Source organism: Arachis hypogaea, chromosome 4 (genome assembly GCF_003086295.3).
Source record: "Arachis hypogaea cultivar Tifrunner chromosome 4, arahy.Tifrunner.gnm2.J5K5, whole genome shotgun sequence".
NCBI lineage: Eukaryota > Viridiplantae > Streptophyta > Magnoliopsida > Fabales > Fabaceae > Arachis > Arachis hypogaea.
The window spans coordinates 67,391,793-67,463,881 of NC_092039.1; the positions used below are offsets into that span (position 1 = coordinate 67,391,793).

The 72,089-nt window shown below is 37.4% G+C and overlaps 3 non-coding genes across 3 annotated transcripts; all 3 read right to left on the reverse strand.

Moving 5' to 3' along the window:
• Positions 1-23,860: 23,860 nt before the first annotated feature.
• Positions 23,861-23,964, reverse strand: LOC112798354 (small nucleolar RNA R71). Its single transcript, XR_003199969.1, has one exon. It is a non-coding gene; the product is annotated as a small nucleolar RNA R71 (small nucleolar RNA).
• Positions 23,965-34,113: 10,149 nt separating this feature from the next.
• LOC112798596 (small nucleolar RNA R71) lies at positions 34,114-34,221 on the reverse strand. Its single transcript, XR_003200202.1, has one exon. It is a non-coding gene; the product is annotated as a small nucleolar RNA R71 (small nucleolar RNA).
• A 17,828-nt stretch (positions 34,222-52,049) lies between these two features.
• Positions 52,050-52,157, reverse strand: LOC112799415 (small nucleolar RNA R71). The gene has a single exon (XR_003200997.1). It is a non-coding gene; the product is annotated as a small nucleolar RNA R71 (small nucleolar RNA).
• Positions 52,158-72,089: the final 19,932 nt, after the last annotated feature.

Genomic DNA, 72,089 nt, shown 5'->3' on the forward strand with positions numbered 1-72,089 from the left:
ACTTCCCAAGTTAGGCGTGGGTCCTACGAAGCAAGTGGTCCCTATCATCAATTAAAGACTTGCTAATTGCCATAATTAATTATGATTTAAATTTAAATATTATAGGAAAAGATATTAGTTTAGATATTAGATTTTAAATTAATTAGGATTAGATATAAAAGATATTAGGATTCTATACTAATTAACATTCCGTACTTCCAGTTTACCTGAATCCTTATTTTTCTCTGAGTCATGAGCAACTAAACCTCCATTGTTAAGGTTAAGAGCTCTGTCTATTGTATGGATTGATACTATTATTATTCTATTTTAATTCATGTTTTGATTTATATTTCAAGAATTGTTTTCTTTCTTTATTTTATAAATTTGGGTGGAACAGAAGTATGACCCATGTTCTAATTGAGTTCTTGTATAACTTGCAAAAGCTCTTTACTTGAACAATAACTTGAAAACAATTTCTCCTAAATTCTAATTATCTGGATTTAACGGGATATGTAACATATAATCCTCTTATATTTGGATTATTATGATTTTTGTGGCCTATAAACTGGAATTTGATCATCACCCTCTATTGGAATTAACTGACCAAGGAATTGGCAGTTGATGAATTTTAGAGGAGACTAGAAAGGTCTAAGGAATTAGGGTCTAGTCACATATAGTTTGCCATGAATTAAATCTTGCATGATTAAAATAGTTAGTAAGAAAATTCAATCCAGAAAATAGATAACTCTCAAGTTTTAACTATTTTCTCCCATATTTATTCCCAACTTATTCACCTGCTGTCTTCGAACTCTTAATTTACTGTTTAATGTTCTTTGAACATCCAACACTCTTTTCTGCTTGCCTAACTAAGCCAATCACTCAATCATTGTTGCTTGATCCATCAATCCTCGTGGGATCGACCCTCACTCAGCTGAGGTTCTTGGTACGACTCGGTGCACTTGCCGGTTAGTTTGTGGGTTATAAATCCTGCATCAGTAGGGTGCCCTAAAAAAGTTTTCTCAGAAAAGAAATCATCACTCTAACCAAGCAGTTCTAACATAAAATGGGTAGAATATGTACAAACTCTAACTATCATGCAATCTATCAAGCAATGCAACAACTAGCTAACAAAGAAGATTAAGAATTGGTGTTGGAAAAGAAAATTGTTATCCACGAAGGTCAGTCCTCGACCCCCTCACACTTGAAGATTGCACCATCCTCGGTGCATGCAAAGAAGAACAAGGTGGATGGGCTCCTTCAAAAGGTTGTGCGGAGGGACTTGCTTGTTGCCCCATTAAGAAGCTTTTCCTTTTCTTTCTTGGTGGCCAGCCTAAAAGGAGAGAGAAAGAAAGAAGAATAATCCCACAAGCAAAGATCTCAAAGCAAATAGAATATATCTGTGGCTAATGCCAAATAAGAGTGAGGTTCTTAACTACATGGTAGCTACAACATGTAAGTGAGAAAACAATATAAGCAAATGGCATATCAATTAACACTTGATGCAAGAGTAAAGACAAAGCATAAGTAAATGACACGAAGAGAACTTGGAGCATCAAGTTCAAACAAGAATTGACACAAACAAGATTAGTGATAAGCATTGGAGATTTCGGTCCCATCCCAACTCAATGATAATGAAGCACAAAAACAAAGAATAATGAGTTAGAAGGGACTAAAGCACTAATCTTGCGTGTGGGAAAAAATTTGCAAATAATAAGTAAGAAAAAGTGGGTTCTGAAAGACAATGCAAGTTAATACCAATGCACAAAGAATGCAAGAGTCATAAAAGATTAAGCATTGACTTAAAACTTTCATCACCCAACAATACCAAACAAGTCAGGAAGCACCAAAATGATCCAAAAAATTCTCAACATTTGAGTAGAAAAAGTCAACACCAATGTAAAAATAACAAACTTAGAAAAGAAAATAAGAACAAGCAAAAATGTTAAAATGCAATGAATAAAAGTATGCAAATGTAACAAGCAAAAGAAAATGAAAAATAAGAAAAAGGAGAATTGGAATTTTGAAGAGAGGGAGAAGAAGAAAGTAAGAAAGGAAGAAGAGAGAAGAAGAAAGGAGAGAAGAAAGAAGAAGAAAGGAGAAGAAACAGGGGAGAAACAGGGCTGCTGAAGTCGCAAAGGCGACACGCGCGCATAGGTCACGCGTGCGGGTGACTGATAAACCCCATTTGTAGGGTTTATCTTGTATTGATTTTTCGGGATTTTATCACCTTTTACCCACATTTATTCAATGAAATATCATGGTTTTATAACTTCTCCCTTAATTGTTCTTAAGAGTGAAAACATGCTTTTTAGGTCTTAAAATAGCTAAATTTAATTCACCTTGATTCCATTAGATGCCTTGATATGTTTGTAAGTGATTTCATATTTAGGAGGCAAGGATTGGATCAAGGGAATGAAGGAAAAGCATGTAAAAATGGAGAGGTCTTCGCGCTCAATCAACCATAACTTGCTATAGAGGTCCAAATGATACGGTTCTAGTTGCGTTGGAAAGCTAACATCTGGGGCTTCAAAATGATATAAGATTTGCCATAGTTGCATTGCGCATAGGGGCACGCACGTGCACTGTATGTGTACGCACTGATGGTTGCACATGATTCACTTAATGCAACTCGTGGCCTGCGAATTTAGAAGCCTTGTGGGCCCAATCCAACTCATTTCTGATGCTATTTAAGCCAAGGATTGAAGGAGAATCAATACACTTAGACACATTAGTTTAGTTTAGCTTAGTTTTGGAGGGAAAGTTAGTTTGTAGAGAGAGAAGCTCTCACTTCTCTCTAAAATTAGGATTAGGTTAGATCTAGATTAGGCTCTCTTAGATATAGGTTTAATTCATGCTTTGATTTACTTTTCCTTTTGTAATTCTTCTTCTCGTACATCTCTTCTCTCTAGTTTAGCATTTAATTCTTGTAATTCTCTACTTTTATGTTGATGCACTTTTGTTTCTTCTATTTTCCTTTTATGCAATTTGAGGTAATTCATGTAGATCTTGTTCATTTGATTTATTGTTGTTTAATTCCTTGCAATTTTACTATGCTTTTCTTTTGTGCCTTCCAAGTGTTTGTAAAAATGATTGGTAGGATTTTAGAGTAGAATTTATGCTCTTGGCTTGGAAAGGTAACTTAGGAACTCTTGAGTTACTAATATCCAAGTGATTGATGATTGGGAACCATTGACTCTAGTTCTCATTAATTCAATTAGTGGAGAGCTAGGATTTATGGACTAGGATTGATATAGCTCATTTAACTTTCCTTTACTACTAGTTAGAGGATGACTTAATGCGATTAATCCTTGCCAATTCTCATGTTGTGGTTAGTGATTAGGATAGAGATCCTTGACCACCAACCCTTGCCACGACCTTTGTTAGTTGTTAGTTTATTTTCCTTGTCATTCACATTTCTTATCTCTCATCCCAAAACCCTAAAACATAACTCATAACCAATAACAAGACACTTTATTGCAATTCCTAGGGAGAACGACCCGAGGATTAAATACTTCGGTTTATAGGGGTTTGTACTAGTGACAAACAAATTTTTGTATGAAAGGATTATTGATTGGTTTAGAAACTATACTTTACAATGAGAATTCATTAGTGAAATTCTAGACCACACAAAAATTCAATCTTCAAAATGGCGCCATTGTCGGGGATTGCAATGGTGTTATGTTATTGGTTATTGTATATATGTGAATAGCGTGAATAGCTTGATTTTTTTTGGATTGCTTGTTGGTTTTTGTTAGTTTTAAGATTTGATTTTCTTTGTTTCTTATTAGCTTTTGATTTTGTTTTCTCTTTTCATCATGAATTCTCACTTTGGCTATGAGTGTGATTACAACTATGTTGTAGGAAGTGGTGATTACAATGAAGAGATGTATCAAGGATGGGTCAACCAAAGGTGGGAGGAGCCATATGCATATGATCAATCCTCATGGCAACAACCTCCATCAATGCACTATGGAGAAGAGTCATTCTATGATGCATACCAACCCAATGGCTATGGTGAATCTCCTTGTGACTTTCAAGAACCACCACTATATGCCTATGAGTCATATCCTCAACATAGCCCCTAACCATACTCACAAGCCTCTTCTCACCAAACACCTCCATATGACCTTAATCCATATCCACCAAACACCAAATAGATTGTATAAGTCTTGTGTATTGTTTTATTGTCTTGGATGGATGTGAATGTTTGTTTGGCTGGATTATTGTTGGGTTTTGTGAAACGAACTATTTTTTAAGTGTTTCTCTAAAGTAGTTTCTTTAAAGTGTTGAAATCAATTTTAATCCGTTGGAATTGGATTTGAGGTTGAATTGGTTTTCTTGAAATGTGAAAATGGTATGCAATTTTGGATTGATGACCGGATATTTTATACGTTTTTTGTCATCATTTTCATACAATTTTCATTACGTTTTGCTTAAGTTTTATTATGTTTTCATAGGTTTTAGTAAAAAATTTACCTTTTGGATTCTACTTTGAGTTTGTGTTTTATGGTGATTTTAGGTATTTTCTGGCTGAAATTGAGGAGCTTGAGCAAAAGTCTAATTCAGAAGAAAAGAAAGCACTGCAGATGCTGTTAGGATCTGACCTTCATGCACTCGAACGAGCTTTTCTGGAGCTACAGAGGTCCAAATGGCGCACTCTCAATGGCTATGGAAAGCTAACATCTAGGAACTTCCAGAAATATATAATAGTCTATACTTTGCTTTGGAAATGAATGCCCAAAACTGGCGTTCAACGGCAGCCACTAGCCCTATTCCTGGCGTCCAGCGCCCATAGGGGAGCAGCTGGCGTCCAACGCCCAGAATGGAGTCCCTAGCTAGCATTCAACACCCTTAAGGAATACTAGCTCGTGAGAAACACTCAAGCTCAGTCCAAACACTCACCAAGTGGGCCCTAGAAGTGGATTTTCACACTACAAGACTTGTTTATCTTATTTCTGTAATTCCTAGTTAGCAGATTAGTATATATATACAAGAGTTCACCCTTGTTAGGGGACTCTTGCCCACTTTTACTTTTTCCATTGTATTTTTGAATAGCATGAGTCACTAACCTCCTAAGGTTAAGGTTAGGAGCTCTGCTGAGTTTCATGGATCAATAATATTACTATTTTCATTCAATATGTATGATTCTATTCTCTTATGCAACCTCGTTCTTCATCTCAAAAATTGAGGGTGACATGTGACAATCACCCTTGTTTTATATGAGTTCCGTGCGATTCCTGGCCCGGATAGCATTGAACTAAAGCTAGTGAATATATTGCAGATTCCAATAGAGCATCTGAGCAACTTTGGATATATGGCATATAATCCCATTGACTATGGGTGCGTGAAGTTTCTGTGGCGTTAAGGCTAGAGCCAAAGAAGTAACACTTTCTTATCCGGAGGATCTGCCTTGTCTGTGGCACCTTGAGTAGGATCGTGAAGGGGAGTAGACTGCTTAGAGCTTTATCTTCTGCTACAGTGAGAAACCTGGAGGTGGCTTGATGAGAGGACATAAGTCATCTCAATGTGGTAGAGTGCTGTAGTGGAGGAGGTTAACTTGATGAGAAGACATGAGTTAATCACTTATGGCTTCCATTGAAGGAATCAGAAGGTTATTGAAGAAGACAGTAAGAAAAGTTAATCCGGAAAGACAAAGCATCTCCGAAGCCTCAACCGTTCTATCACCATTGAATTCTTATCTACTTAGTAACATTCTATTTATCTGTTTTATATGCTTTTCATGACAAACTATAATTTCTATATGTCTAACTAAGATCTGCAAGGTGTCCACTGCTTGCTCAAACCAATAATCTTCGTGGAATCGACTCTGACTCACCTCAGGTATTACTTTGACGACCCGGTATACTTGTCGGTCTATCTGTGCGAATTCTGCGTAGCCAGTTTCATGCACCGTGGATCCAACTTGACTTCTAACTGATTTGGTTTTGAACCCGTTGGAGAAGGTTGCGGATTGGTTTGCTTGGGACCCGTAAAGGGTGGCAAAGTCCAAGTTTTAGCAGAGGTGCTGCCGAAATTCCTATAAAATCCAAGTCTTTATTTGAAATGTTATTTGAAAATTTATGAATTTAAGGCCTTTACTACTTTACTTGGAGAATTGTGAATTTAATACTTTTATTATCTTTACTTGAATAATTTATCAAAGCGATGAAATTATACTTTGAAAAGAATTATTGAAGAGAGAATTATGACTTCGCCTTGTTTCCTAAGAAAAATATTATGTTTTTGGGTGCAAGTCATTCGAAAGAGATTTATGCTTTAAGGCTGTTTTAAACGTGAAAAGGGTTTATGTTTTTTTTTTAATTTAATTTAAAGATTTTTATTTGGAAAAGTTTTTGTGACTTTGAAAGAACTTGGATTTCGATTGACAAATCTAATTTTTTGACATTTTAGGAAATGTTTAAAGTATTCTTTGAATTCTGGTTTAGCAAAACTAAAATAATTTCCGAGCCATTGGAAACACTTCAGATTTTTATTATGGGATTGAAATTGGTTTTGGTTCAGGTAAAAGAAATGGTTGGGTATGTTATCAGCCAAATGGTTGGCTATGGATTATGTTTTGAGCCGGATGGCTGTGATAAATATTGAATTATGGTTGGGTATGTACCAAGGTTTTGAAAATTGAACCGATCATCGAACCGCTCTAATCACTGGTTCACTAGTTTACTGGTCCAACCGGTTCAACCGTGGTCCAACCAAAAAAATCATTTTATAATAAAATAATAAATAAATTATAAATAAAAATACATTAGAAGAACAAAAAAGGTTTCTCATACATTCTAATTGGATGAAAGTATTTCTCATTCTATAGCAATTACACTCATGAACAAAAACCACATCAGAAGAACAAAAAATGGAGTTATCTTACCCTAATAAGTTTGTACTTAGGCTCATACCTCTTAGCATTCTCAAAAGTACCATAAATCAAACCAAAATCAGTGGATTTGCCCCCTCTATAATTGGTTTGGAACTTGAGCACGATCGCAGTGTTGGGGTTCTTAACATCATAGATTCTAGCAAGCTTCTCTTAAGCTCGTCCTTCATATTCCAAACAAAACAAATTAAAAACCCTAAACACCATAATTGTCCAACCAATAATTACCAGACAAAAAGTAATTAAATCTAAAGATTTCAGCTCACAAGCAGTAATAATGTTCTCATAATTGTCCAGCCAATAATACTCAGAATTGAATTTAACTAATAATACCTGCTTCTTTTTTATTTCTTTGATTTTTTATTTTTATTCCTGAGAAGCAAGAAATTAAGGTTAGTTTCAAAATCTAACATTAAAACTAAAGGAAATAACATTAACTTGCAATCTATTTACCAAGACATGGACAGCAACTCACACAGACATGAAAGCTTTGCTTTTATATCTGCTTCCTATTGAATTACCGAGATTAACAATCGAAGAAAATATTATTAAATAGCAAGTTTATTGTTAACCTATTGAATTAGCCCAAAAAAATCACAAACACAGTATAGAAATAGTACACAAACAAAGCAGAGCATCCAGTGCTAATCAAGAATCAAATAATCATTCAACAAAAACACAAAACATTCAATAATCATTCAATAATTTCTAAACAGAGCATAAAAAACCGAATTTAGGGGATAAAAATAAAAAATATTGCAGTTCACACTTCACACTTCACACTTCACAAAGCTTCAAAGTAACCTTCGAACAGGCTTGAACAGAACTGAACTAACAATAATTATAAAAAAATTTAATTAATCATCCTTCAATAATTAATCAATGCTTCAACAATTATTATTACAAAAATCATAATTCATACCTCAGGTTAGAAGCTGGAAGTTTGGAAAAATGCAGAGCTGTCGGGGACAAGGACAGTGGCTAGCAAGAGGTGGTTGAAGGGGTGGCAGGGTTGAATAGAGCTGGCACTGGTGGTCCCCAACTACGCGACGAAAAGTGGCGCTGGCGGTGGCTGTGATTTTTGAGGGCTAACTTGGCAATGGAGCGTGGCTGTACGAACAGTGGTGGTGTCTCCATGGACGTTGCGACGGCGGGCCTGTACGGAAGTTGTGCCGAAAGCTCGAGGTGGAGATCGGAGACGTGAGAACTGAAAGTGAGAGGTGAGAGTGGACTATGGAGGCTCGAGAGGAGAGGTGTGAGTGGGTCTGTGGGTGAGACTAGGGTTCATTCCCCTTTGGCCCTTTCTTCAGCATGCAAAACGCAGCGTTTTGCTAGCCAATTTCAAAAATCGACATGGTCACGGTTCGGTTCGACCGACTGATTCCCGACTGGTTCGGTGGTTCAACTCCGATTTCTAAATTTGTCAATTTTTCTATCTGTTCAAATCGTGTTTGCTAATGGTTTACGGTTTGACTGGTTCGATCAATCAATTCGAACCGATTTTCAAAACATTGGTATATACATGTACATGATTATTGATTGACAATGTGAGTTGAGGCACTTTCAAATATCTGAGACACGAGTTTCCCTGGGTGAAAGTAGTAGCTAGCCACCACGTGCTCTAGGTTGAGACCCGATACTTTGTTGACCCTATGTCGTAAGTGTGGCCAGGCACTATAAAAGTTCCAGATGAGCTCCCCACCTTGGATAAACACCAGTGTGGGTGCTATATATTATATGATTATGATTGGGAATTTCTCGAGTTGGGGATGCACAACAGAGGGACAGTCCAATGGTTAGCTACCAGGACTTGTCGGGTTGACTTTATAACCAACAGATGAGACTCATCAGCCACTAGGACAAGCATCAATCATATGCATCTATGTGACATTGTTTGGGTGTGCATATTGTACTTGGTTTATCTAGGTGAATAATTATGTTTAATTGCTAACTACTCTACTTGAAGTAACTGATTAATTGTGCTTGAATCTTACTTGTGTTTGTAATTAAAAACTGGGTGGATTGTGATGGATTGGCTGTGGATTGAGTTATTTGGGCCTAAGGCCGTGGTCGATTATGAGACGGGCCGAAGGCCATGTTTAGTGTGTTTTTGGTTTAGAAAAGTATGAAAAACTGAACTGATTCAGCATAGACTTAATAAACCTATGCTTGGAACAGCTTGGTCATTCATATTGTCTAGGAAAACCTTTTAAAAAGGCTTTTGTACTTTTGAAGAATTAACAGTTTTCTCTTTTAGAAAGGATTTTGGACTTTTGATATTAAACCTTTGGCTTTGAAAAGATGCATAAGGCAGTATTAATCACTATAACGCTTTTGTTTTCATGTATCCTATTATAGTAATTCTCTTACCCTATAGTGAGAACCATCGAGGACGATGTTCTCACTCCCTTACAGGTCTTTTCCTTTTCAGGTTATGGACGACGAAGTTTGGAAGAGCTTAGTTATTTCATTTCTATTTAAATGTTGTGCTGTGTTATATTAGTTTCTTTTTCCTTCGCCTTTATTCTTATAAGTTTTTATAAGAGGGATAGGAATTTGATTATGTAATGCTTGTAAAATTATTAATAAGTATGTGTGTGTGTGTATCCTTTGTAAGTATTGATATTAGTATGGATGTTTGTTTTCATTTAAAAATTCTTTTGAGCGGTAATACATTTTTTTAAGATTTAAACAGGCTCATATTTTAGTATTAAATATTATAAGAGTAGTCGTAATACCCGAGCTATCAAAGTGGCGCAACCAGAAGCGTGACATTTTGATAGTTAGGGTGTTACAAATGATTTTAAAAGAAATTATCAACTAAAAGACGTTAAAATCATCTTTAATAAGAATTGTCCTTAAAATAAAATTTTGCACTATTGTAATAGGAGATTTCATGTTTTAAGAAAAAACTTGACATTTATTATGCACTAGGTGTATTTTGCAAAATATCAAATGCACATACTCAAAAAGCTAAGGTGTTTAAGTTCAAAAGAGTTTTGATAAATACAAATGTGCATTAAAAAATCATACACATGATTGATTAACTTTAGTGTAGGTGGAAGATTATTGAGATAATAGTATGCCCAAGATCCAATCGCTCTCGTGCAAGTGGGAGATTGTTCGGAATAAGTAGTATGAACACAATGCAATCTATCATGTTTCAAATAATTTGTTATTGTTATTATTATATTAAAGGGTTAATATAATAAGGTCATTGATTAAATTTAGATATTTATCATTATGATAGTGGTCATAATAATCTGAAATATATATATATATATATATATATATATATATATATATATATATATATATAGTGTTTATTGGATGAAGATTAATTGATTTTATTTATTAAATTATATATAAATGGTATATATAGAGATATGATCATTGAACTGACTCACTCTGAAAATTCTTAATGGTTATAATTACTGTATATTTGTCAATAGGATATTTTCATGATGAATATAATGTTAGAATTTTTCTTTGACCTGTGATCATCATAGTAATTAACAAAGTATTTATTATACTTTGATTTCGGACACCAAATACCCTACGGGGCTAGTTGAACGGTATTGGGTATGATTTAAATATTTGTAGAATTAATGATTAGTCAATATGAAATCTATTAACTATGGTAATAAATTCAAACTCTACGATTATAATGAATAAATTAAACAAAACCTTAGCCAAATAGTTTGAATGAATAAAGAGATGAGTTTTTTAGATCATTCATATTTCATTAAAATAATAGTAACAAGTTAGCATTAGACAATCAAATCGTACTCTAAGAGTTAGCCAAAAGCTGAAAAGATGGAAGAAATTATATTTTTGTTCTTCTTGGATTTTTAGTAAAAATATTATCACTTCATACTATCGGATCGTCAAAGATTATTGCTAGACGCCAACCTTGATTTATAAATTTTGTTTGATTAGTTCACTACTCACTTAGTTTTGAACATATGAGGTCACACACTAAGTAGTGTTCTAATCCTTGGTAGAAAATTATTTAATTATTATTTTTATTTGATCAAAATAAATAACTATATTAATTCAAATAGAATATTATTATATTCATTACTAGCACCATGAATATAATAATATAATAATTAAAAATATTAAATGATTAATTTTTTATTCTATGATGAGTTTTAAATATGGATAAGATCCTAAATGAGTCTGTTTCAAATTGAGTTGTAATTTGATTAATAAGATTTCAATTTGAAATAAGATAAGATAAGATTTGAATTGAGATTCAAATCTAAAATCAATTACAAATCTCATACTATATATATGTATGATAAGAATAAAGGGGACTAAGACCAACACACAAGAGTTTTATTCCTTTACCTCTCTACACACATAAATATATCCGAGTCTAATTCTTGGAGAAGACTTTTATGGTGTACAAAGTATTGCAATAAGTTTCACAATTTAGATCAGATATATATCGGTGATAGCCAAAAACTTGATGGACTAAATAGGCAAGTGCACCAAATCGCTTCAAGTAATACCACAGTGAGTGGATATCGTTCCCACGAGGATTAAAGGATTAAGCAAGTAACTTCTAAACAAACCTCTAATTAGATCAACGAACCTTTATAGTGGATGAGATCTTGAAATAATAACAATAATGTATAGTATGAATGGATGCTTATGAATAATTAGAAAAAAATGAATGGAGATGTTAAGATTTCGAAGATATTAAATTTTCAGAAAAGGAAATGTTCATACTTATTTACTTTAATTCATGCAAGATAATTTCATGACAAATCATATATAATCAAACCTCAATCCCTTGGCAATTTAATTTCTCTTTATCTTATTTAATCGCTAATTCCTTGATCAATTAATTAAGAAAAAGAAGTTACGCACAATTCTGATTTAAATTCACTCAACCTTTCACAAGCTATCATTAGTCAGTTTGAAAAATTATGAGAATGAGTTTCAATGTAATCGTGAGAAATTTCCCAAGATAATAAGGGAATCCAAGATAAAGTTAGAATATTTTCAATACTTCTAATCATTAATAAGAACAAAATTCAATTTTTAAAAAATTATCAATGCATTAATCAGAATAAAAGAAACAATTAATCACCAATCCATAAAACTTAACAGGGATCCTAACCTTAACATAAAATAATTAGTGACTCATGGCAAATAAAAAAATAAACTAAAACTAATGAATATGAGATGCTGGATGATCCTCAATGAACCATTAGTCATTTATTTATAATCTAAATCCTAACCTAACTTAAACTAAACTAAACTAATCTTATCTTCTTGAAGAATAAGATAACTAAAATAACAATTCAAATTCAAATTAAACCAACTCGTCTCCTTCTATAAGAAGCTAACAATAACTAAGCACTTTCAAATTATTCAAATCCTAAGTATTTAGAGTGTGTAGGCTGAATCACGGTATCTTGAGAGAGACATTGGGCATGGTCGCTGGACATGAGCTAATAACACTTGGCTTCAGAGTGCTTGTGTTGGACTTTGGATGGTGGTGCTAGGCACCCAGTCTTCTAGCTTCTTGGGGGCTTGGCACTGGCCTCTGCATTAAGCATCAATGCATTTTAAATTCTGGGTGTCAAGAGCTAGTCTTATTTTTCCTCGAATGTGTTCGGTGCCAAGGTTAATCATTGGGCGTTGAACCCCTCAGAGTGAGAATTTATGGGCTTTGGGCGCCAAATGTGTAACATCATACCACACAAAGCCTTACGCTTAAGTGGTAAAGTAGAGGTGGCGAGGTATTACGACCTCTAAAATAAAAGACACACACACACACACACACACACACACACACACACACACACACACACACACACACACACACACACACACACACACACACACACACACACACACACACACACACACACACACACACACACACACACACACACACACACACATATATATATATATATATATATATAAAGCTATGGTCACAATTTCAAGGTGGGGTGACCATAAAGGTTATGGTCACGGTGAAAAAGCATGACCATAGATAAGGCTATGGTCACGGTTTCAGGGTGGGGTGATCATAGAGGCTGTGGTCACAATTTTAAAGTGGGATGACCATAGACTAATCTATAGCCATGGTTTTACAAAAGGGTGAGCATAAAAAAGCTATGGTCATGCTTAAACTATGACCATAGATTAGGCTATGGTCACAATTTTAATAAAAGAGTGACCATAGAGCAACCTATGGTTACAATTTTTACGCGTGACCATAGATTAACCTATGGTCACGGTAAAAGAATGTGATCTAAAGTGCCAGAATTTGAACACTACAACCATGACCATAGATAAAAAAAATCGTGACCATAGGTCTGTAGCCACGACAGAATAGGCCACGGTGAAAAAACTGTTACCATATACCTATGGTCACCCTTTTCACTAACTATGGTCACAGCTTTTTACTGTGACCATAGACTTTTTTTATGTAGTGTGAATTATGTTATAGGTGCAATACTTGTATTGTGTATGGTAGTATTTACTATTTATTGATACATAAATTATGAATTAGATGAACAATGAATTAGATCTTTAATTGTATAAATATTTTGATGTAGAAGGTTTTATTGAGAAGGAAACTTTTGATGTTGTAGTGTTTATATACATATAAATTATTATTTATAATAGAAATAAATCTTGTAATAATTAATAAAAAAAATCTTTGATGTTGGAAAGATTATGAAAGTTTAAAACAGTCACTAAATATAGGAAAAAACTGTCACGGAAATTAGTAACTTAGTGAAAGTTTCAAATCGAGAAACCATTACTAATATTGTAACAGTTTAAACAGTCACTATATTTAAAAACTATCATTCATATGAACTAGTAATTTAGTGACAATTTTAAATTGTCGTTAAAAATGTTATGACGGTTTAAAACAGTCACGAAATATAAAAAAAAATCTGTCACATGATTAGTAATTTAATGACAATTTTAAAATATCGTGAAATACAACATTAAAAGCAAACTGACAAGTGTTGTAAATTAGTGATGGTTTTATACTTCAAAAACCGTCACAAACAGTTTAGTGACACTCCTTACCAATGGTGGTCCAAAATAGTCACTATATCAACTGGCGACTCTTAAATCTATGATGGTTTTTTAACCGTTGCGAAAATATTTAGTGACGGTTAAGATCGTCGCCAAACAATAAAAAAACGTCGCATAAAAGTTATTTTAATGTAGCATACATAAATATATAATGACTAATTTTGGTGATTGATTTTAGGGTATAAATAACATTTTTAGAATTTAATTACAAATTTTAAAATGGTATAGGAATCGAGTTAAAAAAATTTTAAACTATAGATGAATTTAGTGAAAATATAGTTAGGAGAGTAATTTAATCAAAGAATAGTGTTTGCATATTTATTTTTCATATAGAATTATCTTTTAATTATAGATATATTGTTATTTTAAACTTTTAAATGGTTAGAATTATTAATATTTTAATTTTTCATAGTAGTAAAAGTGATAACTTTATTCAATTATCAATATTATAATAAAACGTCAAAAAGTTACCAAAAAAATAATAAAAAGACGAAAATACTTGCACACAAAAGAGTATACACAAGACAAAAGTATATCCGAAAAATGAAAATATAGTTTAGTAGTGCATTTCAAATATTGTTTTTACAAGTCAAAATTACTTTTTTTAGTTGTATATGCAACATTGGATCAAGAGATAAAAACAAACTAAAAATGATTTTTTAAGTTGTTATATAGCAGTTCTAGAGATTACAAATTGCATGATTGTAATTTTAGGTTAGATCAACAAAATATTAAATAATAAAAAAACAATTTTAACTTATAAGAATAATCTTTGAAATATATCATATTATTTTATAATAATTTAAATATTTTTATTTTATTTTTTATATTTTTTGATGTGTACTTTTGTCATTTATTCATTAATCTATCAAACAATAGATAGTCGTGATTTCATCTTTGAGCTGGAGACCTATCCGCGTTTCACGCCGGTTCTAGTCCCAGGTGGAGCCTCTCCTCCACGGTGGCTTCTCCTCCAGCGTGGCTTCTCAACTTAATGTCTCCATGTGCTCCTCTGTCACTCCGCCGTCACCCATCCCTTTCATCTCCTCGCTCACGCAACCTAACTTCCCTTTCATTGAATCGCTCACCCAACCTGTGTTCTTCATGTTTTTGTTTGAACAGGTAATGATTAGTTGGAACCCTAGGAGCTTTATTTGCTTTCTTCTCCTTACTTTCTTGTCCTCTGCTCTACCAAACTCTGTGTACGAGTCTGTCTTGGGAGTTTGCTTTGTCGCCGTTTATCCAGGTTAGCTTTTTTCCAGTGGAGGCTCAAATCCAAGATCTCCGATCAATCAATCAGGTGCATCCAAAGCTATTTTGCTCTTCATCGTTTTTCTTTTCCTTTATTGTGTACATCCTTGTGATCAATCTTGGTTATTGTTCCAGGGTTAACCCAGATTTAATTGTCTAGGGTTTGTGAAATTCTTAATTGGTCAAATTGCGATCATTTTTTGTATCTGTTCCATGGTTAAGCGAGATTCTATTGTCTAGGGTTTGTGAAATTTCTAATTGTGCAAATTGTGATCATGTTTGGTATCTATTTGATGGTTAAGGGAGATTTTATTATCTAGAATTTGTGAAATTCCTAATTTTTGTAGATTGTGATCATTTTTGGTATCTGTTCCACGGTTATCCCAGATCTTATTGTGTATGGTTTGTGACATTTGTAATTTGAAAATTGTCTATGTGATTTGGTTTGTTTGTGGGTTCATGTTCTTCGTTAGATTCTTTCCAAGTTGCTGTTAATTTTGAGTATGGTCTATGAATCTGTTTCATCTTCTTGATTTTGTTATTTAGAAATTGATGTGATTATCATTTCTCCTTTTGCTATCTCTTTAATTGTTTGTTGCATGTGGTTTGTCTATTTCATCAATTTTTGGTATTTTATAATCATTATAAAGATTGTCTTCTTACTTACCTTTTCTTATATTAATGGATGATGGGTTTGTTTTTGTGAATGATTGTCTAGGTATGGGGTTTTTACCTAATCTACTTTCTCCATGATGATGTGATTGACAGGAAATACATAGTACAGACCTAGCTTCTCCTATTCAACTTTTGGATTCCCAATTTCATTCTCTCCTATTCAACTTTTGCATTCCAATTTCCATTTTGATTCACTAATCTCTTTGGATTGTTTGGGCTGAATCTAGTAATTTCTAATTTTATTCTACATTCAGAATCAAAATTTATAGACCCAGCTTCTCCTATTCAACTTTTGGATTCCCAATTTGATGTTACTAGGGAAATCTCTCTTAGGTAGTCTATCTGATGCACAGTGATGTGATTGATAGGAATTGATTGATAGCTTCTTTGTGATTTATTTGCATTTTGATGAAACCTTTTGTTAGTCAACTCACTTGCATTTGAATTCTTGATTGGTTATGCAAAGAGTGCTCTATATTTTGCCTGTTGCATAGAAGTAGAGCTGATTGTCATGAATTTTTGTGCTTCTTTGATAAAGAATATGCTTTTGCCACTCCCATTCAAGTTTTGCACTCCCAATTCCATTCTCTACTATTCAAGTCTTGCATTCCCATTTCAATTCTGATTCAATAATCCCATTGATGGATCTTTCCTTTTTTTTAAGCTATGTCCATCAAATCCATTAAGTTTACCTAAAATGAATTGCTGGTTGCATGTGGGTTGTGATAATCATTATCAAGGAATTGATTTTGTAGCTAATGTATTCTATCGGTGGTTATGTGATTGACAGAAATTGATGTATAGCCTGCTGGTCATTTATTTATTTTTTAAGTTCAACTGAATTGTATTACATTTTTTTGTTCTTTGTGTAAAAATTATTTTATATATCAGTTGTTGGATGGACATACAGCTCTTTGGCCTGAACTTAAGAGGTTCATTGAGAAAAGAATGGCCTTGTGCGAGTAAAATGGCTTCATGGTATTGTTTATCTAACTAGCACATCTCTTTACCAAAAGAAAAATCTATCCACCAGCTGCTCTTCCTATGAAAATGTCTTCTGCACACATAATAAGGTTGTGCTATATATTCTTCATTGGAAATTTGGCAATCATTATCAAGGTATGAGGTTTCAATCTCACCTATTTCCTGAATGTTGATGTGATTAACAGATTTTTATTGATGTTTCTGCATACTTCTTTTTTCATTCATTTGTTGTTTCCAATGTATCTCTACCTAAGACATTTACCAACTTTCATTGCCATGAGTACAATGATTGTTTGGGATAGTTGATGACTGCCTTCCCTATGGTGTAATGACATGTAGGTGCACTGTAGTAGGTATGGTGTTATATCTCATTTTTTTGTCCCTATTTCTTGATTTCTTGAAAGTTTCACTTGTTTTTGCTGTTTTTGTGTTGGTTCAGGTTTTACCCCTCTCATTAGTTGTCTCTGTGGCATTGAATGGAGATGCATATGAACTCATGTTTTGTTTTCCCTCCATTTCCATATTCAATTTGAATTCAAAAAGGTGAGCCTAAAGCCCTTGATTTTTTCTATAAAAGGATGGTTGGTGATCCACATTCAATGCACAAACATTCTGCTGTGTTCTATTTCCTTCTAAGCTCTCTCTACATCAGAATTTTTCTATTTACATTTGATCTATTTCATCAACTCTATTTTTACCTCCTTTGTTTCTTTTTTTTTCTGTAATGCCTCCTCCATTTGATATGATTTCTAAGATGTATCCTCCTAGAGAGGCTTGGAGGCTGAAAGTTAGGGTTCTAAGACTTTGGGTTGTACCCTCTTTTGGGAATCATGATGTTCCTAACTCAATGGAGATGATTCTCCTTGATGAGGATGTTAGCCCCTATTAGCTTCTCTTTTAAATATGGTGTTACTTGTTGTTTTTGAAATTTTCAATTTTAAATGATGTGTTTCACAAATCTGATTTTGTTCTTTTGTTGGATTTTCAGTGCGGAAAAATTCAAGCTACAGTTAAGAAACCACTCCTTAATAGGTTTAGGGATCATATAGTTGAAGGTCAAGTTTATAGAATGGCATACTTTACTGTTGTGTCAAATTAGGATAGTTATAGAGCAACTTCTCATGAATTCAAATTGGTTTTCCTTCACCAAAGCACTATTGTAGCTGTTGATGAAGATGTTATCCCTAAGACCTGTTTCAACATGTTTCTTTTTTCTTAACTGCTGAATGGTGCACTAAATTGTAAATCACACTTTTCACAACTCGTACAACTAACCAGCAAGTGCATTGGGTCATCCAAGTAATACCTTACGTGAGTAAGGGTCGATCCCACGGAGATTGCTGGCTTGAAGCAAGCTATGGTTGTCTTGTAAATCTTAGTCAGGAGATTAATAATAAAAATGATTTTGTTATGAAAAGTAAATAACATGCATTAAAATGTACTTATGATTCAGTAATGAGGAATAGGTTGAGGTTCCGGAGATGCTCTGTCATCTGAATCTCTGCTTTCCTACTGTCTTCTTCTCCAAACACGCATGGCTTCCTTCCATGGCAAGCTGTATGTTGGTGGATCACCGTTGTCAATGGCAACCATCCATCCTCTCAGTGAAAATGGTCCTCTACGGTTTACCGCATGGCTAATCATCTGTCGATTCTCACTCATGCTGGAATAGGATCCATTGATCCTTTTGCACAATGTCACTGTGCCCAACATTTGTGAGTTTGAAGCTCGTCACAGTCACCCCTTCCCAGATCCTACTCGGAATACCACAGACAAGGTTTAGACTTTTCGGATCTCAAGAGTGCTGCCAATTGATTCTAGCTTATACCACGAAGACTCTGATTTCACGGAATTGAACACTCTGTTGTCAGGAAAGGGAATCAAACTCGTGAACCAGGAACCCAAGAGATACACATTCAATCTAAGGTAGAACGGAAGTGGTTGTCATGCACGTGTTCATAAGTTGAGAATGGTGATGAGTGTCACGGATCATCACATTCATCATGTTGAAGTGCGAATGAATAACTTAGAATAGAAGCAAGCGTGATTGAATAGAAAACAGAAATAATTGCATTAATCCATCAAGGCACAATAGAGCTCCTCACCCCCAACCATGGGGTTTAGAGACTCATGCCGTAGAAGATACAAATTCAGATGTAAAATGTCATCATGTACAAAATGAATCACTAAAAGTAGTTTTTATACTAAACTAGTAACCTAGGTGATGAGCGGATAATTTATACGCTTTTTGGCAATGTTTTCAAGTAGTTTTTAGTAGGATCTAGCTACTTTTAGGGATGTTTTCATTAGTTTTTATGCTAAATTCACATTTCTGGACTTTACTATGAGTTTGTGTGTTTTTCTGTGATTTCAGGTAATTTCTGGCTGAAATTGAGGGACCTGAGCAAAACTCTGATAAAAGGCTAACAAAGGATTGCTGATGCTGTTGGATTCTGACCTTCCTGCACTCGAAATGGATTTTTTGGAGCTAAAAAACTCCAAATGGTGCGCTCTTAACGGCGTTGGAAAGTAGAGATCTAGAGCTTTCCAGCAATATATAATAGTCCATACTTTATTTGAGATTTGACGATGCAAACTGTCGCTCAACGCCAGTTCCATACTGCATTCTGGAGTCAAACGCCAAAAACACGTCAAGAACCAGAGTTGAACGACAAAAACATGTTACAACTTGGCGTTCAACTCCAAGAGAAGCCTCTACACGTGTAAAGTTCAAGCTCAGCCCAAGCACACACCAAATGGGCCCCAGAAGTGGATTTCTGCATCAATTACTTACTTTTGTAAACCCCGGTAGCTAGTTTAGTATAAATAGAACTTTTAACTATTGTACTAGGGGTCTAGTCTTTTGACCATTCGGCCTTTTGATCACATTTGGGGGCTGGCCATTCGGCCATGCCTGGACCTCTATCACTTATGTATTTTCAACGGTGGAGTTTCTACACACCATAGATTAAGGTGTGGAGCTCTACTATACCTCGAGTTTTAATGCAATTATTACTATTTTCTATTCAATTCAAGTTTATTCCTGTTCTAAGATATTCGTTGCACTTCACCATGACGAATGTGATGATCTATGACACTCATCATCATTCTCACTTATGAACGCGTGACTGACAACCACTTCCGTTCTACCTTAGACCGAATGCATATCTCTTAGATTCATTAATCAGAATCTTCATGGTATAAGCTAGAATTGATGGCGGCATTCATGAGAGTTGATGAGCGGATAATTTATACGCTTTTTGGCATTGTTTTTAGGTAGTTTTTAGTAAGTTCAAGCTACTTTTAGGGATGTTTTCATTAGTTTTTATGATAAATTCACATTTCTGGACTTTACTATGAGTTTGTGTATTTTTCTGTGATTTCAGATAATTTCTGGCTGAAATTGAGGCACTTGAGCAAAACTCTGAAAAAGGCTGACAAAAGGACTGCTGATGCTATTGGAATCTGACCTCCCTGCACTCGAAATAGATTTTCTAGAGCTACAGAACTCCAAATGGATTTTCTCGAAATGGATTTTATTCGGGAATTGACAACGTAAAGTGGCGCTCAATGCCAAGTACATGCTGCTGTCTGGAGTTAAACGCCAGAAACACGTCACAACCTGGAGTGGAATGCCAGAAACACGCTACAACTTGGCGTTCAACTCCAAGAGAAGCCTCAGCTCGTGGATAGATCAAGCTCAGCCCAAACATACACCAAGTGGGCCCCGGAAGTGGATTTATGCATCAATGACTTACTCATGTAAACCCTAGTAGCTAGTCTAGTATAAATATGATAGTTTACTATTGTATTAGACATCTTTGGTCTCAGTTTTGTTTTATTCTTCATCTTAGGAGGCTATTGATCACGTTTTGGGGGCTGGCCATTTGGCCATGCCTGAACCTTTCACTTATGTATTTTCAACGGTGGAGTTTCTACACACCATAGATGAAGGGTGTGGAGCTCTACTGTACCTCAAGTTTTAATACAATTATTACTGTTTCTATTCAATTCTCTTTATTCTTATTCCAAGATATACGTTGCACAACAACTTGATGAATGTGATGATCCGTGACACTCATCATCATTCTCACCTATGAACGTACGTGACTGATAACCACTTCCGTTCTACCTTAGGCCGGGCGCATATCTCTTAGATTCCCCAACAGAATCTTCGTGTTATAAGCTAGATAGATGGCGGCATTCATGGGAATCCGGAAAGTCTAACCTTGTTTGTGGTATTCCGAGTAGGATTCCAGGAATCTGGAAAGTCTAACCTTGTCTGTGGTATTCCGAGTAGGATTCCGGTATTGAATGACTGTGACGAGCTTCAAACTCCTGAAGGCTGGGCGTTAGTGACAGACGCAAAAGAATCAAGGGATTCTATTCCAACCTGATTGAGAACCGACAGATGATTAGCCGTGCTGTGACAGAGCGTAGGACCATTTTCACTGAGAGGATTGGATGTAGCCATTGACAATGGTGATGCCTTACATACAGCTTGCCATGGAAAGGAGTAAGAAGGATTGAAGGAAGAAGTAGAAAAGTAGAAAAAGAAAGGGCACAGTATCTCCATACGCTTATCTGAAATTCCCACCATTAATTTACATAAGTATTTCTATCCTATGTAAATTAATCTTTATTTCCTATTTATTATTTATTATTATTCGAAAATCCATAATCAATTATAATCCGTCTGACTGAGATTTACAAGATGACCATAGCTTTGCTTTATACCAACAATTTCTGTGGGATCGACGCTTATTCACGTAAGGTATTACTTGGATGACCCAGTACACTTGCTGGTTAAGTTGAACGGAGTTGTGTCCACACACAGCATAGAGCCACAATAATTATTCCATACAATAACAAAGAGACCAACTTTAATGATCACAATTTCGTCCACTAAGTTTTTGGTGCCGTTGCCGGGGATTGTTCGAGTATGGACAACTGACGGTTCATCTTGTTGCTCAGATGAGGTAATTTTCTTTTCAAAAAAACTTTTCAAAAAACCTTTTTCAAAATTTTTCTTTTCTTTTTCGTTATTTTGGAAAAAAAAATTTATTAATAAAAATACAAAAAAAAATCATAAAATCATAAAAACCAAAAATATTTTGTGTTCTTGTTTGAGTCTTGAGTCAATTTTTAAGTTTGGTGTCAATTGCATGTTTTTAAAATTTATGCATTATTTTTTCGAAAATCTCATGCATTCATAATGTTCTTCATGATCTTCAAGTTGTTCTTGACAAGTCTTCTTGTTTGATCTTGATGATTTCTTGTTTTGTGTTGTTTGTTGTTTTTCATATGCATTTTACGTTTGTTAGAGTCCATGCATTAAAGATTTCTAAGTTTGGTATCTTGCATGTTTTCTTTGCATCAAAAATTTTTCAAAAATATGTTCTTGATGTTCATCATGATCTTCAAAGTGTTCTTGGTGTTCATCTTGACATTCATAGTGTTCTTGCATGCATCATGTGTTTTGATCCAAAATTTTCATGTTTTGGATCATTTTCATGTTTTTCTCTCTCATCATTGAAAAAATTAAAAAAAATATATCTTCTCCTTTTTCCTCTCAAAATTTCGAAAATTTGAAGTTGACTTAGTCAAAAATTTTCAAAATTAGTTGTTCCTTACAATTCAAATCAAATTTTCAAATTTTAAAAATCTTATCTTTTCAAAATCTTTTCCAAAAATCATATCTTTTCCATTTTTTCTTTTTTTTTTTGAAAATTTCAAAAATATTTTTCAAAATATTTTCAAAATATTTTTCTTATCTTTATATCATATTTTCGAAATTACACTAACAATTAATGTGATTGATTCAAAAATTTGAAGTTTGTTACTTTCTTGTTAAGAAAGGTTCAATCCTTAAGTTCTAGAATCTTATCTTGTAGTTTCTTGTTAGTGAAATAAGTAATTTTAAATTTAAAAATTAAAATCTTTTTTTTTATCTTTTCTATCTTATCTTCTTACCTTATCTTTTTATCATATCTTTTTCAAAAATTTTATCTTTTACAAAATTTGATTTCAAAATATCTTATCTAACTTATCTTCTTATCTTTTCAAATTTGATTTTAATATCTTTTTCAACTAACTCTTTGACTTTGTCTTTGTTTCTTATCTTTTTCAAAACCACCTAACCAATTTTCCCTCTCTAATTTTCGAAAATATCTCATCTCTTTTTCAAAAACTCTTTTTGTTTTAAATTTTAATTTTAATCTTATCTTATCTTTAATTTTCGAAAATACTAACCTCTTTTTCAAAAATTATTTTCGAAATTCTCCCTCTCTTTTCTTATTCTATTTAATTATTTATTTACTAACACTTCTCTTCACCTCTCTTCATCTAAAAATCCGAACCCATTCTTCTTCACTCTTCTCCCCTTTCTTCTTCTACTAACATAAAGGAATCTCTATACTGTGACATAGAGGATTCCTCTTCTTTTCTTGTTTTCTTCTCTTTCATATGAGCAGGAACAAGGAAAAAGGCACTCTTGTTGAAATTGATCCCGAACCTGAAAGGACTCTGAAGAGGAAACTAAGAGAAGCTAAATTACAACAATCTAAAGGTAACCTTTCAGAAACATTAGAACAAGAGAAGGAGATGGCAGCCGAACCCAACAACAACAATGCAAGGAGAACGCTTGGTGACTTCACAAAGCCAACGTCCAAATTTGATGGAAGAAGCATCTCCATTCCTACCATTGGAGCCAATAATTTTGAGCTTAAGCCTCAACTAGTTGCTTTAATGCAACAGAACTGCAAGTTTTATGGACTTCCATCTGAAGATCCTTACCTGTTTTTAACTGAGTTCTTACAGATTTGTGAGACTGTTAAGACGAATGGAGTTGATCCTGAAGTCTACAAGCTCATGCTTTTCCCTTTTGCTGTAAGAGACAGAGCTAGAATATGGTTGGATTCACAACCTAAGGATAGCTTGGACTCCTGGGATAAGCTGGTCACGGCCTTCTTGGAGAAATTTTTTCCTCCTCAAAAGCTGAGCAAGCTTAGAGTGGATGTTCAGACCTTCAAACAAAAAGATGGTGAATCCCTCTATGAAGCTTGGGAAAGATACAAGCAGTTGACCAAAAGGTGTCCATCTGACATGTTTTTAGAATGAACCATATTAGATATATTCTATTATGGTCTATCTGAGTTTTCGAAAATGTTATTAGACCATTCTGCAGGTGGATCTATTCACCTAAAGAAAACGCCTGAAGAGGCTCAAGAACTTATTGACATGGTTGCAAATAACCAATTCATGTACACTTCTGAGAGGAATTCCGTGAATAATGGGACACCTCAGAGGAAGGGAGTTCTTGAAATTGATGCTCTGAATGCCATATTGGCTCAGAACAAAGTGTTGACTCAGCAAGTCAACATGATCTCTCAAAGTCTGAATGGATGGCAAAATGCATCCAACAGTACTAAAGAGGCAGCTTCTGAAGAAGCTTATGATCCTGAGAACCCTGCAATGGCAGAGGTTAATTACATGGGTGAACCTTATGGAAACACCTATAATTCATCATGGAGAAATCATCCAAATTTCTCATGGAAAGATCAACAAAAGCTTCAACAAGGCTTTAACAATGGTGGACGCAATAGGCTGAGCAATAGCAAGCCTTTTCCATCATCTTCTCAGCAACAGACAGAGAATTCTGAACAAAACACTTCTAATTTAGCCAATCTAGTCTCTGATCTGTCAACGGCCACTTTCAGTTTCATGAGTGAAACAAGATCCTCCATCAGAAATCTGGAGGCACAAGTGGGCCAGTTGAGTAAGAAAGTCATTGAAACTCCTCCCAGTATTCTCCCAAGCAATACATAAGAAAATCCAAAAGGAGAGTGCAAGGCCATTGATGTAATCAATATGGCCGAATGCACAAGGGAGGAGAAGGACGAAAATCCTAGTGAGGAAGACCTCCTGGGACATCTCTCAAGTAAGAAGGAGTTTCCTATTAAGGATCCAAAGGAATCTGAGGCTCATATAGAGACCATAGAGATTCCATTAAATCTCTTTCTGCCATTCATGAGCTCTGAAAACTATTCTTCCTCTGAGGAGGATGAAGATGTGACTGGAGAGCAAGTTGCTCAATATTTAGGAGCTATCATAAAGCTGAATGCCAAGTTGTTTGGTAATGAGACTTGGGAAAGTGAACCTTCCTTGCTCATTGGTGAACTAGACACCTGGATTCAGCAAATTTTACCTCAAAAGAGACAAGATCCTGGCATGTTCTTAATACCTTGTACCATAGGCACATTGACCTTTGAGAAAGCTCTATGTAATCTGGGGTCAGGGATAAATCTTATGCCACTCTCTGTAATGGAGAAGCTAGGGATCATTGAGGTACAACCTGCCCTGTTCTCATTACAATTGATAGACAAGTCATTGAGACAAGCTTATGGAATAGTAGAGGACGTGTTAGTAAAGGTTGAAGGCCTTTACATCCCTGCTGATTTCATAATCTTAGATACTAGGAAGGAAGAGGATGAATGCATCATCCTTGGAAGACCTTTCCTAGCTACAGCAGGAGCTGTGATAGATGTCAACAGAGGTGAATTAGTCCTTCAATTGAATAGGGACTACCTTGTGTTTAAGGCACATGGCCATCCCTCTGTGACAAAAGAGAGTAAGCATAAAGAGCTTCTCTCAGTTCAGAGTCAAGAAGAGCCCCCACAGTCAAACTCTAAGTTTGGTGTTGGGAGGCCACAACCAAACTCTAAGTTTGGTGTTAAGACCCCATATCCAAACTCTAAGTTTGGTGTTGGGACTATACAACATTGACCTGATCACCTGTGAGGCTCCATGAGAGCCCACTGTCAAGCTAATGACATTAAAAGAGCGCTTGTTGGGAGGCAACCCAATTTTTATTTATCTAATTTTATTTTTATTTAATTATTATTTTGTGTTTTCTTAGGTGCATGATCATGTGGAGTCACGAAAAAAATTATAAAAATTAAAAACACAATCAAAAATAGCAGAAGAAAAATCACACCCTGGAGGGAGGACAGACTGGCGTTCAACGCCAGTAAGAAGCATCTGGCTGGCGTTCAATGCCAGAACAGAGCATGAATCTGGCGCTGAACGCCAGAAACAAGCAACATTCTGGCATTTGAACGCCAGGAATGTGCCTTGAGGAAAACTGGCACTGAACGCCAGTAACAAGCATGGAACTGGCGTTCAACGCCAGAAACATGCTATACATGGGCGTTGAACGCCCAAAACATGCTACACATGGGCGTTGAACGCCCATAACGTGCATCACCTCGGCGTTTAAACGCCAGAATGGTATGAAAAGGCATTTTGTATGTCTATTTGGTGCAGGGATGTGATTCCTTGACACCTCAGGATCTGTGCACCCCACAGGATCACCTCAGGATCTGTGGACCCCACAGGATCCCCACCTAACATATTCCCACCTTACCTCCTAATCCTATAACACTCTTCCCCACATCACACTTCCCAACAACTTCAATCTCTCTTCCCAATTACCCACTTCACCACTCACATCCATCCACTCTTCTCCATAAACCCCACCTACCTTCAAAATTCAAAAGCACTTTCCTACCCAATCCCACCCTAAATAACCGAACCTACACTCCCCCTTCTCCTCCATATTTTCTTTTTCTTCTTCTTCTCTTCTTTCTTCTCTTTCTCAAGGGCGAGCAATATTTTAAGTTTGGTGTGGTAAAAGCATAAGCTTTTTGTTTTTCCATTGCTATCAATGGCACCTAAGGCCGGAGAATCCTCTAGAAAAGCAAAAGGGAAGATAAAAGCTTCCACCTCCGAGTCATGGGAGATGGAAAGATTCATCTCCAAAAGCCATCAAGACCACTTCTATGATGTTGTGGCAAAGAAGAAGGTGATCCTTGAGGTCCCTTTCAAACTTAAGAAAAATGAGTATCCGGAGATCCGACATGAAATCCGAATAAGAGGTTGGGAAGTCCTAACCAACCCCATGCAACAAGTTGGAATCTTAATGGTTCAAGAGTTCTATGCCAATGCATGGATCACTAGGAACCATGATCAAAGTATGAACCTGAGTCCAAAGAATTATCTCGCAATGGTTCGGGGGAAATACTTAGATTTTAGTCCGGAGAATGTGAGGTTGGCGTTCCACTTGCCCATGATGCAAGGAGATGTACGCCCCTACACTAGAAGGGTCAACTTTAATCAAAGATTGGACCAAGTCCTAATGGACATATGTGTGGAAGGAGCTCAATGGAAAAGAGACTCCAAAGGCAAGCCAGTTCAACTAAGAAGACTGGACCTCAAGCCTGTGGCTAGAGGATGGTTGGAGTTCATTCAACGCTCCATCATTCCCACTAGCAACCGATCTGAAGTTACTGCGGATCGGGCCATCATGATTCATAGCATCATGATTGGAGAGGAAGTAGAAGTTCATGAAGTCATCTCCAATGAAATCTACAAAATAGCCGAAAAGCCCTCCACCATGGCAAGGCTAGCTTTTCCTCACCTTATTTGCCATCTATGTTACTCAGCTGGAGTTATCATAGAAGGAGACATCTCCATTGAAGAGGATAAGCCCATCACCAAGAAGAGGATGGAGCAAGCAAGAGAGACCCTCCACGGATCTAAAGAGATGCATGAGGAAGCTCATCATCAAGAAATCCCTGAGATGCCTCAAGGGATGCACTTTCCTCCCAACAACTATTAGGAACAACTCAACACTTCCTTAGAAGATTTGAGCCACAATGTGGAACAATTAAGGGTGGAACATCATGAGCACTCCATCATTCTCCATGAAATAAGAGAAGATCAAAGAGCAATGAGGGAGGAGCAACAAAGGCAAGGAAGGGACATAGAAGAGCTTAAGGACATTGTTGGTCCTTCAAGAAGAAGATGTCACTAAGGTGGATTCATTTCTTGTTCTTATTTCTTTCTGCTTTTCGGTTTTTTATGTTATATGTTTATCTATGTTTTGTGTCTCTACTTCATGATCATTAGTAGTTAGTAACTATGTCTTAAAGCTATGAATAATTCCATTAATCCTTCACCTCTCTTAAATGAAAAATGTTTCTAAATTCAAAAGAACAAGAAGTACATGAATTTCAAATTTATCATTGAATTTAGTTCAATTATATTGATGTGGTGACAATACTTTCTGTTTTCTGAATGAATGCTTGAACAGTGCATATTTTTGATCTTGTTGTTTATGAATGTTAAAATTGTTGGCTCTTGAAAGAATGATGAACAAAGAGGAATGTTGTTGACAATCTGAAAAATCATGAAAATTGATTCTTGAAGCAAGAAAAAGCAGTGAAAAGTAAAAAGCTTGCGAAAAAAAATAGCAAAAAAAAATAGAAAGAAAAAGAAAAAGCAAGCAGAAAAAGCCAATAGCCTTTAAAACCAAAAGGCAAGGGTAAAAAGGATCCAAGGCTTTGAGCATCAATGGATAGGAGGGCCCAAGGAAATAAAATCCAGGTCTAAGCGGCTAAATCAAGCTGTCCCTAACCATGTGCTTGTGTCATGCAGGTCCAAGTGAAAAGCTTGAGACTGAGTGGTTAAAGTCGTGATCCAAAGCAAAAGGGTGTGCTTAAGAGCTCTGGACACCTCTAACTGGGGACTCTAGCAAAGCTGAGTCACAATCTGAAAAGGTTCACCCAGTCATGTGTCTGTGGCATTTATGTATCCGGTGGTAATACTGGAAAACAAAGTGCTTAGGGCCACGGCCAAGACTCATAAAAGTAGCTGTGTTCAAGAATCAACATACTTAACTAGGAAAGTCAATAACACTATCCGAAATTCTAAGTTCCTAGAGAAGCCAATCATTCTGAACTTCAAAGGAAAAAGTGAGATGCCAAAATTGTTCAGAGGCAAAAAGCTACAAGTCCCGCTCATCTAATTAGAATTAATATTCATTGATATTTTGGAATTTATAGTATATTCTCTTCTTTTTATCCTATTTGATTTTCAGTTCCTTGGGAACAAGCAACAATTTAAGTTTGGTGTTGTGATGAGCGGATAATTTATACGCTTTTTGGCATTGTTTTTAGGTAGTTTTTAGTAAGTTCAAGCTACTTTTAGGGATGTTTTCATTAGTTTTGATGATAAATTCACATTTCTAGACTTTACTATGAGTTTGTGTGTTTTTCTGTGATTTCAGGTAATTTTTGGCTGAAATTGAGGGACTTGAGCAAAACTCTGAAAAAGGCTGACAAAAGGACTGCTGATGTTGTTGGAATCTGACCTCCCTGCACTCAAAATAGATTTTCTGGAGCTACAGAACTCCAAATGGCGCGCTCACAATGGCGTTGGAAAGTAGACATCCAGAGATTTCCAGAAATATATAATAATCCATACTTTATTCGGGAATTGATGACGTAAAGTGGCGCTCAACACCAAGTACATGCTGCTATCTAGAGTTAAACGACAGAAACACGTCACAACTCGGAGTTGAACGCCAGAAACACGCTACAACTTGGCGTTCAACTCCAAGAGAAGCCTCAGCTCGTGGATAGATCAAGCTCAGCCTAAACATACACCAAGTGGGCCCCGGAAGTGGATTTATACATCAATGACTTACTCATGTAAACCCTAGTAGCTAGTCTAGTATAAATAGGATAGTTTACTATTGTATTAGACATCTTTGGTCTCAGTTTTGTTTTATTCTTCATCTTAGGAGGCTATTGATCATGTTTTGGGGGCTGGCCATTCGGCCATGCCTGAACCTTTCACTTATGTATTTTCAACGGTGGAGTTTCTACACACCATAGATGAAGGGTGTGGAGCTCTAATGTACCTCAAGTTTTAATACAATTACTACTGTTTCTATTCAATTCTCTTTATTCTTATTCCAAGATATACATTGCACAATAACTTGATGAATGTGATGATCCATGACACTCATCATCATTCTCACCTATGAACGCGCGTGACTGACAACCACTTCCGTTCTATCTTAGGCCGGGCGCATATCTCTTAGATTCCCCAACAGAATCTTCGTGGTATAAGCTAAATAGATGGCGACATTCATGGGAATCCAGAAAGTCTAACCTTGTCTGTGGTATTCCGAGTAGGATTCCAGGAATTTGGAAAGTCTAACCTTGTCTGTGGTATTTCGAGTAGGATTCCGGTATTGAATGACTGTGACGAGCTTCAAACTCCTGAAGGCTGGGCGTTAGTGACAGACGTAAAAGAATCAAGGGATTCTATTCCAACCTGATTGAAAACCGATAGATGATTAGCCGTGCTGTGACAGAGCATAGGACCATTTTCACTGAGAGGATGGGATGTAGCCATTGACAACGGTGATGCCTTACATACAGCTTGCCATGGAAAGGAGTAAGAAGGATTGAAGGAAGAAGTAGAAAAGTAGAAAAAGAAAGGGCACAGTATCTCCATACGCTTATCTGAAATTCCCACCATTAATTTACATAAGTATTTCTATGCTATGTAAATTAATCTTTATTTCCTGTTTATTATTTATTATTATTCGAAAATCCATAATCAATTATAATCCGCCTGACTGAGATTTACAAGATGACCATAGCTTGCTTCATACCAACAATATCTGTGGGATCAACCCTTACTCACATAAGGTATTACTTGGATGACCCAGTACACTGGCTGGTTGATGAGCGGATAATTTGTACGCTTTTTGGCATTGTTTTTAGTATGTTTTTAGTATGTTCTAGTTAGTTTTTAGTATATTTTTATTAGTTTTTAGTTAAAATTCACTTGTCTGGACTTTACTATGAGTTTGTGTGTTTTTCTGTGATTTCAGGTATTTTCTGGCTGAAATTGAGGGACCTGAGCAAAAATCTGATTCAGAGGCTGAAAAGGACTGCAGATGCTGTTGGATTCTGACCTCCCTGCACTCGAAGTTAATTTTCTGGAGCTACAGAAGCCCAACTGGCGCGCTCTCAATGGCGTTGGAAAGTAGACATCCTGGGCTTTCCAGCAATATATGATAGTCAATACTTTGCCCAAGATTTGATGGCCCAAACCGGCGTTCAAAGTCACCTTCAGAATTCCCAGCGTTAAACGCCGGAACTGGCACAAGGATGGGAGTTAAACGCCCAAACTGGCACAAAAGCTGGCGTTTAACTCCAAGAGAAGTCTCTACACGAAAATGCTTCAATGCTCAGCCCAAGCACACACCAAGTGGGTCCGGAAGTGGATTTTTATGTCATTTACTCATCTTTGTAAACCTTAGGCTACTAGTTCTATATAAGTAGGACCTTTTACTATTGTATTTTCATCTTTGGACATCTAGTTCTTAGATCATTGGGAGGCTGGCCTCATGGCCAAGCCTAGACCTTGTTCTTATGTATTTTCAATGGTGGAGTTTCTACACACCATAGATTAAGGTGTGGAGCTCTACTGTACCTCGAGTATTAATGCAATTACTACTGTTCTTCTATTCAATTTCGCTTGTTCTTGTTCCAAGATATCACTTGTTCTTCAACTTGATGAATGTGATGATCCGTTACACTCATCATCATTCTCGCCTATGAACGTGTGCCTGACAACCACCTCCGTTCTACCTTAGATTGGGTGGATATCTCTTGGGTTCTTTAACCGGAATCTTCGTGGTATAAGCTAGAATTGATGGCGGCATTCAAGAGAATCCGGAAGGTCTAAAACTTGTCTGTGGTATTCTGAGTAGGATTCAATCATTGAATGACTGTGACGAGCTTCAAACTTGCGATTGTGGGGCGTTAGTGACAGACGCAAAAGAATCACTGGATTCTATTCCGACATGATCGAGAACCGACAGCTGGATAGCCGTGCTGTGACAGGGTGCGTTGAACATTTCCACTGAGAGGACGGGAGGTAGCCACTGACAACGGTGAAACCCTTGCATACAGCTTGCCATGGAAAGGAGTAAGAAGGATTGGATGAAGACAGTAGGAAAGCAGAGAGACGGAAGGGACCAAGCATCTTCATACGCTTATCTGAAATTCCCACCAATGAATTACATAAGTATCTCTATCTTTATCTTTATGTTTTATTCATCATCCATAACCATTTGAGTTTGCCTGATTAAGATTTACAAGGTGACCATAGCTTGCTTCATACCAACAATCTCTGTGGGATCGACCCTTACTCGCGTAAGGTTTATTACTTGGACGACCCAGTACACTTGCTGGTTAGTTGTGCGAAGTTGTAGTGATCAAAATTTCATCCACCCAAGTTTTTGGCGCCGTTGCTGGGGATTGTTGAGTTTGGACAACTGATGGTTCATCTTGTTGCTTAGATTAGGTATTTTTCAGAATTTTTAAGAATGAATTCTAGAGTTTCATGATGATCTATTGAAGTCTGGCTGGCTGTGAAGCCATATCTAATTTTATTGGACCGAGGTTTCAACTTATCATCACAAGAGCTTGTTGATTTCTATCAATCTTGCTGTTGGAGCAGTGATCTGCTAAGGCTTGGCTGGCCGTTGGCCATGTCTAGTGTTTTGGACCGGAGCTTTCTTTGAAAGCTTGGCTGGCTATGAAGCCATGTCTAATTCCTGGACCGGAGTCTTAGACTAACATTGCATGATTCCTGGAATTCTCATTAAGAATTTTGATACCTTTATTTTCTTTTCCACTTAATTTTCGAAAAATCCAAAAAAAATTTACAAAATCATAAAATCCAAAAATATTTTCTTTTCCATTTTAAGTTTGGTGTCAATTGCATGTTTCTGTTCTTCTTGCATTCATTCATGTGTCTTAAGTGATCTTCAGGATGTTCTTGATGATTTCATTGCTCTCATCTTTAAATTCTTTTGACTTGAGTGTTTATGTGTCTCATATGCATTCTCATTTTGTCAGTATCAGTAGTATACAAACTGCTAAGTTTGGTGTCTTGCATGCATTGTTATTTGATTTTAGTTGCATTTTGATTATTCCTCATTATTAAAAAACTCCAAAAATATTTTTAATTTGTGCCTTTTCAAGTCAATAATACAGAGGATTGAAGATTCAGAACATACAGCAGAGGAACTACACAGAAAAAGCTGGGTGTTCAAAATGCCCAGTGAAGAAGACAGACTGGCGTTTAAACGCCAGCCAGGGTGCCTGGCTGGGCATTTAACGCCCAAAAGGGTAGTGATTTGGGCGTTAAACGCCAGAATGTGCACCATTCTGGGCGTTTAACGCCAGGATGGCACAAGAGGGAAGATTTTGTTTTCAAATCAACTTTTTTTAAGTTTTCAAAATCTTTTCAAAATCAAATCTTTTTCAAATCAAATCTTTTTCAAATCAAATCTTTTCAATCAAATCTTTTTCAAAATCAATTTCTTTCTATTTTCAAGGATACTTGCTATCAATTAATGATTTGATTCAACATTTCAAGTATGTTGCCTTTTCTGTTGAGAAAGGTTTAATGTTTGAATCATATCTTTTCTTGATAGCCAAGTCATTAATTTTCAAAATCAAATCTTCTTGATTTCTAATTTCAAAATCTTTTTCAAAAATCACTTGATTTCTTTCCCACTTTTATTTTCGAAAATCAATTAGTATTTTTCAAAATGTTTTCAAAATCTTTTACTTAATTTTCGAAAATTACTTCCCCTCTTCTCACATCCTTCTATTTATGGACTAACACTATTCCTCAATGAACAATTCGAACCCTATCTCTCTTGATAAATTCGAATTCTTCTACTTCTGCCTTCCATTTTTCTTTTCCTCTGACACCTCAAGGAATCTCTATACTGTGACATAGAGGATTCCACATTTTCTTGTTCTCTTCTCTTTCTTATGAGAAGGAGCAAAGACAAAAGCATTCTTGTTGAGGCTGACCCTGAACCTGAAAGGACCTTGAATCAAAAGCTAAGAGAAGCTAAGGCACAATTCTCTGTAGAGGACCTAACAGAAATCTTCAAAGAAGAAGAACACATGGCAGCCGAAAACAACAACAATGCCAACAATGCAAGGAAGGTGCTGGGTGACTTTACTGCACCTACTCCCGACTTCTATGGGAGAATCATCTCTATCCCTGCCATTGGAGCAAACAACTTTGAGCTTAAGCCTCAATTAGTTTCTCTAATGCAACAGAGTTGCAAGTTCCATGGACTTCCATTGTAAGATCCTCATCAGTTTTTATCTGAATTCTTGCAAATCTGTGACACTGTCAAGACTAATGGGGTTGACCCTGAGGTCTATAGACTTATGCTATTCCCTTTTGCTGTAAGAGACAGAGCTAGGATATGGTTGGACTCACAACCTAAAGAAAGCCTGAACTCTTGGGAAAAGCAAGTCAATGCCTTCTTGGCAAAGTTCTTTCCACCTCAAAAATTGAGTAAGCTTAGAGTGGAAGTCCAAACCTTCAGACAGAAGGAAGGAGAATCCCTCTATGAAGCTTGGGAAAGATACAAACAATTAATCAGAAAGTGTCCCTCTGATATGCTTTCTGAATGGAGCATCATAGGTATTTTCTATGATGGTCTATCTGAACTGTCCAAGATGTCTTTGGATAGCTCTGCTGGAGGATCTCTTCATCTAAAGAAGACACCTACAGAAGCTCAAGAACTAATTAAAATGGTTGCAAATAACCAATTCATGTACACTTCTGAAAGGAATCCTGTGAATAATGGGACAAATTAGAAGAAAGGAGTTCTTGAGATTGATACTCTGAATGCCATATTGGCTCAGAACAAAATATTGACTCAGCAAGTCAATATGATTTCTCAAAGTCTGTCTGGAATGCAAAATGCACCAGGCAGTACTAAGGAGGCTTCATCTGAAGAAAAAGCTTATGATCCTGAGAACCCTTCAATGGAAGAGGTGAATTACATGGGAGAACCCTATGGAAACACCTATAATCCTTCATGGAGAAATCATCCAAATTTCTCATGGAAGGATCAACAGAGACCTCAACAAGGTTTCAATAACAATAATGGTGGAAGAAATAGGTTTATCAATAGCAAGCCTTTTCCATCATCTTCTCAGCAACAGACAGAGAGTTCTAAGCAGAACACCTCTGACTTAGCAACCATGGTCTCTGATCTAATCAAAACCACTCAACGTTTCATGACTGAAACAAGGTCCTCCATTAGAAATTTGGAGGCACAAGTGGGTCAGCTGAGCAAGAAAATTACTGAACTCCCTCCTAGTACTCTTCCAAGCAATACAGAAGAAAATCCAAAAGGAGAGTGCAAGGCCATCAACATGGCCGAATTTGGAGAGGAGGGAGAGGCAGTGAACGCCACTGAGGAAGACCTCTATGGATGTCCACTGGCCTCCAATGAGTTCCCCAATGGGGAACCATGGGAATCTGAGGCTCAAAATGAGACCATAGAGATTCCATTTAACTTACTTCTGCCATTCATGAGCTCTGATGAGTATTCTTCCTCTGAAGAGGATGAATATGTCACTGAAGAGCAAGTTGCTAAATACCTTGGAGCAATCATGAAGCTAAATGACAAGTTATTTGGAAATGAGACTTGGGAGGATGAACCCCCTTTGCTCACCAAAGAACTGGATGACTTGTCTAGGCAGAAACTGTCTCAAAAGAGACAGGATCCTGGGAAGTTTTCAATACCTTGTACCATAGGCACCATGACCTTCAAGAAGGCCTTGTGTGACCTAGGGTCAAGTGTAAACCTCATGCCTCTCTCTGTAATGGAGAAGCTAGGGATCTTTGAGGTGCAAGCTGCAAAAATCTCACTAGAGATGGCAGACAACTCAAGAAAACAAGCTTATGGACTTGTAGAGGATATTCTGGTAAAGGTTGAAGATCATTACATCCCTGCTAATTTCATAGTCCTAGAGACTGGGAAGTACATGGATGAATCCATCATCCTTGGCAGACCCTTCCTAGCCACAGCAAAGGCTGTGATTGATGTTGAAGAGGAGAATTGATCATTCAAGTGAATGAAGAATCCGTTGTGTTTAAGGCTCAAGGATATCCCTCTGTCACCATGGAGAGGAAGCATGAAGAGCTTCTGTCAAAACAGAGCCAAACAGAGCCCCCACAGTCAAACTCTAAGTTTGGTGTTAGGAGGCCACAACCAACTTCTAAGTTTGGTGTTGAACCCCCACATTCAAACTCTAAGTTTGGTGTTGGGAGGTTCCAACATTGCTCTGAGCATCTGTGAGGCTCCATGAGAGCCCTCTGTCAAGCTACTGACATTAAAGAAGCGCTTGTTGGGAGGCAACCCAATGTTATATTTTATCTATTTTCCTTTGTTATTTTATGTTTTCTGTAGGTTGATGATCATGAGAAGTCACAAAATCGATTGAAAAAGCAAAAACAGAATGAAAAACAGAAAGAAAAACAGCACACCCTAGAGGAAGATCTTGCTGGCGTTTAAACGCCAGTAAGGCTAGCAGATGGGCGTTTAACGCCCAGTCTGGCACCATTCTGGGCGTTTAACGCCAGAAAGGGGCACCAGACTGGCGTTAAACGCCAGTAAAGGGCAAGAACTTGGCGTTAAACGCCAGAAAGGGGCACCAGCCCGGCGTTTAACGCCAGAATTGGCACAAAGAGCATTTTTGCTCGCCACTTGGTGCAGGGATGACTTTTCCTTGACACCTCAGGATCTGTGGACCCCACAGGATCCTCACCTACCCCACCACTCTCTCTCTTCTTCCTCACCCATTCACCAATCACCTCTTCCCCAAAAACCCCTCACCTATCAACTCCCATCTTTCTCTTCACCTTTCACATCCATCCTTCATAAAACCCCACCTACCTCACCATTCAAATTCAAAACACTTTCCCTCCAAAACCCACCCTCCCATAGCCGAACCATAACCCTCCCCCCACCCCTATATAAACCCATCTTCACTCCCTCATTTTCACACAACCTCAACACTCTTTCTCTCCCTTTGGCCGAACCACAAGGCCATTTAAATCTCCTCTATTTCTTCTTCTTCTACTCTCTTCTTTCTTCTTTTGCTCGAGGACGAGCAAACCTTTTAAGTTTGGTGTGGTAAAAGCATTGCTTTTTGTTTTTCCATAACCATTTATGGCATCCAAGGCCGGAGAAACCTCTAGAAAGAGGAAAGGGAAGGCAAAAGCTTCCACCTCCGAGTCATGGGAGATGGAGAGATTCATCTCAAGGGTGCATCAAGACCACTTCTATGAAGTTGTGGCCTTGAAGAAGGTGATCCTCGAGGTCCCTTTTAAACTCAAAAAGAGTGAATATCCGGAGATCCGACATGAGATCCGAAGAAGAGGTTGGGAAGTTCGTACCAACCCCATTCAACAAGTCGGAATCTTAATGGTTCAAGAGTTCTATGCCAATGCATGGATCACCAAGAACCATGACCAAAGTGTGAACCCGGACCCAAAGAATTGGCTTACTATGGTTCGGGGGAAATACTTGGATTTTAGTCCGGAAAATGTAAGGTTGGCATTCAACTTGCCCATGATGCAAGGAGATGAACATCCTTACACTAGAAGGTGATGTGTGGAAAACGATCCAACACAAAACTCACTGGCAAGTGTACCGGGTCGCATCAAGTAATAATAACTCACATGAGTGAGGTCGATCCCACAGGGATTGAAGGATTGAGCAATTTTAGTTTAGTGGTTGATTTAGTCAAGCGAATCAAGTTTTGATTGAGTGGGTTGTATTTAACAGAAGATAAATTGCTTGAAATGTAAAGGGAGAGGGGAAATTGCATTAAATTAAAGAGCAGGAAAGTAAACTTGCTGAATCTTAAAGAACAAGAAAGTAAATAACTGAAACTTAAAGTGCAAGAAATATAAATTGTAGTAACTTAAATGGCAAGAAAGATAAATGGCTTGAAAATAAAAGGGGTTTGAGGATTGGGATTGCAGAATATAAACAAAGAAAAATTGAATTGCCACAGTTAATATAGCAGGAATTGAATTGGAAGCAATGAAAGCTTAAACAGAAAATTAAAGTAAAATGCAGCAAGGTTCACAGAAGAACCCAAGTAAATTGTGATCTTAGGACTCAAGAGCTTAGGTAGCAGAGCCTAAAACCCAATTTCCTTCCCAGATCCGAGTTATCAAAGCAATTGACAAAAAATTAAAGAAGAAGCAGTAGAAGAACAGAAATCAAATTCAATTGTGCAGAAAAGGATTTAAAGAGATTTTAGATGGGAATTGAGACAGAATTTCCTCAATTTCACACACCCAAAACTCAGAAACAGAAGAGTAGAATTGCCCGAGTAAGAATGAGGAAGGAGATCAGTCAATTCTCCCTTAATCCTCTGAGCTCTCGGTCAAGTCTCTCAAGAGCAATTAGAAGAAATTCAAAGCTCAAAGAAAGTGCAAAATTCAAAAGCCAAGCTAAAGGTAAGTCCAAAAGGTTCTAATTACATCAAACTAGCTTCTATTTATACACTTTCTATTCTTGGATTTTGGGATTTGGATGGGCTTTTGATTTGGTGAAGAAATGAATTAAAATGGGGTTTTAATTTGGATTTTCGGCCCATGAAAAGTTGCTCCCAGGAGGCTGCCCTGCCCTTGTGGAGGGCAGGGCAGAAAATTGATGTTTGGTGCGTTGCTGGTGCGGGCGTGGTGCAGTCTGGTGCGGCCTTGGTGCGCCAAACGCTGCCCTGCCCGCGCCAAGGGCAGGGCAGGAAAAGTTGGTGCGCCAGAAATTGCCTTGGTGCTGCCAGAATCAAGAATTGGTGCGCCAGAAATTGCTTTGGTGCATAGGATGCTGCCCTGCCCTCGCGGAGGGCAGGGCAGGAAATTTTGGTGCTGCCAGGGTCGAGCTTGGTGCGTGCTGGTGCTGCCAGGAATGAGCCTTGGTGCGCCAGATTTGAGTTTTGGTGCGCCAGCTCCATGCATCATCAAAATGCTGCCCTGCCCTCGCGGAGGGCAGGGCAGTGTTGCCACTTTGCTGTCCCGTGTTCGAAACACGGCTGGGACACACGTTCAATTAATTTCCTTGGTTTCTTGGCACGGCACTCAACCTTAGTTCTTTGCTTCTTCCTTGGTCCGTGTTCGAGTCTTGTGGCATGCATGGGTGACATTTTTCCTTTGATTTTCTTCCTTGGTGAGCCCGATACTGCCCTTGTGGAGGGCAGGGCAAGGTTCTCTTCTTCTTGGTTCCAAGGCACACTTTTGTGCTCTGCCCTTGTAGTAGGCAGGGCAGAGTTGCCTTCCTTGTTTGGTTTCCTTATGTTGCCCTCCTAGAGGGCAGTGTGCCCTTGTGGAGGGCAATGTTTGCCTCCCCTTTGCATGCGGCACACTTCCTCCTGCTTTGACCACACTTTCCTTTCCTTGGGCTACACTTCTTAGGCCACGCTTTTCCTTTTCTTTTCTTTTCTTCACCTATAATAAACCAAAACAACCACTCCAAGTATCACTAAATTCAAGAGGCTTATAAATCAATTAAAATTCAATTAAAATTAGCTTAAACCTCATGGATTATCATTAATTTCATGGTGGTTGCTTGATTTAGAGAAGTTATGCATTTTCACTCCAAATCACTTACTTAGGATGCAAGAAAGTGCATAAATGCTAACAAAACAAGTGAAATTAGCTTGAAAAATGGGTATATGATGACTTGTCATCACAACACCAAACTTAAATCTTGCTTGTCCCCAAGCAAGCATCAAAACTAAGAGAAATTGAAATGAATAAGAAAAGAATACATATCCTTATTATGCAGATAGCAGAACTTAATCTATGGGGTCATTATGCAGACAATGATAACTCACTTATTGTTGATGTTACATGATATACATTTTGCATCAAAGGTTTGCTAAACTTGCTGTTATAAGACTCACTTTGTGATTCCTCCCTTGCTAACTTTTCTTGGCTTCCAATGCTTAACAAGCTTATTATTCTTTTTGGAGGTTTGGTGTCAAATGCTGCAGTATTAGCCTTTGGCCTTATTTGTTTCTTTCCTTTACTCAACATCTCTCCACCACAGACACTTGGCTTACTAATTCTTCCTAGGATCATTGATGCCCAGCATCTCTTTAGATAACTAAATGTTCTGTATCTAAGTTGCTCTTTATTGTGGATTTTCAATTGGCCATCCCAAATCAGTTGATCTAAGTGACCGGGTTTTAAAATACCCCTTAGAATTTACTCATCCAAGCAGATCTTAGTACAAGAACACCACAGGCATATGTCCTAAGGTTCAAGCTATTGGTGTCCAACCTTTATTCTTTGTTTTTCTTGCCATTTTGGCTTTTTCTTTCTCTTTTCTTTCTGTTTTTGTTACCAAGGGCTTTTTCATTATTGAGAAGAGTCTTTATAACAGCAATCTAACTCACAATTGACTAAGAATGATATTATGCAACAATTATTTCATGAGTTATGCATTTAATCAAACACATATACCACCACCAACTTCCATTCATACTTATGCAACATTGGATATTTCTCTTTTCAATTCAAACCAAACTCTTTTATTTAAGCATATGGGAAACAAAACAATTTTCAAGCTAAGTGATGGATAACAAGCATTGTGCAAACTTAGCATTTTTAACAAACAATTTCACTTGCAACTAGATAAACACTTTAGCAAGATATACAATGGTTTCCAGATTCAAAAACACTTCACAGCAGCAAGGATTAAGGTTAGATACAACCTTTGAAGTTGCAGCCCTTTGATTCTTCCTTCTGTTGTGTTTTCTTTGAGTTAAGATGCATAATGTCTTCAATTATTGACTCATGTCCTGCATAATCCTCAAAGTTGCTTGCTTCTCAAGCCCTTAATTATATGGTTAGTATACATAAACTGAGTGTGGTTCCAGGATTGATTTTTTTGGTGTAGGGACACCAAACTTAATTGTTTGCCACTGCCTCAGATGCAACAAGTCAACCATATTTGAAACTATGTATCCTTGCTAAAGGTTAATGAAATTAAAGCTAGAAAACAATTCAACAGTTGAATAATGTTTGATTGCTTGGAGCTAGAATCATGCAAGAGGTGAGAATGTGTTTTTAAATGATATTTTGGTGGAACACCAAACTTAGAAGTTTTCATTCTCCCTCAAATTGTTTTGGTGTGCAACACCAAACTTAGCTCCTTGCAATGCATACCAATTATTCAACGTTTTTATTGAAAAAGCTATGAAAAAGAGAACTACCTCAGGTTGGGTTGCCTCCCAACAAGCGCTCTTTTATTGTCACTAGCTTGACATCTTCATTTTTGCTGATCATGGAGGTTGAAAATCACAGTGCCTTAGCTTGTCTTTCTTCACTGTGAACTTCCTTCCGGTTTCCTCTTTGACGACCTCTATAAATTCTTGTGGAAGGATCTTAGTCACAGTGTAGTGATCAGACAACTGTGGGGATACCTTCATGGTTTGGATATTGATCATCACTCGATCCCCTAGTGAAAACTTTCCAGTGGGGATTTTCTGCTTGTCTTTAGTTTTATCCTCTGTCCCTCTTTGAAGGAATTCCCTGTTGTGTTTTTCTTGGCTGGTACTTCCTTTTTCATTGTCCTCTATGATCCTTTTCCATCATTCCTTCTTTGTAGCATCTTCGTTGTTGGTTGGTTTATCTTCAATGGGTTTGAGGAAAGTATTTGGTTTCTTCTCACCCATTTCTGCAAAGTGCTTCGCCAATTGAGCTATCTGCTCCTCAATTCCTTTGATTAACATTGTTTGGTTCCTTCTTGTTTCCTCTTGGTGTTTCATCATTCTCTCTATTAGGATCTCCAAGTTTGTGATTCTCTGAGAGTCTTGTGAGGTTGGTTGGTTATGAGATGTTAAAGGTGGGAAGGGTGGGTGCGGTGGTGGCATGTAGTGGTTGTTATTGCTGTAATGGTGTTTTTGATGGTTTATGAAGTTAGGGTTGTTATAATGGAATTCCCTTGGTTTGTGATTTTGGTACTCACTCCTTCTCCAGTTGAGATGGGTTTGGGAGTGTCTGTGTTGTGAGGGTTGGCTTTGAATGGTATTAGTGGGTGTGTGATATTGATTGTTTGTGATCATGAGGTTGCTTTGGTGGAGACTTCCTTGTTCTTGATGTTGAGACTCCCTCATTCTCAGATAGGAATGGGGTCTCCATGGTGGAAATTTGGCATTCACTGCAGCAGATGTCTCCATGTTTTGCTGTGGTTGAGGGTGCATTTGTCTGTTTAAGTCTTTGAAAGCATTCACCCCTTCACTATTCATCACTTCTTTTTCTGAGATTGCATTCTGTGGTTTCTCAAATGACTGTTGGTTGTTGACTCCTTTGTCATTGAGGTCTGCAATTCCTTGGGCGGTTGTTGTTGCTTTGAGTAAGCCATCTGAGAAGTAGTCCACTGCTTTTCTTGTTTCTGGGGTCAATCCTTCATAGAAAGCTCGGAAGCCCACTTTATCAGTTGCTTTCTTGTATCTTTCCCAGGCCTTGAAGAGTGGTTCTTCGTCCCCTTGTGTGAATAGATGTTCCTCCTCTTTCAGCTGGATGATCTCTCTGGATGAGGTGAATTTGGCTAGAAATTTGGTGACCAAATCATCCCAACTAGTGATACTTCCTTGAGGAAAAGTTTCAAACCATTGTGCAGCTTCACCCTTTAATGAGAAAGGGAATAACAGGATCTTGTAAGTGTCATGATCTGAACCATCGGTGTTGACCGCATTACAAGTTCTCAGGAAAGTAGATATGTGCTGTTGAGGATCCTCCGATGGATTTCCATCATAAGAACAATTGTTCTTGATGAGTGTAATGAGTGGTGGCTTCATGTCATGATACTCCTTGTTTGTATAAACTTGATTTCCTGTGGCATGCGATCAAACAGGAGGAATAAATGGCAGCACACTTGAGGATCAAATGAAGTTAGTTAAAATAAACTGTTAGTGAATTGATAGAGGCAATTTCTCAAACAGTTAGTATGTTAGTAAAAAGATAAAGAAAAAGTGCTTGATCTAGACCTCCACTTCACTTAATCATTGTCAATCTATTTCAATCCCCGGCAACGGCGCCAAAAACTTGATGTGTGGAAAACGATCCAACACAAAACTCACCGGCAAGTGTACCGGGTCGCATCAAGTAATAATAACTCACATGAGTGAGGTCGATCCCACAGGGATTGAAGGATTGAGGAATTTTAGTTTAGTGGTTGATTTAGTCAAGCGAATCAAGTTTTGATTGAGTGGGTTGTATTTAACAGAAGATAAATTGCTTGAAATGTAAAGGGAGAGGGGAAATTGCATTAAATTAAAGAGCAGGAAAGTAAACTTGCTGAATCTTAAAGAACAAGAAAGTAAATAACTGAAACTTAAAGTGCAAGAAATATAAATTACAGTAACTTAAATGGCAAGAAAGATAAATGGCTTGAAAATAAAAGGGGTTTGAGGATTGGGATTGCAGAATATAAACAAAGAAAAATTGAATTGCCACAGTTAATATAGCAGGAATTGAATTGGAAGCAATGAAAGCTTAAACAGAAAATTAAAGTAAAATGCAGCAAGGTTCACAGAAGAACCCAAGTAAATTGTGATCTCAGGACTCAAGAGCTTAGGTAGCAGAGCCTAAAACCCAATTTCCTTCCCAGATCCGAGTTATCAAAGCAATTGACAGAAAATTAAAGAAGAAGCAGTAGAAGAACAGAAATCAAATTCAATTGTGCAGAAAAGGATTTAAAGAGATTTTAGATGGGAATTGAGACAGAATTTCCTCAATTTCACACACCCAAAACTCAGAAACAGAAGAGTAGAATTGCCCGAGTAAGAATGAGGAAGGAGATCAGTCAATTCTCCCTTACTCCTCTGAGCTCTCGGTCAAGTCTCTCAAGAGCAATTACAAGAAATTCAAAGCTCAAAGAAAGTGCAAAATTCAAAAGCCAAGCTAAAGGTAAGTCCAAAAGGTTCTAATTACATCAAACTAGCTTCTATTTATACACTTTCTATTCTTGGATTTTGGGATTTGGATGGGCTTTTGATTTGGTGAAGAAATGAATTAAAATGGGGTTTTAATTTGGATTTTCGGCCCATGAAAAGTTGCTCCCAGGAGGCTGCCCTGCCCTTGTGGAGGGCAGGGCAGAAAATTGATGTTTGGTGCGTTGCTGGTGCGGGCGTGGTGCAGTCTGGTGCGGCCTTGGTGCGCCAAACGCTGCCCTGCCCGCGCCAAGGGCAGGGCAGGAAAAGTTGGTGCGCCAGAAATTGCCTTGGTGCTGCCAGAATCAAGAATTGGTGCGCCAGAAATTGCTTTGGTGCATAGGATGCTGCCCTGCCCTCGCGGAGGGCAGGGCAGGAAATTTTGGTGCTGCCAGGGTCGAGCTTGGTGCGTGCTGGTGCTGCCAGGAATGAGCCTTGGTGCGCCAGATTTGAGTTTTGGTGCGCCAGCTCCATGCATCATCAAAATGCTGCCCTGCCCTCGCGGAGGGCAGGGCAGTGTTGCCACTTTGCTGTCCCGTGTTCGAAACACGGCTGGGACACACGTTCAATTAATTTCCTTGGTTTCTTGGCACGGCACTCAACCTTAGTTCTTTGCTTCTTCCTTGGTCCGTGTTCGAGTCTTGTGGCATGCATGGGTGACATTTTTCCTTTGATTTTCTTCCTTGGTGAGCCCGATACTGCCCTTGTGGAGGGCAGGGCAAGGTTCTCTTCTTCTTGGTTCCAAGGCACACTTTTGTGCTCTGCCCTTGTAGTGGGCAGGGCAGAGTTGCCTTCCTTGTTTGGTTTCCTTATGTTGCCCTCCTAGAGGGCAGTGTGCCCTTGTGGAGGGCAATGTTTGCCTCCCCTTTGCATGCGGCACACTTCCTCTTGCTTTGACCACACTTTCCTTTCCTTGGGCTACACTTCTTATGCCACGCTTTTCCTTTTCTTTTCTTTTTTCACCTATAATAAACCAAAACAACCACTCCAAGTATCACTAAATTCAAGAGGCTTATAAATCAATTAAAATTCAATTAAAATTAGCTTAAACCTCATGGATTATCATTAATTTCATGGTGGTTGCTTGATTTAGAGAAGTTATGCATTTTCACTCCAAATCACTTACTTAGGATGCAAGAAAGTGCATAAATGCTAACAAAACAAGTGAAATTAGCTTGAAAAATGGGTATATGATGACTTGTCATCAGAAGGGTTAACTTTGATCAAAGGTTGGACCAAGTCCTCATAGACATCTGTGAAGAGGGCGCCAAATGGAAGAGAGATTCAAGAGGGAAGCCGATTCAATTGAGAAGGCATGACCTCAAGCCCGTGGCTAGAGGATGGTTGGAGTTTATCCAACGCTCAATCATTCCCACTAGCAACCGGTCCGAAGTTACTATAGACCGGGCTATCATGATTCATAGCATCATGATTGGAGAAGAAATAGAAGTTCATGAGGTTATATCCCAAGAACTTTATAAGGTGGCGGACAAGTCTTCTACCTTGGCAAGGTTAGCCTTTCCTCATCTCATTTGTCACCTCTGTTATTCAGTTGGAGTTGACATAGAGGGAGACATCCCCATTGATGAGGACAAGCCCATCACTAAGAAGAGGATGGAGCAAACAAGAGATCCCTCTCATCATCAAATCCCTGAGATGCCTCAAGGGATGCACTTTCCTCCACAACACTATTGGGAGCAACTGAACACCTCCCTAGGAGAATTGAGTTCCAACATGGGACAACTAAGGGTGGAGCACCAAGAACATTCCATTCTCCTCCATGAAATTAGAGAAGATTAAAGAATCATGAGAGAGGAGCAACAAAGACAAGGAAGAGACATTGAGGAGCTCAAGCACTCCATGGGATCTTCAAGAGGAAGAACAAGCTGCCATCACTAAGGTGGACCCGTTCTTTAATTTCCTTGTTCTTTATTTTCCTGTTTTTCGAATTTTAGTGCTTATGTTTATCCATGTTTGTGTCTTGTGATCATTAGTGTCTTAGTGTCTATGCCTTAAAGTTATGAATGTCCTATGAATCCATCACCTTTCTTGAATGAAAAATGTTCTTAATTGAAAAAGAAAAGAATTGCATGAATTTTGAATTTTATAACAGATTAATTATTTTGATGTGGTGGCAATATTTTTATTTTCTGAATGTATGCTTAAACAGTGCATATGTCTTTTGAATTTGTGGTTCATGAATGTTGGCTCATGAAAGAATGATGAAAAAGGAGACATGTTACTGAGGATCTGAAAAATCATAAAAATGATTCTTGAAGCAAGAAAAAGCAGTGAATACAAAAAAAAAATTTCGAAAAAAAAGAGAAAGAAAAAGAAAGAGAAAAAGAAAGAAAAAGAAAAAAAAAAGATGATCTAGAAAGAAATAAAGTTGTGATCCAAGGCAAAAAGAGTGTGCTTAAGAACCCTGGACACCTCTAATTGGGGACTCTAGCAAAGCTGAGTCACAATCTGAAAAGGTTCACCCAATTATGTGTCTGTGGCATGTATGTATCTGGTGGTAATACTGGAAGACAGAGTGCTTTGGGCCACGGCCAAGACTCAATAAGTAGCTGTGTTCAAGAATCATCATACTTAACTAGGAGAATCAATAACACTATCTGGATTATGAGTTCCTAAAGAAGCCAATCATTCTGAATTTCAAAGGATAGAGTGAGATGCCAAAACTGTTCAGAGGCAAAAAGCTAAAAGCCCCGCTCATCTAATTAATACTGATCTTCATAGATGTTTTTGGAATTCATTGCATATTCTCTTCTTTTTATCTTATTTGATTTTCAGTTGCTTGGGGACAAGCAACAATTTAAGTTTGGTGTTGTGATGAGCGGATAATTTGTACACTTTTTGGCATTGTTTTTAGTATGTTTTTTTTGGTATGTTCTAGTTAGTTTTTAGTATATTTTTATTAGTTTTTAGTTAAAATTCACTTGTCTGGACTTTACTATGAGTTTGTGTGTTTTTCTATGATTTCATGTATTTTCTGGCTGAAATTGAGGGACCTGAGCAAAAATCTGATTCAGAGGCTGAAAAGGACTGCAGATGCTGTTGGATTCTGATCTCCCTGCACTCGAAGTGGATTTTCTGGAGCTACAGAAGCCCAATTGGCGCGTTCTCAACGGCTTTGGAAAGTAGACATCCTGGGCTTTCCAGCAATATATGATAGTCCATACTTTGCCCAAGATTTGATGGCCCAAATCGGTGTTCAAAGTCACCTTCAGAATTCCCAGCGTTAAACGCCGGAACTGGCACAAGGATGGGAGTTAAACGCCCAAACTGGCACAAAAGCTGGCGTTTAACTCCAAGAGAAGTCTCTACACGAAAATGCTTCAATGCTCAGCCCAAGCACACACCAAGTGGGCCCGGAAGTGGATTTTTATATCATTTACTCATCTTTGTAAACCTTAGGCTACTAGTTCTCTATAAGTAGGACCTTTTACTATTGTATTTTCATCTTCGGACATCTAGTTCTTAGATCATTGGGAGGCTGGCCTCATGGCCAAGCCTAGACCTTGTTCTTATGTATTTTCAACGGTGGAGTTTCTACACACCATAGATTAAGGTGTGGAGCTCTGCTGTACCTCGAGTATTAATGCAATTACTACTGTTCTTCTATTCAATTTCGCTTGTTCTTGTTCCAAGATATCACTTGTTCTTCAACTTGATGAATGTGATGATCCGTGACACTCATCATCATTCTCACCTATGAACGTGTGCCTGACAACCACCTCCGTTCTACCTTAGATTGGGTGGATATCTCTTGGGTTCTTTAACCGGAATCTTCGTGGTATAAGCTAGAATTGATGGCGGCATTCAAGAGAATCCGGAAGGTCTAAACCTTGTCTGTGGTATTCTGAGTAGGATTCAATGATTGAATGACTGTGACGAGCTTCATATTCGCGATTGTGGGGCGTTAGTGACAGACGCAAAAGAATCACTGGATTCTATTCTGACATGATCGAGAACCGACAGCTGGATAGCCGTGCCGTGACAGGGTGCGTTGAACATTTCCACTGAGAGGATGGGAGGTAGCCACTGACAACGGTGAAACCCTTGCATACAACTTGCCATGGAAAGGAGTAGGAAGGATTGGATGAAGACAGTAGGAAAGCAAAGAGACGGATGGGACCAAGCATCTTCATACGCTTATCTGAAATTCCCACCAATGAATTACATAAGTATCTCTATCTTTATCTTTATGTTTTATTCATCATCCATAACCATTTGAGTTTGCCTGACTAAGATTTACAAGGTGACCATAGCTTGCTTCATACCAACAATCTCTGTGGGATCGACCCTTACTCGCGTAAGGTTTATTACTTGGACGACCCAGTACACTTGCTGGTTAGTTGTGCGAAGTTGTAGTGATCACAATTTTGTCCACCACTGGTTAAGTTGAACGGAGTTGTATCCACACATAGCATAGAGCCACAATAATGATTCCATACAATAACAAAGAGACCAACTTTGATGATCACAATTTCATCCACCAAGAGTCCAGAAAAGTCTAAACCTTGTCTGTGGTATTCCGAGTAGGATTCAAGGATTGAATGACTGTGACGAGCTTCAAACTTGCGATTGTTGGGCGTGATGACAAACGCAAAAGAATCAATGGATTCTATTCCGGCATGATCAAGAATCGACAGATGATTAGCCGTGCTGTGACAGAGCATTTTGATGAGCGGATAATTTATACGCTTTTTGGCATTGTTTTTAGTATGTTTTTAGTATGTTTTAGTTAGTTTTTATCATATTTTTATTAGTTTTTATTTAAAATTCACTTTTCTGGACTTTACTTTGAGTTTATGTATTTTTCTGTGATTTCAGGTATTTTCTGGCTGAAATTGATGGACCTGAGCAAAAATCTGATTCAGAGGCTGAAAAAGAACTGCAGATGCTGTTGGATTCTGATCTCCTTGCACTCGAAGTGGATTTTCTAGAGCTGCAGAAACCCAATTGGCACGCTCTCAATTGCGTTGGAAAGTAGACATTTTGGGCTTTCTAGCAATATATAATAGTTCATACTTTGCCTGAGGTTTGATGGCTCAAACCGGCGTTCCAAATCAGCTCAAGACTGCCCGGCGTTTAACGCCGGAACTGGCACAAAAGTGGGAGTTAAACACCCAAACTGGCACAAAAGCTGGCGTTTAACTCCAAGAAAAGTCTCTACACAAAGAAGCTTCAATGCTCAGCCCAAGCACACACCAGGTGGGTCCGGAAGTGGATTTTTACGTCATTTACTCATTTTTCTTAATCCTAAGCTACTAGTTCTCTATAAATAGGACCTTTTGCTATTGTATTTTCATCTTTGGATCAATTTAGACCTTAGGATCATCTTTGGACGTCTAGTTCATCTTGGTAGCTATCTTTGAGTAGTCTTATGCTATCTTAGATCATGGGGCTGGCCTCTTGGCCATGGCTAGACCTTGTTCTTATGTATTTTCAACGGTGGAGTTTCTACACACCATAGATTAAGGTGTGGAGCTCTGCTGTACCTCGAGTATTAATGCAATTACTATTGTTCTTCTATTCAATTCAGCTTATTCTTGTTCCAAGATATTCATTCGCACTCAAGAACCTGATGAATGTGATGATTATATGACGCTCATCATCATTCTCACTTATGAACGCGTGCCTGACAACCACTTCCGTTCTACATGCAAACAAGGCTTGAATGTGTATCTCTTGGATTCCTTAATCAGAATCTTCATAGTATAAGCTAGAATTGATGGCGGCATTCTTGAGAATCTGGAAGGTCTAAACCTTGTCTGTGGTATTCTGAGTAGGATTCAAGGATTGAATGAATGTGACGAGCTTCAAACTCACGATTGTGGTGCGTTAGTGACAGACGCAAAAGAATCACTGGATTCTATTCCGACATGATCGAGAACCGACAGATGAATAGCCGTGCTGTAACAGAGCGCATTGAACATTTTCACTGAGAGGACGGGACTGTAGCCATTGACAACGGTGATGCCCAACATACAGCTTGCCATGGAAAGGAGTAAGAAGGATTGGATGAAGACAGTAGGAAAGCAGAGAGACGGAAGGGACAAAGCATCTCCATACGCTTATCTGAAATTCTCACCAATGAATTACATAAGTATCTCTATCTTTATTTTATATTTTATTCATCTTTTAATTATCAATCCTCCATAACCATTTGAATCCGCCTGATTGAGATTTACAAGATGACCATAGCTTTCTTCATACCAACAATCTCCGTGGGATCGACCCTTACTCGCGTAAGGTTTATTACTTGGACGACCCAGTGCACTTGCTGGTTAGTTGTACGAAGTTGTGATAAAGACTTGAGATCGCAATTGAGCGTACCATGTTGATGGCACCATTGATGATCACAATTTCATGCACCAAGTTTTTGGCGCCATTGCCGGGGATTATTCGAGTTTGGACAACTGACGGTTCATCTTGTTGCTTAGATTAGGTAATTTTATTTTATTTTGTTCTTCAAAATTTTTAAGAATGAATTCTAGAGTTTCAAGGTGATGTTCTTATCATCACAAAAGCTGATTGATTCTCATCAATTTAGCTCTTGAATGTAATGTCCTGCTGAAGCTTGGCTAGCCATGTCTAATCTTTTTAGACTAAAGTTTTAGACTAACATTGCATGATACTTGGAAATTCTTATTAAGAATTTTGATATCCTTATTTTCTTTTCCACTCAATTTTTGAAAAAATCCAAAAAAATATAAAATCTTAAAATCAAAAATATTTTTATGTTTCTTGTTTGACTCTAGTGTCTAATCTTAAGTTTGGTGTCAATTGCATGTCTTTATTCTTCTAATTTTCAAAAATTACATGCATTATGTTCTTCATTGATCTTCAAGTTGTTCTTGATGATTTCCTTGCTCTGATCTTTAAATTCTCTTGTCTTGAGTGTTTTGTTGTTTCTCATATGCATTCTCAATTTGTTAGTGTCAATAGTATACATACTTCTAAGTTTGGTGTCTTGCATGCATTGTTTATTTGATCTTAGTTGCATTTTGATTATTCCTCATCATTAAAAATTCAAAAAAAATTTTTAATTTGTGTCTTTTCAAGTCAATAATACAGAGAATTGAAGATTCAGAACATGCAGCAGAGGAATTACACAGAAAAAGCTGGGCGTTCAAAATGCCCAGTGAAGAAGGAAAACTGGCGTTTAAACGCCAGCCAAGGTATCTGGCTGGGCATTTAACGCCCAAAAGGGTAGCATTTTGGGCGTTAAATGCCAGAATGGATACCATTCTGGGCGTTTAACGCCAGGATGGCACAAGAGGGAAGCTTTTGTTTTTAATTCAAATTTTTTTCAAGTTTTCATAATTTTTCAAAATCAAATCTTTTTCAAATCATATATTTTCAATCATATATTTTCAAAATCAATTTCTTTCCATTTTTCAAAAATACTTGCTAATAATTAATGATTTGATTCAACATTTCAAGTATGTTACCTTTTCTGTTGAGAAAGGTTTAATGTCTGAATCATATCTTTTAAATTTCTTGTTAGCCAAGTCATTAATTTTAAAAATCAAATCTTTTTAAATTGTTTTTCAATCATATCTTCTTAATCACATCTTTTTCAAAATAGTTTTCAATCATATCTTTTTGACTTCTAATTTCAAAATCTTTTTCAAAAATCACTTTTTTTCTTTCTCAATCTTAGTTTTCGAAAATCATCAATCAAATTTTCAAAATTTCTTTTAATTATTTTAAAATCTTTTACTTTAAATTCAAAAATTCTTCCCCTCTTCTCACATCCTTCTATTTATGGACTAACACTCCTCCTCAATGCACAATTCGAACTCTACCCCTCTTGATAAGTTCGAATTCTTGTACCTCCTCCTTCTATTCTTCTTTTCCTCTGACACCTCAAGGAATCTCTATCATGTGACATAGAGGATTCCATACTTTCTTGTTCTTTTCTCTTTCATATAAGCAAGAACAAAGACAAAGGCATTCTTGTTGAGGCTGACCCTGAACCTGAAAGGACCTTGAAGCGAAAGCTAAGAGAAGCTAAAGCACTATTCTCTGTAGAGGACCTAACAAAAATCTTCAAGTAAGAAGAAGACATGGCAGCCGAAAACAACAACAATGCCAACAATGCAAGGAAGGTGCTGGGTGACTTTACTGCACCTACTCCCGACTTCTATGGGAGAAACATCTCTATCCCTGCCATTGGAGCAAACAACTTTGAGCTTAAGCCTCAATTAGTTTCCCTAATGCAACAGAACTGCAAGTTTTATGGACTTCCATTGGAAGATCCTCATCAGTTTTTAGCTGAATTCATGCAAATCTGTGACACTGTCAAGACCAATGGGGTTGACCCTGAAGTCTACAGACTTATGCTATTCCCTTTTGCTGTAAGAGACAGAGCTAGAATATGGTTAGACTCAAAACCTAAAGAAAGCCTGAACTCTTGGGAAAAGCTAGTCAATGCCTTCTTGGCAAAGTTCTTTCTACCTCAAAAATTGAGTAAGCTTAGAGTGGAAGTCCAAACCTTCAAACAGAAGGAAGGTGAATCCCTCTATGAAGCTTGGGAAAGATACAAACAATTGATCAGAAAGTGTCCTTCTGACATGCTTTCTGAATGGAGCATCATAGCTATCTTCTATGATGGTCTGTCTGAACTGTCCAATATGTCATTGGACAGCTCTGCTAGAGGATCTCTTCACCTGAAGAAGACGCCTGCAGAAGCACGAGAACTCATTGAAATGGTTGCAAATAACCAATTTATGTACACTTCTGAAAGGAATCCTGTGAACAATGGGACGAATCAAAAGAAAAGAGTTCTAGGGATTAATACTCTGAATGCCATATTGGCTCAGAACAAAATATTGACTCAGCAAGTCAATATGATTTCTCAAGGTCTGTCTGGAATGCAAGCTGCACCAGGCAGTACTAAGGACGCTTCATCTGAAGAAGAAGCTTATGATCCTGAGAACCCATCAATGGAAGAGGTGAATTACATGGGAGAACCCTATGGAAACACCTATAATCCTTCATGGAGAAATCATCCAAATCTCTCATGGAAGGATCAACAGAGACGTCAACAAGGTTTCAACAACAATAATGGTGGAAGAAACAGGTTTAGCAATGGCAAGCCTTTTTCATCATCTTCTCAGCAACAGACAGAGAATTCTAAGCAAAACTCCTCTGACTTAGCAACTATAGTCTTTGATCTAATTAAAACCACTCAAAGTTTCATGACTAAAACAAGGTCCTCCATTAGAAATTTGGAGGCACGAGTGGGTCAGCTGAGTAAGAAAGTTACTGAACTCCCTCCTAGTACTCTTCCAAGCAATAAAGAAGAGAATCCAAAAGGAGAGTGTAAGGCCATAAACATGGCCGAATTTGGAGAGGAGAAAGAGGCAGTGATCGCCACTGAGGAAGACCTCAATGGACGTCCACTGGCCTCGAATGAGTTCCCTAATGAGGAACCATGGGAACCTGAGGCTCACACTGAGACCATAGAGATTCCATTGGATTTACTTCTGCCATTCAAGAGCTCTGATGAGTATTCTTCCTCTGAAGAGGATGAAGATGTCACTGAAGAGCAAGTCGCTAATTACCTTGGAGCAATCATAAAACTAAATGACAAGTTATTTGGTAATGAGACTTGGGAGGATGAACCTCCTTTGCTCACCAAAGAACTGGATGACTTGACTAGGCAGAGATTACATCAAAAGAGACAGGACCCTGGGAAGTTCTCAATACCTTGTACAATAGGCACCATGAGCTTCAAGAAGGCTCTGTGTGACCTAGGGTCAAGCATAAACTTCATGCCTCTCTCTGTAATGGAGAAGCTAGAGATCTTTGAGGTACAAGCTGCAAGAATCTCACTAGAGATGGCAGATAATTCAAGAAAACAAGCTTATGGACTTGTAGAGGATGTTCTGGTAAAGATTGAAGACCATTACATCCCTGCTGATTTCATAGTCCTAGAGACTGGGAAGTGCATGGATGAATCCATCATCCTTGGCAGACCCTTCCTAGCCACAGCAAAGGCTGTGATTAATGTTGACAGAGGAGAATTGATCATTCAAGTGAATGAAGAATCCCTTGTGTTTAAAGCTCAAGGATATCCCTTTGTAACCATGGAGAGGAAGCATGAAGAGCTTCTCTCAAAACAGAGTCAAACAAAGCCCCCACAGTCAAACTCTAAGTTTGGTGTTGGGAGGCCACAACCAAATTCTAAGTTCGGTGTTGAACCCCACATTCAGATTCTAAGTTTGGTGTTGGGAGGTTCCAACATTACTCTGAACATCTGTGAGGCTCCATGAGAGCCCACTGTCAAGCTACTGACATTAAAAAGAAGCGCTTGTTGGGAGGCAACCCAATGTTATATTTATCTATTTTCCATTATTATTTTTTGTTTTCTATAGGTTGATGATCATGTGAAGTCACAAAAACAATTGAAAAAGCAAAAACAGAATGAAAAATAGAAAGTAAAACAGCACACCCTGGAGGAAAAGCTTGCTGGCGTTTAAACGCCAGTAAGGGCAGCAAATGGGCGTTTAACGCCCAATCTGGCACCATTCTGGGCGTTTAACGCCAGAAAGGGGCACCAGACTGGCGTTTAACGCTAGGGAGGGGCAAGAAGATGGCGTTACCAGAAATGGGCAGCAGCCCGGCGTTTAACGCCAGGATTAGCAGAAAGGGCATTTTTGCACGCCACTTGGTGCAGGGATGAGTTATCCTTGACACCTCAGGATCTGTGGACCCCACAGGATCCCCATCTACCCCACCACTCTCTCTCTTCTTCACCCACTCACCAATCACCTCAATACCTCTTCCCCAAAAACCCCTCACCTATCAAATCCCACTATTCTCTTCACCACTCACATCCATCCTTCATAAAACCCCACCTACCTCACCATTCAAATTCAAACCACTTTCCCTTCCAAACCCACCCATAATGGCCGAACCATACCCACCCTCTCCACCCCTATATAAACCCATCTTCACCCCCTCATTTTCAAACAACCTAACCACTACTTCTCCCCCTTGGCCGAAACACAAAGCCCCCTCCATCTCCTCTATTTCCTCTTCTTCTACTCTCTTCTTTCTTCTTTTGCTCGAGGACGAGCAAACCTTCTAAGTTTGGTGTGGTAAAAGCGTTGCTTTTCATTTTTCCATAACCATTTATGGCATTTAAGGCCGGAAAAACCTCTAGAAAGAGGAAAGGGAAGGCAAAAGCTTCCACCTCCGAGTCATGGGAGATGGAGAGATTCATCTCAAGGGTGCATCAAGACCACTTCTATGAAGTTGTGGCCATGAAGAAAGTGATCCCCGAGGTCCCTTTCAAACTCAAAAAGGGTCAACTTTGATCAAAGGTTGGACCAAGTCCTCATGGATACAACTAAGAAAAGGATGGAGCAAACAAGAGATCCCACTCATGGACATGAGCATGAGGAAACTCCTCATCATGAAATCCTTGAGATACCTCAAGGGATGCACTTTCCTCCACGAAATTATTGGGAGCAAATCAACACCTCCCTAGGAGAATTGAGTTCCAACATGGGACAACTAAGGGTGGAGCACCAAGAACATTCCATCATCCTCCATGAAATTAGAGAAGACCAAAGAGTCATTGATGTGTGGAAAACGATCCAACACAAAACTCACCGGCAAGTGTACCGGGTCGCATCAAGTAATAATAACTCACATGAGTGAGGTCGATCCCACAGGGATTGAAGGATTGAGCAATTTTAGTTTAGTGGTTGATTTAGTCAAGCGAATCAAGTTTTGGTTGAGTGGGTTGTATTTAACAGAAGATAAATTGCTTGAAATGTAAAGGGAGAGGGGAAATTGCAGTAAATTAAAGAACAAGAAAGTAAAATAGACTGAATCTTAAAGAACAAGAAGTTAAATGACTGAAACTTAAAGTGCAAGAAATGTAAATTGTAGAAACTTAAAGTGCAAGAAATGTAAATTGCTTGAATGTAAAAGGGATTTGAGGACTGGGATTGCAGAATATAAATGCAAGCTTAAACAGAAAATTAAAGTAAAATGCAGCAAGGTTCACAGAAGAACCCAAGTAAATTGTGGTCTCAGGACTTAAGAGCTTAGGTAGCAGAGCCTAAAACCCAATTTCCTTCCCAGATCCGAGTTATCAAAGCAATTGACAGAAAATTAAAGAAGAAGCAGTAGAAGAACAGAAATCAAATTCAATTATGCAGAAAAGGATCTAAAGAGATTTTAGATGGGAATTGAGACAGAATTTCCTCAATTTCACACACCCAAAACTCAGAAACAGAAGAGTAGAATTGCCCGAGTAAGAATGAGGAAGGAGATCAGTCAATTCTCCCTTAATCCTCTGAGCTCTCGGTCAAGTCTCTCAAGAACAATTGCAAGAAATTCAAAGCTCAAAGAAAGTGCAAAATTCAAAAGCTAAGCCAAAGGTCAATCAAAAAGTCCCTAATTACATCAAACTAGCTCCTATTTATACACTTTCTATTCTTGGATTTTGGGATTTGGATGGGCTTTTGATTTGGTGAAGAAATGAATTAAAATGAGGTTTTAATTTGAATTTTTGGCCCATGAGAAGTTGCTCCCAGGAGGCTGCCCTGCCCTTGTGGAGGGCAGGGCAGGATTTGGTGCATGTTGGTGCAGCCTTGGTGCGGTCTGGTGCGACTTTGGTGCTCAAAACGCTGCCCTGCCCGCGCCAAGGGCAGGGCAGGAAAAGTTGGTGCGCTGAATGCTACCAGAATCGAGAATTGGTGCGCCAGAATCAAAAATTGGTGCGCCAGAATCAAGAATTGGTGCGCCAGAAATTTCCTTGGTGCATAGGATGCTGCCCTGCCCTCGTGGAGGGCAGGGCAGGAAAATTTGGTGCTGCCAGGATCGAACTTGGTGCGTGCTGGTGCTGCCAGGAATGAGCCTTGGTGCGCCAGATTTGAGTTTTGGTGCGCCAGCTCCATGCATCAACAAAATGCTGCCCTGCCCTCGCGGAGGGCAGGGCACTGTTTCCACTTTGATGTCCCGTGTTCGAAACACGGCTGGGACACACTCTCAATTAATTTCCTTGGTTTCTTGGCACGGCACTCAACCTTAGTTCCTTGCTTCTTCCTTGGTCCGTGTTCGATTCTTGTGGCATGCATGGGTGACATTTTTCCTTTGATTTTCTTCCTTGGTGAGCCCGATACTGCCCTTGTGGAGGGCAGGGCAAGGTTCTCTTCTTCTTGGTTCCAAGGCACACTTTTGTGCTCTGCCCTTGTAGTGGGCAGGGCAGAGTTGCCTTCCTTGTTTGGTTCCCTTATGTTGCCCTCCTAGAGGGCAGTGTGCCCTTGTGGAGGGCAATGTTTGCCTCCCCCTTGCATGCGGCACACTTCCTCTTGCTTTGACCACACTTTCCTTTCCTTGGGCTACACTTCTTAGGCCACGCTTTTCCTTTTCTTTCTTTTCTTCACCTATAATAAACCAAAACAACCACTCCAAGTATCACTAAATTCAAGAGGCTTATAAATCAATTAAAATTCAATTAAAATTAGCTTAAACCTCATGATTTAACATTAATTTCATGGTGGTTGCTTGATTTAGAGACATTATGCATTTTCACTCCAAATCATTTACTTAGGATGCAAGAAAGTGCATAAATGCTAACAAAACAAGTGAAATTAGCTTGAAAAATGGGTATATGATGACTTGTCATCAGTCATGAGAGAGGAGCAACAAAGGCAAGGAAGAGACATTGAGGAGCTCAAGCACTCCATAAGATCTTCAAGAGGAAGAACAAGCCGCCATCACTAAGGTGGACCCGTTCTTTAATCTCCTTGTTCTTTATTTCTCTGTTTTTCAAAAATTATGCTTTATGTTTTATTTATGTTTGTGTCTTATTACATGATCATTAGTGTCTTAGTGTCTATGCCTTAAAGTTATGAATGTCCTATGAATCCATCACCTTTCTTAAGTGAAAAATGTTTTTTACAAAAGAACAAGAAGTACATGATTTCTAATTCATCCTTAAAACTAGCTTAATTATTTTGATGTGGTGACAATACTTTTTGTTTTCTGAATGTATGCTTGAACAGTGCATATGTCTTTTGAATTTGTTGTTCAAGAATGTTAAAATTGTTGGCTCTTGAAAGAATGATGGAAAAGGAGAAATGTTATTGAGGATCTGAAAAATCATCAAATTGATTATTGAAGGAAGAAAAAGCAGTGAATATTCAAAAAAAAAACAAGCAGAAAAAGCCAATAGCCCTTTGAACCAAAAGGCAAGGGTAAAAATAAGGATCCAAGGCTTTGAGCATCAGTGGATAGGAGGGCTGCCCACAGGAATAAAATCCTGGCCTAAGCGGCTAAACCAAGTTGTCCCTAACCATGTGCTTGTGGCGTGAAGGTGTCAAGTGAAAACTTGAGACTGAGCGGTTAAAGTTGTGATCCAAGGCAAAAAGAGTGTGCTTAAGAACCCTGGACACCTCTAATTGGGGACTCTAGCAAAGCTGAGTCGCAATCTGAAAAGGTTCACCCAGTTATGTTTCTGTGGCATGGATGTATCCGGTGGTAATACTGGAAAACAGAGTGCTTTGGGCCACGGCCAAGACTCATAAAGTAGCTGTGTTCAAGAATCATCATACTTAACTAGGAGAATCAATAACATTATCCGGACTCTGAGTTCCTATAGAAGCCAATCATTCTGAACTTCAGAGGATAAAGTGAGATGCCAAAACTGTTCAGAGGCAAAAAGCTACTAGTCCCGCTCATCTAATTGGAGCTAAGTTTCATTGATATTTTGGAGTCTATAGTCTATTCTCTTCTTTTTATCCTATTTGATTTTCAGTTGCTTGGGGACAAGTAACAATTTAAGTTTGGTGTTGTGATGAGCGGATAATTTATACGCTTTTTGGCATTGTTTTTAGTTTGTTTTTAGTATGTTTTAGTTAGTTTTTATTATATTTTTATTAGTTTTAATTTAAAATTCACTTTTCTAGACTTTACTATGAGTTTGTGTGTTTTTCTGTGATTTCAGGTATTTTCTGGCTGAAATTGAGGGACCTGAGCAAAAATCTGATTCAGAGGCTGAAAAAGGACTGCAGATGTTGTTGGATTCTGACCTCCCTTCACTTGAAGTAGATTTTCTGGAGCTACAGAAGCCCAATCGGTGCGCTCTCAGATGCGTTGGAAAGTAGGCATCATGGGCTTTCCCGCAATATATAATAGTCCATACTTTGCCCGAGATTTGATGGCCCAAACCGGCGTTCCAAATCAGCTCAAGACTGCTCGGCGTTTAACGCCGGAATTGGCACAGAAGTAGGAGTTAAACGCCCAAACTGGCACAAAAGCTGGCGTTTAACTCTAAGAAAAGTCTCTACACAAAGAAGCTTCAATGCTCAGCCCAAGCACACACCAAGTGGGCCCAGAAGTGGATTTTTACGTCATTTACTCTTTTTTGTAAATCCTAAGCTACTAGTTCTCTATAAATAGGACCTTTTGCTATTGTATTTTCATCTTTGGATCAATTTAGATCTTAGGATAATCTTTGGACGTCTAGTTCATCTTGGTAGCTATCTTTGAGTAGTCTTATGCTATCAAAGAAACAGGTTTAGCAATAGCAAGCCTTTTCCATCATCTTCTCAGCAACAGACAGAGAATTCTGAGCAGAGCACCTCTAACTTAGCAAATATAGTCTCTGATCTGTCTAAAGCCACTTTAAGTTTCATGAGTGAAACAAGGTCCTCCATCAGAAATTTGGAGGCACAAGTGGGCCAGCTGAGTAAGAAAGTCACTGAAACTCCTCCTAGTACTCTCCCAAGCAATACTGAAGAGAATCCAAAACGAGAGTGCAAGGCCTTTGACATAATCAACATGGCCGAACTTAGAGAGGAAGGAGAGGACGTGAATCCCAATGAGGAAGACCTCATGGGACGTCTCTCAAGAAAGAAGGAGTTCCTTATTGAGGACTTAAAGGAATCTGAGGCTCATATAGAGACCATAGAGATCCCATTAAACCTCCTTCTGCCATGCATGAGCTCTGAAAACTATTCTTCCTCTAAAGAGGATGAAGATGTAACTGGAGAGCAAGTTGTTCAATATCTAAGAGCTATCATGAAGTTGAATGCCAAGTTGTTTGGTAATGAGACTTGGGAAGGTGAACCTCCCTTGCTCATTAGTGAACTAGATACATGGGTTTAGCAAACTTTACCTCAAAAGAAACAAGATCCTGGTAAATTCTTAATACCCTGTACCATAGGCACCATGACCTTTGAAAAGGCTCTGCGTGACTTAGGGTCAGGCATAAATCTTATGCCACTCTCTGTAATGGAGAAGCTGGGGATCATTGAGGTACAGCCTGCCATATTCTCATTGCAAATGGCAGACAAGTCAGTAAGACAAGCTTATGGATTGGTAGAGGACGTGCTGGTAAAGGTTGAAGGCCTTTACATCCCTGCTGATTTCATAATTTTAGACACTAGGAAGGAGGAGGATGAATGCATCATCCTTGGAAGACCTTTCCAAGCCACAGTAGGAGTTGTGATAGATGTTAACAGAGGAGAATTAGTCCTTCAATTGAATGGGGACTACCTTGTGTTTAAGACCTAAGGGTGTTCTCCTTTAACAATGGAGCGGAAGCATGAAAAGCTTCTCTCAGTACAGAGTCAAACAGAGCCCCCACAATCAAACTCTAAGTTTGGTGTTGGGAGGCCACAGCTAAACTCTAAGATTGGTGTTGAATCCCCACAATCCTACTCTAAGTTTGGTGTTGGGAGTCTACAACATTGACCTGATCACTTTTGAGGCTCCATGAGAGCCCACTGTCAAGCTAGTGACATTAAAGGAGTGCTTATTGGGAGGCAACCCAATTTTTATTTATCTTATTTTATTTTTTTTATTGTTCTTTTATGTTTTACTAGTTTCATAATCATGTGGAGTCACAAAATAAATATTAAAATTAAAAATAGGATCAAAAACAGCAGAAGAAAAAGCACACCCTGGAGGAAGGGCTAACTGGAGTTTAAACGCCAGTAAAGAGCATCTGGCTGGCATTCAACTCCAGAATAGAGCATGGATCTGGCGTTGAACGCCAGAAACAAGCAACATCCTGGCGTTTAAACGGCAAGAAAATACCCTGAGGAGAGCTGGCGCTGAACGCCAGAAACAAGCATGGAACTGGCGTTCAACGCCAGAAACATGCTGCAACTGGGCGTTGAACGCCCAAAATAAGCATGAAACTGGGGTTCAACGCCAGAAACAAGCATCAATCTAGCATTGAACGCCAGGATTGCTTGAAAAGGGCATTTTACATGCCTCATTGGTGCAGGGATGTAAATCCTTGACACCTCAGGATCTGTGGACCCCACAGGATCATCTCAGGATCTGTGGACCCCACAGGATCCCCACCTACCTCAGCTCACCTTTTCTTTTCTTCACACAATCCAATAGCACTCTTCCCTAAAACCCTTCACCAATCACCTCAATCTCTCTTTCCCATCACCTCTTCACCACTCACATACTTCCACTCTTCCCCAGAAACCCCACCTACCTTCAAAATTCAAAATCTCTTTCCCACCCAAACCCACCCTAAATAGCCGAACCTACTCCCTCTCCCTCCACTATATAAACCCCTCCATTCTTCTTCATTTCACACAACACAACCCTCTCTCCCTCTCCTCCATATTCTCTTCTTCTTCGTCTATTCTTTCTTCTCTTTCTCGAGGGCGAGCAATATTCTAAATTTGGTGTGATAAAAGCATAAGCTTTTTTTTTGTTTTTCCATAACCACCTATGGCACCTAAGGTTGGAGAAACCTCTAGAAAAGGGAAAAGGAAGACAAAAGCTTCCACCTCCGAGTCATGGGAGATGGAGAGATTCATCTCTAAAGCCCATCAAGACCACTTCTATGATGTTGTGGCCAAGAAGAAGGTGATCCCTGAGGTCCCTTTCAAACTCAAGGAAAATGAGTATCTGGAGATCCGACATGAGATCCAAAGAAGAAGTCCGACATGAGATCCAAAGAAGAAGTTGGGAAGTTCTGACCAACCCCATTCAACAAGTCGGAATCTTAATGGTTCAAGAGTTCTATGCCAATGTATGGATCACTAGGAACCATAATCAAAGTGTGAACCCAAATCCAAAGAATTATCTTACAATGGTTCGAGGGAAATACTTAGATTTCAGTCCGGAAAATGAAAGGTTGGTGTTTAACTTGCCCATGATGCAAGGAGATGCATGCCCCTACACAAGAAGGGTCAACTTTGATCAAAGGTTGGACCATGTCCTTATGGACATATGTGCTGAAGGAGCTCAATGGAAAAGAGACTCCAAAGGCAAGCTGGTTCAATTAGGAAGACTGGACCTCAAGCTTGTGGCTAGAGGATGGTTGGAGTTCATCCAACGCTCCATCATCCCCACTAGCAACCAATCCGAAGTTACTGTAGATCGGGCCATCATGATCCATAGCATCATGATTGGAGAGGAAGTAGAAGTTCATAAAGTCATCTCCCTTGAATTCTACAAAATAGCTGAAAAGCCCTCTACCTTGGCAAGGCTAGCTTCTCCTCATCTTATTTGCCATCTATGCTACTCAGCTGGAGTTATCATAGAAGGAGACGTCCTTATTGAAGAGGACAAGCCCATCACTAAGAAGAGGATGGAGCAAACAAGAGAGCCCACTCATGGATCCCAAGAGACGCATGAGGAAGCTCATCACCAAGGAATCTCGAAGATGCCTCAAGGGATGCAATTTTCTCCCAACAACTATTGGGAACAACTCAACACTTCTCTAGAAGACTTGAGTTACAATATGGATCAATTAAGGGTGGAACATCAAGAACACTCCATCATTCTTCATGAAATTAGAGAAGATCAAAGAGCAATGAGGGAGGAGCAACAAAGGCAAGGAAGAGACATAGAAGAGCTCAAGGACATCATTGGTTCTTCAAGAAGAAAGCACCACCATCACTAAGGTGGACTCATTCCTTGTTCTTATTTCCCTTGTTTTTTGATTTTTAAGCTTTATGTTATCTATGTTTGTGTCTTTATTACATGATCATTAGTATGTAGTAACTATGTCTTAAAGCTATGAATAATTTCATGAATCCTCCACCTTTCTTAAATGAAAAATGTGTTTAATACAAAAAGAACAAGAGGTACTAGAGTTTCGAATTTATCCTTGATTTAGTTTAATTATATTGATGTGGTGACAATACTTTTTGTTTTTTGAATGAATGCTTGAACAGTGCATATTTTTTATCTTGTTGTTTATGAATGTTAAAATTGTTGGCTCTTGAAAGAATGATGAACAAAGAGAAATGCTATTGATAATCTGAAAAATCATGAAATTGATTCTTGAAGCAAGAAAAAGCAGTGAATAGCAAAAGCTTGCGAAAAAAAAGTAACGAAAAAAATAGAAAGAAAAAGAAAAAGCAAGCAGGAAAAGCCAATAGCCCTTAAAACCAAAAGGCAAGGGTAAAAAGGATCCAAGGCTTTGAGCATCAATGGATAGGAGGGCCCAAGGAAATAAAATCCAGCTCTAAGCGGCTAAATCAAGCTGTCCCTAACCATGTGCTTGTGGCATGCTGGTCCAAGTGAAAAGCTTGAGACTGAGTGGTTAAAGTCGTGATCCAAAGCAAAAGAGTGTGCCTAAGAGCTCTGGACACCTCTAATTGGGGACTTTAGCAAAGCTGAGTCACAATCTGAAAAGGTTCACCCAGTTATGTGTCTGTGGCATTTATGTATCCGGTGGTAATACTGGAAAACAAAGTGCTTAGGGCCATGGCCAAGACTCATAAAAGTAGATGTGTTCAAGAATCAACAAACTTAACTAGGAGAATCAATAACACTATCTGAAATTCTAAGTTCCTAGCGATGCCAATCATTCTAAACTTCAAAGGATAAAGTGAGATGCCAAAACTGTTCAGAAGCAAAAAGCTACAAGTCCTGCTCATCTAATTAGAATTAATATTCATTGATATTCTGAGCTTTATAGTATATTCTCTTCTTTTTAACCTAATTGATTTTCAGTTTCTTGGGGACAAGTAACAATTTAAGTTTGGTGTTGTGATGAGCGGATAATTTATACGCTTTTTGACATTGTTTTTAAGTTGTTTTTAGTAGGATCTAGCTACTGTTAGGGATGTTTTCATTAGTTTTTATGCTAAATTCATATTTCTGGACTTTACTATGTGTTTGTGTGTTTTTCTGTGATTTCAGGTAATTTTTGGCTGAAATTGAGGGACCTGAGCAAAACTCTGATAAAAGGCTGACAAAAGACTGCTGATGCTGTTGGATTCTGACCTCCCTGCACTCGAAATGGATTTTTTGGAGCTAAAAAACTCCAAATGGCGCGCTCTTAGCAGTGTTGGAAAGTAGACATTCAGAGCTTTCCATCAATATATAATAGTCCATACTTTATTTGAGATTTGACGATGCAAATTGTTGCTCAACGCCAGTTCCACGCTGCATTCTGGAGTCAAACGCCAGAAACACGTCAAGAACCAGAGTTGAACGCCAAAAACACGTTACAACTTGGCGTTCAACTCCAAGAGAAGCCTCTACACTTGTAAAGTTAAAGATCAGCCCGAGCACACACCAAGTGGGCCCCGGAAGTGGATTTCTGCATCAATTACTTACTTCTGTAAACCCTAGTAGCTAGTTTAGTATAAATAGAACTTTTAACTATTGTACTAGGGGTCTAGTCTTTTGACCATTTGGTCTTTTGATCACATTTGGGCACTGGCCATTTGGCCATGCCTGGACCTCCATCACTTATGTATTTTCAACGGTGGAGTAATGCCTGAAGTTGAAGATGCTTTCAGCTAATGTGGAAGCGATCATGAGGCTGTGGAGGATCTGCATGCCTTTTAATTTAATGTGTTCACATACTACTTTAAATTGTTGTTTGATTTGTGATACTTAGTGTCTTTTGAATTCTAATATGGATATAATTGTGATATGTATGTATTTAGTGAAACTTCTTTTTAATTACAACAAAAGAAAATATTCGTTTATTTAATCAATTTCAAATGAACTAGTTCAATAATTAATTAATTATTACTCTGTTGATAAAAACAAGAAAAAATGATAATCGGCCAAAAATATATAGATGTTGGTTAATAAAATGGTTTACATTTACATTTTTAAATGTATTGAAGCTAAAGTTAAATTTAATTGTTATTGAAAAATATATATCTTGTCTTCATTTAAAAATTTATAACATTTGAAATTGAAATATAAATATGAAAGCCGTTGCTGGTTGGCTAACTCCAAATACAGAATCTATTCTGCATAAGAACTCCAGTATTCATGAAAGCGCAATAATTCTTAGATGACAACACAGTCAAAACACAAAATATATCGTAGTTACAACAAGTTCACTATCTTTTATTTCAAATTATCCTCAACGTGTACGTAATAACATGAAAAATTAAAATACAATTATATTTAAAGAATTATTTGTATTATTTTTTTGTTAATTTATTAAAAAAAATTAAACTTTAAACTTATTGGTGTACTCTTTTCATGCTCACTTAAAAGATCTTATATAATATTTATTGAATTATGGCGTCAAATTTTTTTCATAGTATTTGAACCTAAAGAAAAAGAAAATCTTATTTTAATAAAATACTCATAATATATCTTTAAAACAAAATAATAAATTTTAAATATTCTTTTATAATAATATATAAATCTAATTAATATACATATATATACAATTTTAGTTAGCTTGCTTAGCGAGGTGAACGTCGTATCATTATCATAGGGTGGCGGTGTCCGTGGCGTGGTGGTGATGCTAGGGTGTTGTACCATCAGCCGTCTCATCAATCACTAAAGCTATAATACAAAATAATATATATTTTAAATATTATTTTATAGAACACAAAAGCTTCTATTATTGTATTTACATTTAATATTATAATTTTGTTTTAGACAGAACAAAATTTATTTAAATTGTCATATTATATACGTAATATATATTTAATATTAATTTTTTTAAGATTTTAATATATCTTTTTTCCATAATTTAGTACATAGATTTTTAACTTTTTTTCATGTATTATTTATTTTAGTTTTAAAGACCAGTAATTTCTTTTGTTGTACAGATATGTTGCTTTTAATATTTATATACTATTTTATTTTTGTTTTGGACTTCAAGCTAATATCTGAAACTTATAAAAGAATCTAAAACATAAAAGAAATGGTAAACCTAATTAACATGTTAGGTTTTTAAATCCAGACCATTCAAATAAAATATAATAAATAAAGAGTTCAGATTTAACGAATTAACAAAATGTGCAACACTCCATACTTAACAAGGAGTGTTTAAGGATGAGCTTTCATTGTTGCTGGTTTTATTTACTTTTAATTACAATAGTATTGGATTAATCTTATCGATTATAATAATCTTGGAATCTTTAGTATTGGTTTATTTTAGTTTCATTACTTTGTTCGGTGCTCAATGGGTTGAAACATCAGAAGTCATCTTCCTCATAACTTTCTCTTTCTTTACCGAGACCTCAGCCCTATCTTTCTCTTTTCTCCTTTTGCTAGTTGTTGCCACTCTCGCGTTCCTGCCTTGATCTTCTCTGTGGTTGTTGTGACCCCGATTCGTTTGTCACCATCGTCAACCCAGTTTTCTTTATCCCCATGCAGTTCATGTTTCTGGATCGTTTCTTGGATTATCTGAGTTTTCTCTCTGTCAGAAAATTGTGCATCAAGGTTATCCACTTTGATCGACATTTTCGATCTCAAACGTCCCCTCAGAACAGTATTCCTATCATCATCATGTTTTCTATGATTTGTTTGCTTTTGTTTCAAATAGAATTCTAATTTACTAATTTTTATACTGTAATCTGTTGGTAAATGAAAATGTGTAAGAGATCAATTGAGAATGCTGCTGGTTTTGGATTTGAAATTGCAACCGAGTTCGACTGAAAATCGAGATGGGGTTGGAAAATTTGCAAGAAAGTTAAGTTAAAAAATTTTTCTTCTGAGCTATTTGTGTAGAAATTATGTTCAATTGTGATCGGTTTTTTCATTTTTCTCACCAGCTGTTTTGGGTCATTTGGTTTCTTTGTGATTGTGTTCAGGTAGTGAAGGAGACAAGGGTTTCAAGTGGAAGCATGCAAGGGACTATACCATTTACACAGGGGCTCTTGGGATAGTATACTTGTTTTCTTTGTAGGTTTTTTTCCGTGTTTGGTCTCAGGACAATAGTGTCCTTAAAATCTATGCTGATAAGAATCAAACTAGGATGTCAACACTTCTTGAATTGAAATATCTCCAAAGTCTATTGTTATTGGGAGCTCTACTATATTTAAAAGAGAACAATTTGAAAACGGGATACCGTTTTTTATGTTCATTTCTGTTTTAGGTTAAAAACAAAATTATCGACGACAAAACAAGTGATTTGTTGATTTTGAATTGTGTGGGTTGGTTTCAAATTTATCTTTTTTTTTGGTGTAGTTTTTACTTTCTTTTTCAGCTCTCTTGGAGTTCCAGCTGAGCTCTTGGGCATGATTGTTAAAAGTTTGTAGCTTTTATTTTATTTTATTTTTTGGGTGAATTTTGATCATGTGTTCTATCTCGCCACTCATATTGATGGGAAACAATATAATTATATAGTCAAAGATCGCATGAATCAGTAGGTATGGTTTGTTTATAGATAGATAGATAGATGTATATAGATTCATAGATAGGTTGATATGACATAGCTATATATAGAGGTATGAGTATATGTAATTTAATTAGGTATGGACACATTGAATGTCATATGTCAATCAATCAATCAATCTATGGAAGGACTTCAATAGAAACGTATTCTACAAGCTTTGCATTACAGAGTTGCTCATTTCTCTGCTATAAGTAGTGATGAGGTAATGGAGTATTGTACTGATCTCTCAAAAGCTATCACTTGTTCCTTACTTGCGTTTCTTCTTTTGCATTCCTTTCCATTGAGATAATACTCAGATCCGACACAGTTTTCTCTTGCCAACATTTTGCTTTCTGTTTTTTTTTCATCTATATTCTTTCATCTCTACTATTTATAAGATGAGTCTTGCTATTGATGCTCTTGTGAAAATCTCTCCATGGAAGGAAGCTTGGAGTATTGAGGCTAAGATCTTGACCATTTGGGAAGATGCTATGATTGTTAATGAAAATATGCAGAAACTCTTACACATGGTCTTGATGGATAAGCAGGTGAATATATGTGTATGTGTCTGTGTGTTTGTCTGTTTGTGTATGTTCTATCAAAAACTCACTTTTTAGTTAACTAAGTTCTATTTTTTAAAATTGTATATGTGATAATTTTTAGCATGTAATGTCTCATGGTATAATATTTATAAAGGCTGAGATTTTTTTCTTTTTTTTTTCAGCACCACAAGATCCAAGCAACTGTTGAGGATGATTTGATCCCAACTTTTATTGATCAGTTAAAAGAAGGAGATGTATTCATTATTTCCGACTTCAAAGTGATACCTAATCGTGGATTGGTGAGGGTTACAAGACATCGGTTTCTTGCATTCTTTTCAAGTGTAGTACCTCTGTTGTTGCAGCTGCAAGTATAGTCATACCTAACCCTGGTTTAAGTCTAACTTCTAGGGACCAGATTCTTCAGAAGTGCATTGATTATGAGTACTTAATAGGTAAGTTTCACTTTTTCAAATATGAACCATTATAAAGGTATTTTAAATTGAAGTTAATAAAAATTCAACCAAATGTCTCATGGTATTCTATCTGAGGGTTTAATCTTGTCTTCTATAATTTTACTAAACAGATTTCGTCGGGGTCCTTTACGGATTGAAAAAGAGAAGGGATGTTGAGTGTAATGGAAAGATATTGAAAGTTCTGACCCTTGAAGTTTTTGCTTATGGGTATCGATTATGTTTCTGTTTCTGATCTTTTTTTTAAATTACCTTGTGTCTGTTTTTCTTTTTTTTTACTACTCTTGAATTATTCTATTGTTGTCCATCTTTTCTTATAATCATTACCCAGGAAGAAAATCTCCTGCAATTTTTGTTGGTTATTGTCCTGCTCTTATAGACATGAATACTTTGAAAAGGTACTAGAGACCACCTGTTGTAATTCTGCAATCTTTCAAGATCAAAGTCAATGGAGGTGAAGAGTTGTCCATGTTGCACATGTCTCTGTTTGATTTGTTTAAATATTTTTTTTGTACGAATGAATAGTTTCTTTATGAATTAATTTCTTCTTATTTTCTTCTTTGATTCGTAGATAAAGTCAGTCTCCAAAATGTGATCAATATTTCCCGAGTTTTGATCAACCCTAATATGCAGGAAACTGTGAATTTTCTAAATCAGTTAGTTTTTTTCAATTCTCCTTAACTTTTGCCTCTCAAAACTCAAAATTTGCACCTCCCTCTCTATCACTCACTCTCTCTCTATCTCTATCTGTTTCTCTCTCTCTCTTTGTGTTCCTCTATAATTGTCTTCCTGAAATTCTTTTATCCTAATATTAATTTTTTTTAAAATATATACGGTATTTGATGAGCGAATAATTCATAAGCTTTTTGGCATTGTTTTTAGGTAGTTTTTAGTAGGATCTAGCTACTTTTAGGGATTTTTTCATTAAATTTTATGCTAAATTCACATTTCTGGACTTTACTATGAGTTTGTGTATTTTTCTGTGATTTCAGGTAATTTCTGGCTGAAATTGAGGGACCTTAGCAAAACTTTGATAAAAGGCTGACAAAGGACTGCTGATGCTATTGGATTCTGACCTTCCTGTACTCGAAATGGATTTTCTGGAGCTACAGAGCTTTCCAGTAATATATAATAGTCCATACCTTATTCGTGATTAGACGATGTAAACTGGCGCTCAACGCCAGTTCCATGCTGTATTCTGGAGTCAAACGCCAGAAACACGTCACGAACCAGAGTTGAACGCCAAAAACACGTTACAACTTGGCGTTCAACTCCAAGATAAGCCTCAGCTCGTGTAAAGATCAGTCTCAGCCCAAGCACACACCAAGTGGGCCTCGGAAGTGGATTTATGCATCAATTACTTACATTTGTAAACCCTAGTAACTAGTTTAGTATAAATAGAACTTTTTACTATTGTATTTTCATCTTTGGTCTCAGTTTTATTTTATTATTTATCTGAGGAGACTATTGATCATGTTTTGGGGGCTGACCATTCGGCCATGCCTGAACCTTCATCACTTATGTATTTTCAACGGTGGAGTTTCTACATACCATAGATTACTACTATTTTCTATTCAATTCGACTTATTCTTATTCTAAGATATTCGATGCACTTCAACATGGTGAATGTGATGATCTGTGACACTCATCATTATTCTCACCTATGAACGCGTGACTGACAACCACTTCCGTTCTACCTTAGACCGGGCGCATATCTCTTGGATTCCTGAAGCAGAATCTTCGTGGTATAAGCTAGAATTGATGGCGGCATTCATGGGAATCCGAAAAGTTTAACCTTGTCTGTGGTATTTCGAGTAGGATTCCGGGATTGAATGACTGTGACAAGCTTCAAACTCGCGATTGTTGGGCATAGTGACAGACGCAAAAGGATCAATGGATCTTATTCCGAAATGATCAAGAACCGACAGATGATTAGCCGTGCTGTGACAGAGCATTTGGACCATTTTCACTGAGAGGATGGGATGTATCCATTGACAACGGTGATGCCCTACATACAGCTTGCCATTGAAAGGAGTAAGAAGGATTGAAGGAACGCAGTAGGAAAGCAGAGATTCAGAAAGGACACAGCATCTCCTTGCACTTATCTGAAATTTCTACCATTGAATTACATGAGTAACTCTATCTTTATTTCATGTTTATTATTTATTACTATTCGAAAATCCATAACCATCTATTATCTGCCTGACTTAGATTTACAAGGTGACCATAGCTTGCTTCATACCAACAATCTCTGTGGGATCGACCCTTACTCACGTAAGGTATTACTTGGACGACCCAGTGCACTTGCTGGTTAGTTGTGCGGAGTTGTGACTAAGTGTGATTCACATTTGAGAGCGCTACCATGTTTTTGGCACCATTGTTGATGATCATAATTTCGTGCACCAAGTTTTTGGCGCCGTTGCCGGGGATTGTTCGAGTATGGACAACTGACGGTTCATCTTGTTGCTCAGATTAGGTAATTTTCTTTTTTTATTTTTGTTTTCAAAAAAGTTTTCAAAAATATTTTTTTAAAAAATTTATCCCTTTTTTCAAAAAAAATATATTTCTCATCTGTTTTCGAAAATTATTCTAAATTTTTAAGAATGAATTCTAGTGTTTCATGAAGCATGTTGAAGCCTGGCTGGCTGTAAAGCCATATCCAAATTCTTTTGGATTGAGGCTTCCAACCATCAGCATAGAGGCAAGTTAATTGAAATATCAGCTGTTGTATGACTGATTTATATCCTAAAGCTGGCTGGCTATTAAGCCATGCCCAACCCTTGGATTGGAGCTTTAGGCTAACATTGAAAGATTCTTGGAATTCTTATTAAAAATTTTGAATTTCTTATTTTATTTTTTCCTATATGTTTTTCGAAAAATTAAGAGAAAATACAAAAAAATCATAAAATCATAAAAAAAACCAAAAATATTTTGTGCTTTTTATTTGAGTCTTGAGTCAAATTTTAAGTTTGGTGTCAATTGCATGCTTTAAAAATTTTTCTTGCATTTTTCGAAAATTCATTCATTCATAGTGTTCTTCATGATCTTCAAGTTGTTCTTGGTAAGTCTTCTTGTTTGATCTTGATGTTTTCTTGTTTTGTGTCTTTTATTATTTTTCATGTGCATTTTTACATTCATATTGTCCATGCATTAATGATTTCTAAGTTTGGTGTCTTGCATGTTTTCTTTGCATCAAAAATTTTTCAAAAATATGTTCTTGATGTTCATCATGATCTTCAAAGTGTTTTGGTGTTCATATTGACATTCATAGTATTCTTGCATGCATCATGTGTTCTGATTCATAATTTTCATGTTGTGAGTCATTTTTTATGTTTTTCTCTCTCGTAATTAAAAAATTCAAAAATCAAAAAAATATCTTTTTCCTTTTTTCTCTCAAAATTTCGAAAATTTGGGTTGACTTAGTCAAAATTTTTTAAAATTAGTTGTTTCTTATAAGTCAAGTCAAATTTTCAAATTTTAAAAATCTTATCTTATTAAAACTTTTTCAAAAATCAAATCTTTTTCATTTTTTTTATTTATTTTCGAAAATTAAAAAAAAATTATTCTTCAAAAATCTTTTTCTTAATAGTATTTCATGATTTTCAAAAATTACACTAACAATTAATGTGATTGATTCAAAATTTTGAAGTTTGTTACTCTCTTGTTAAGAAAGGTTCAATCTTTAAATTCTAGAATCATATCTTTTAGTTTCTTGTTAGTCAAGTAATTAATTTTAATTTTAAAAATTAAATCTATCTTATCTTTTCTTTTATATCATATCTTTTTCAAAATTTTATCTTTTTCAAAAATTTGATTTTAAAATATCTTTTCTAACTTCTTATCTTCTTATCTTTTCAAATTTGATTTTCAAATCTTTTTCAACTAACTATTTGACTTTTTGTTTGTTTATTA